The following is a 72089-nucleotide window of genomic DNA, read 5'->3' on the forward strand; positions in this document are numbered from 1 at the left end:
CCCGAGATTTGTTGGTACAGATCCAAGCAAAATCATTTGATCCAGCAACAATGACCCTAGTGGGCTTGGATGTGGAATCTTTGTTCACCAGTCTGCCACAAGCTGACACACTGCAAGTACTGGAAGATATACTTTACTCTGAAGACTGGCAATACAGAACACCGAGACACTTCATTCTCGAATGTTGCAAATTGGCTCTGACAGAAAACTTTTTTGCTTACGAGGAAGATCTTTATTTACAGACCCATGGGACATCGATGGGCAGCGCCTTTGCTCCATCGGTGGCAGGGCTGTATGTGAGCAACTTTGAGAGTAAGTTTATTCACAATGCAGCTAACATGTTCTCCACTAGCATCCTTTACTGGAAGAGGTATATAGATGATGTGATCCTAATCTGGGACACATCATCCGACCTAGAACAATTTATCCATTGGCTTAACCATCTAGACCCATGGCTAAAATTTACCCATACCTCCAGTAACAAGAGTTTGGATTTCTTGGATCTGACAATTTTTGTGGAAAATAACACCCTACACACAAAAACCTACACAAAACCTACTGCAAAAAACAGTTTGCTCTCGTATCAGAGCTACCACCCAAAGCCACTCAGAGACAATCTTCCTTTTAGCCAGTTCCTCCGGCTAAAACGTAACTGCAGCAAAAAAGAAGACTACCTGATCCAGGCGCAAGAGCTAAGTCAAAAACTGTCAAGAAGAAATTACAGTGCAAAAACAATAAAGTACTGCAAAAAAAGAGCGAACAACCAACCCAGGGAGTGCCTTCTACAAAGTTACCCTAAAGCACAAGTACAGGACTTGACGACCTGCGTCACTACCTTCTGCCCATCAACTTATGAGGTAAACAAGCTGATAAACAAAAACTGGCATATCCTAAACACTGGAATTTTCAACTGGCCAAAGCCGAGGTTTGCCAATCGCAGAACAAAGAATATCAAAGACGTCCTAGTCCACACCCGCCCCTTGAGAAAACAACAACAATCCATCACGAGAGATGTGACTATGAACCCTGTAACTGGCCACTACCCTTGCGGGTCCTGCGTAGCCTGTAAAACAACTGCAGTATCAAAAACACTACAGCTAACGGAGACACTGGTATGGACACAACGTCAGCATACGAACTGTAACTCATCACACGTCATATATATGATCACCTGCAAGTGCAATAAAAAATACATTGGTATGACGTGCCGCAAAATAAAGCTAAGGATTGGCGAGCATAAAAGTAACATCCGCTTAAAGAAAAACACTACAAGACTTTGTGCCCACTTTATAGAGATGGGTCACTCATGCGAAGAACTTCACTGGACAGTACTTGAAATGCTCACTGATAAAAGCGCCAATTGTGAGCGCCGTCTGTTCGAAAAAGAACAAAGGTGGGTGGACCGCCTTAAAACCTGTGAACAGGGACTGAACGATGCCATCCCCTGGCACCGTTTTGCCTATTAAAAAAACACGAGGTATCCTGATGTATTAGTGTCAAAAAACAGCCTACAATGAAAATACAGCTTTGTGTGGTTCAATAAAGCTACTAGAGTTGCAATATACTGAAACCCAAAAAAACGCAGTAATCGACGCGTCCGAGTGACGTTCTAGGCACCTTTAAAAATCTCAGTGCTCCTAACCCAAGCCACACCCCGGGGCAGAGTCAGCACAAGGCGGAATTCTCCATACACGCGGGTAATGGCGCCAGCAAACAAGACCTCCAGATACTCCGGTAAGACAAGCCACTCTCTTTAAACTAACGGAGTCCCCTTTTATAAACAGCCACTGCCAAAAAAGCGATACCCCGGAAAAGCAAAGCTCTCTTGGCCACAGGTAGGCGAACCCGTCTTTCTAACATACCAGCCATGCACTGTTCGCAGCGTTTTAACTAAATAGCTATGCATTGTTCACAGCGCTTGCCCGCCCCGCCCCCGCAATATTGATAAGCACCACGTAACCTTAAATGAGATACAACTGTGACTACAGGTGGGCTTATCCTACTACCGTCCCTTATGTTTACAGCAATTGCCGCTTTTTCTTATGTTTATAGCGATTGCCGCTCTCACTATGAGAACGTTGCTCCATTGTTCTCTGCCAACGTATAGTACACTATAGCGAAACAATGTTGAGTGTCTATATCATACTTACATAAACTAGCGCCCCCCCCCCCCCCTTCCATGCAATGCTGACAAGGGCTGTGTAATATAGACCCTAGCGTGTCTTGCTAGTTTCTGCCTATGAATTCCTATTTAACCTTAGTGATAACCCAGATTTATCATCCCCACTCTCCATTTTATTGCCTTCTGAAAATTAAAGGATGTTTTTGGTAAAGAAAAGTGTTACTTAACCAAACTATAGAAAAATGTAATACATTAACGAAATAAGGTGTGTGTGTGCATGTTATATATGGACATCATTTTCGTCTCATTACAGATTAAGAAGGAAAATTTCCCCAATTGTGTTGTACGCCAAATATGACTACACAAATAGTGTAAGTACCATACCTTTATGTTTGTGAATCCTGACGAAAGCTCCGCAGACCCTTCCTGGCCTAACGGAGCTGAAACATGTCGACGTATTTTATGAAATCATACTATCAGACCTAGTAACTCGGTCTAATATCGTACCACCCAATTTTTAATGTGGTAGAAACAACCCCCATTAAAGAACTTTCGGGCTGTTTTTTCCCCTTTTAACTATTTCTTCCTTTTTTGCACATTTTACTTTGCACCTTTTTTCACTTCAAATCTCTGGACACTGCACCCTAGACCAGAGGCGCCTCGGGTGAGGCTGGCACATTCACTTCGGAGTAGCCAATGATAACTGCCATAACTCTAATGTGGGGCGGACGAACCAGATATACCGCACCTTCCTCCAACAAAAAAACATAGAGTTTTTTGAGGCTACTCTGACCTTTATCCCTTATACCAATGGTCATAAGGTGTAACTAGTGTCCGTTTCTATTTTTGATAACCAGCAATTGTTTTGCAGTTGTCTAAAGAAGTTTGCTTTTGAGCTATATATGCCCTTGTTGTTAATGCTGCTTAAATATCTCAGGTGATGGAGGTGTTCGAGCGAGGAGGAGAATCTCCATAACCTTCACTCAATCTTAGATTGCATATTTCAGTGTTTAGACTACCATTGTACCAAGGCTCAGAGTCTTTGGTGGATACTCTTTTTAGTGACATAGAGTCTAGAATGTTTGTCATTGAATTAGTGTAATGATCAGTAGGGTCCTGGACATCTGAAATGTCCTCTGGAGGGGTTAGTATGTAATTGCTGATAGATGTCAGTTCATTCAGGTTTATATTTCATTTAGGTTTATGTTTCGAGGGTTTCTTTTCCAATGTCTGTTTTTTTTATGTGAACCGTTTTTGAGGACAGTGATTCAGTGATGAGCAAAGTGATGCAGTGGTGGTCTGTCCAATGACATGGAATGATAGATTCAAGATGAATGGAATTAGCTTTAGAGATAATTAGATCCAAGTTTGCTTCGAGGTTGTGGGTGGACCTTTCGCTTATTTGGATCAAGTTTAGGTCAGCTAGGAAGGTTTTTAGGCTAATCACTGATTGGTCATCGGGTCATTCCAGTAGAGGTTGAAGTCACCAAGGAAGATTTGGGCGCAGTATACACCGGAGCTGGTTGTGATGATTTCCATAATTTGTTCAATGGATGGGAGGTTATCTCCTGGAGGGTGGTAAAACGCATGCAGTTCGTATCGAGGCCTATCTTTACTCAGGATATCGATGCCTAGATATTCACACGAGATGAGAGTCACGTTTTGTGCTTGCTTCACAGAGAGATTGTTGCAGTGAGTACAGGGGTTACCTTCACCAGGTCTGTGTGGTATATCTAACCTGATGATGTCGTAGCTGGGCGGTGCTAGAATGTCGAGCGTTGGAGTGAAGGAGTAATTTAGTCAAGTTTCAGTCAGGACTATAAGGTCAAGATCATGAGTAAGGAAAAGGTCAGCAATATCCACTGAATGTTTAGATGCTGATCTGCAGTTGAATAGTGTACATTTCAGATGGGGTATGGTGACAGCGGAGGTAGCCTGAGTGATGGGAATTTGTTTGAAGTTGGAATTGTTAACTGCTATAGGATTGGGCCTAGGATCTCTATGTGGATTCGACTGAAGGAGGAGGGAGTAAATATTGTTGTCCGATTGAGTATTTTTCATCCTGAGGGGTCAGGTGGAGGCGTGGGGGTAGAGAATTGTCTTCCAGGTCAAATGATGAGTTGTTGCGATTGCTGAGATCCCATTGGATGTGCGGGGTGACATCCATCTAACGTGATTGTTATTGGATTGCTAAAGGGAGTGTCTATTCTTACCCACCGGCCTGGTGGGACACCAACAATGAGCAAGCTCAGAGGTGAGGGATATTAGGCTTCGAACCTCAGCCTTAAGTTGAGGCTCCTGAGCGATCTCAGTGATTTTGGCATCATTAGTAATGGGGGAGCCATTACTCGCGGACGACAAACTTTTGCCCTGCATCTGGCGGTACAAGTGTGGGAGAGTGAGTGATTTTTTTGGAGCACCAGCGGGAGCGCTAATGTCAGCGCACCAGGTCCGCCCCGCCGCCGCCTAACAATCTGCGGCTGCCGAGCAGGGGGGCTACAGCCCCCACAACTCCTCCAGGCACCGCCCACCTACGACAGCGGAAGCACCCGGAGGCGCATAAAAACACCTGCGCTCCGGGTAGTGAGTGGGAGCCATTTCTCGCGGACGACGAACTTTTGCCCTGCATCTGGCGATACAAGTGTGGGAGAGTGACTGATTTTTTTTGGAGCACCAGCGGGAGTGTTAATGTCAGCGCATCAGGTCCTCACCGCCGCCGCCTAACAAACTGCGGCCGCCGAGCGGGGGGACTACAGCCCCCACAACTCCTCCAGGCACCGCCCACCTACGACAGCGGAAGCACCCGGAGGCGCATAAAAACACCTGCGCTCCGGGTGGTGAGTGGGAGCCATTTCTCGCGGACGATGAACTTTTGCCCTGCATCTGGCGGTACAAGTGTGGGAGAGTGACTGATTTTTTTGGAGCACCAGCGAGAGCGTTAATGTCAGCGCACCAGGTCCCCCCCTGCCGCCTAACAATCTGCGGCCGCCGAGCGGGGGGACTACAGCCCCCACAACTCCTCCAGGCACCGCCCACCTACGACAGCGGAAGCGCCCAGAGGCGCACAAAAACAACTGCGCTCCTCCCGCCCCGCGGGACGTGCGCGGGTGAAGCCCGGGTCAAGGGCTAGGCCGAAGAAGGCCGGGTTGGGTCCCCCCCTTGGATTTGCTATTCGTTCGTAGCCTTGACCATCGTGGGACTTCTAGTTTATTAAAGTAAAGACTATGTATAAACTTCAATACCTGCCCACAAACGATTAGCGTGTCTGGAGTTAATCATCTGGTGAAATATTTTAAGAGTTTATTATGTCAATACTGCCATTTATGCTGTAGATAAGCCGGGTATCGATATCCCCCTCTCTCCTGTTGCTGGCATCAAACTCGAGGGCAAATTTTAAAAACTGTTTTGATAAATTACCCTAGCGAAATGCCTGCCCCAGTAACTAAGAAGCAGGCGCAATCTACTCTTCCGAGCTTGACGGCAATTGACCGTATGTTGCAGAAGACTATTGGGGTGGTAGCAAATGCTATTGAGCACACAGAGAAACGTCTTTCAATCACCGCTGGGACTCTTCCACTTGTGCAACCAATTGATTTATCTATTATCTCTCAGGACTACTTTCTAGCTCCATCATTTGTATCCCTCCAAGGCAGTCAAAACATTAGGGATATGCAGTCTAGTAACCCCATTGCACAGAAAGTTCCATTGGAATCTCAGCTCAACCCTAGCAATCCATCACCGCCATCCTGCTTGCATGATAAGCATTCTTCATTAGGGCTGATTAAAGCAGCTATTACCCCGCCACATCACAGTGGGAAGGCAACACATGAAGGTGATATTAGCATTCCATTACAGCTAAGGGAACAAGAAAAGTCAAGTGACCCAGATAAAAGTATATCACTTACAGAATTGCTGTTGAAAATCTCACCTGAGGAGATTTCACACTTGGATTCATCCACGCCTACTCCACTCACCCTTCAAACTGTCAAACAAATCCAGCCAAAACCGCTAAAAAAGAGAAAACGGAGGGGGGAACTCATCAACAAGGCAGAACGTCAAAATCACAAAAAATAGTACATAATCCCCCTGGGTTGGCAGGAACGCACATTCAGCATCACCCCCCAGTCGGGGAAACCCCCCCAGTTAACGGATCTTTGTACCCATCCACCATGAAAGAGATAATGGAGAAAATGGAGGCCATGGTAAAGTCTCTGATACTTCCCCTAATACACAGGGTAAAAATCATATCAGAAAAGTTGGGAGGGTTGGAAGAAGTCATACAGAAAAATGCTGATCAGACCAGGGAAATGATAGCAAAAACATATAAAAACCACAGTTGTAAACAACCGCTCGTAACTCTTCCATTAGATAAAACACAGAATAAGGGTTTGCAGTCCGCACCAAGGAAAGAAATTCATACTATTAGTATACCAACAAAAGGACAGGTACACCCTAAAGAAAAAAGGGGGAAAGGCAATCTCCCTAAATTGGGAAACGATCAAATTAGGAACACTCGTCAGGAGGAAAATATGACCCAACCCCAGCCAATCCCCACAAGGGTGCACAGGAGGAACGTAGATCTTCCTCCACAAGCAGCGCCCTAAGTAGTAATTCTGACAGGGGTTCCGGAATTGAAGGAAGGAGCATGGGAAGACGATCGAGCCTTAAAAAACAAGGTGGTGCACTGGCTGGTAAATAACCGCCCGTTGCCTCCAAATTTAAATGGGGAAATATTGAGTGTCAGGCGAGTAGGGTGGTTGGACAATAGACCCAAGGACGTTAGGGGGGATGTGATCATTGTGAACTTTAAGGATCACAGAGTAACTAAACACATAGGGGAATGGTTTGATATAAGAGGTGGGGAAGGTATTACAACACGAGACCTAACCTATTTCTATCCACAGCCACTATTGTGGAGACACCCTCTTCCTCCCCCCACATGTGGATATACCACCACTAATCCAGGCTTTAACTTTCCTACACACAACTACTACTCCATGCTCGCTGGGCTGGAAGGGGTGGATTGACTTAACTGCTGGCCCTTGAGGGACATCCCCAAATAAATGACTGCCTGAATAGAGATTGTGTAGTCACTGAGTGTGGTGTAAATCCTCTACCACCAATCAAAATAGGCAATCAAATGGTAGTTCAAAAGACTGAGGGGTCATACATAGCAGATAAGATAACCTGTAGTTTGATCAATGGGGGGTGAGGCTTTCCTCCAAATGAAAAGCCGCAAGAAGTTAGACCATTAGTTCACATTGATTTAGGAAAGGAGGGATTGCTAGTGGAGAAGTGTGGCTCACCGGTTAGAGGAGGCAGACCCGGACGCAGAGGTCAGACCCGGGACCAGGGTTCAGTTCCCGACGCGGCAGGGTCTTGAGCTAAAAAATGTCCACGGACTCGATAATTCTCGCCTCGGCGCCTACTCGAATCATGGGTTCACACTCTGCAACTCTGGGCAATAGTTTGCTTAATCTCCACAACGGCCCCACCATGATGGGATGCCTGGCTTTCACCTTGGGGATGCCCAATAGGGATTATCTCACAGGGAAAAGCCAGGACGGGTTCCCAAAGCAAGCGCCTTGAGACCTTACGGTGAAAGGTGCTATATAAGAACGTATGATTCACGATTTGATTTGATTATTTGAAACAACTGATGTCAAGGATGGGTGTGTGTTAACGTTCCTTTTTTGGAACATAGCGGGACTCCGACTCAAGATAGAAAATGGAACAGCAGTGGAATTTATGAAGGACTATAGTATAATTTGTCTTCAAGAAAAGTGGACGACCACCGAAATCCATATAACAGGTTATAAAACGTACTTCTACACCCTGCAATTTCAACAACGTCGGGTAGGGCAAAAGGTGGTTTAACAACATTTATATCTAATACAATAGAGGGGGTAGAAATAAAGATAATAGAACTCAAATCAAACTATCAGATAATCTGTATTCAAGCTTATAAAGCTGAGGAAGTGCTTGTGGTGAATTTCTATAACAACCTATTAGAATTGGACCTCCTAAAACTCTTAAGTGAGCTGAGGCAAAAACTCTCCCCCATGGATGGGACGAGCCTAGACGCTACGATAATATGGGGGGGGGGGCGATTTTAACCAACATCCTTGCCCAAGATGTAGTCAGAATACCTGTGGGCTTGTAGATGAAAATGAAGACCCTATCATCCGTTTCTCCCACTCGCGTATTGGGGACAAACTAAATTATATCCTCCTGGACCTAGACATTAAGGTCGTAAACCCTAAAAACCCTCTAACCCAGAGGTTGGACCCAACATTCTTCGCAAGGGGTAGACAAACCACTATTGATTTTATTTTGATATCAGCAACAGCTGAGAGAAGGGCCATGCACTTCGCCACTTTGGTTAACTTGTTAAGCAATCCACAGTGCACTTAACTTAAGGTTTCATTTACTTCAGGGTCGTGATTGTGATAGCATAGTAAGTACCCTGAAAAAAAATGTATTATGCCTAGATAAAACCAACGAATTCACCATAAAATGGACTAAGGTTGAACCATTGGAAATCAATAGGAAAGTTGTTAAAATGGCCTATCCCTCCGTGCTCAAATGTTTGGATCCAGAGTCATCGGATGAGGACGTTTTAAAAAATGTTGGTGTCATCCTCAAAGCAATAAACAAGGCTCTTTTAGTTATAATAAAAACAACAGAAGATAAAAAGGTAGGATGGTTTAACCATACATGTACGGCAGCGCTCCAAAAGTTAAAATTAACGTTGAAATCTCCCAATAGGGTACCTCAAGGCATAGCAACCCTTAGAAGGGAATATAATTTGGCATTAAAGAGTAGAAAGAACGAACTGAAACAGGCACTGTGGGATCAACTACACAAAAGTTGTGGCCTTAAAAATAGTGCTGCATTTTGGGCCATAGTTAAATCACAGTTTCTGAGTAGCGACAAAGAGGGTCCAAGTTTGGACGTCGCAATCGATGAGGTAACCTGGGTGGCACATTTCTCAAAAATCTTTGAGAAAGGCTTGGTGGACACTGTTGCCCAGGAAGCCATTAACCAGCAACTACCGGAGGTTACATACCCAATAGTATTAGAGGCTGACAACAAGGGGGTACTCTCAGCCCTTATGGCTAGTAAAAATAGCAAAGCACCGGGCCCCGACGGGGTACCCATAGATCTTTTCAAATCAAACTTGGATTTATGGGCCCCAGTATTAACCAGAGTAGTCAACTCAGCTTGTAGGGCGGGTTTATTGGAGTCCTGGTCACAGTCAATCATGGTACTCATTTTTAAAAAGGGGAACCGAGAAGAGGTATCCTGTTACCGCCCAATCTCACTGCTGGACTCACTGGGGAAAGTGGCGGGCGGATTATTCTATGCCGCCTCCAGCAGTGGGCGGACGATCGTGGGATCCTCTCGGACCTCCAATTTGGGTTCCGAGAGGGTCTGGGTACAGTCGAGCAGGCATTGAACTTGACTCTAATAGCCGGTAAATATGTGCGCGCCAAGGCAGGTAGTATCTATATGTCGTACGTAGATTTGTCAGCCGCTTTCGACTGCGTGTCGCATGCTAAACTATGGTCCATCCTATTAGAAATGGGGGTCGATCGACCGCTACTAAACTTTATTCGGGAGCTATATACAAAAGCATCAGTGTGAGAAGGTGGCCTGATATGCAGTGCTCACTATTCTAGTGACCACTATGTATCAGTTCAAACAACCCTTATTGATGATTGGTTGTAAGTCAACCGTAGACCAGCTATCCTAGTAGCATGGACAAGAGCAGTCTTTAGGCTAGACTCTAGAGGGCGTGTTAAGCCAGCTGTTATACCATCACATATACCCCTTGAACACCAAGTGAAAGGACACCACACAAGTTGTAAATAAATAATAAAAGGATATTTATTTAGAACACAACAACCCTGGACTCTTTATGAGGACAGGGTGCTAAGCACAATACAAAACTCTTATGAAAATACTCAAAGTCACACAATTTACGCAAATGCCCGAGGGGCACGAAAAACCATATACTACAAAAGTGGAATGCGAAATTACTAGCAGGTAAGTACTACTCTAATAGACTTTAGGATCGCTAGGACTGGACTACTGAACCTTCAGATTACTAGCAGGAGGCCTAGGGAGATCGGGTGCAGAGTGTGCACTCTCACGCGGGATGTGGGACAAAGTCTATGGAGGCTAGATTTCGTAAAGTTAGTGTTATCGGATGAATCCGACTAGGTAGAGCTGAAACGAAATCTGGACCCTTGGATAGTGAGGCTATGCTGGAGCACCGAAATGCTGAGGTTACCTAGCCCAGGGGCTGCGGCTGCATAGGTCTGGAAAGACGTCGGGAATCCTCGTTGCAGTCTATGGAGCCTGAAAGAAGAAGTTGCTGGCAGGCGACCAGTGGAGAGATTCGGAGGGATCCAAGCCTGGATCGGTGATGGAGGATACCTGTAAGCAGAGGGGACCAAGTTCTGAATCACTAGCCAGTGATTAGATGGGCACCAGGATGGCACCGGATGGAGTCACCTCGACCAGGTGAGTGGGCGACGCTGGGCTCTGCAGTCTCACGGACCAGGAGGCGTTGTCGGTGACCAGGATGGAGGTGCGAGCTGTCCCACGAAGGTATCTGCTGTCGACGTCGCTGGACCCAGGATTGGGGCAACAAGTTTTGGCAAATGCAAGCCCATGCGGTGGACTTAAAATGGCATCTGGAGTGGACCAGGAGGGTCCGGGGTGCTCCTCTGTTGGAGGGGAGCAAGGGCCAGTCTGGAGCAACCAGACCAGCGGTGTTGTCGTCGTGGAGCGTCGTCAAGAGGGCCACAAGCCAGCAGGCAAGTAGCCGGACAACGTGGTGAGCAGCAAAGAGCAGAAGGGCCCCACACAGATCTGGTGGATGCTGGGGGGCTGGACTTCGGTGCTGGAGCTGCTCAGGGTTAGGGCTTCTAGCACGGAGACCGCCCTCATCCCAGCAACAGACGACATTCGAACTCTACTGGACAATGGAGACACAGTCGCCCTCATCCTCCTTGACCTCTCCGCAGCCTTCGACACAGTCTGCCATAGCACCCTTCTACAGCGCCTCAGAAACATCGGAATCCAAGGAAAAGCACTGGAATGGATCACCTCGTTCCTCACCGGAAGAACCCAGAGAGTCCGCCTCCCACCATTCAAGTCAGAGGCCACGGAAGTTATCTGCGGCGTACCACAAGGATCCTCACTCAGCCCCACCCTCTTCAACATATACATGAGCCCCCTCGCGGCCATCGCATGCCAACACAACCTCAACATCATCTCCTACGCTGACGACACTCCCTTGAAAAAGCACCCATCCCGACGGACCACGCACGGAACCTGGGCGTCATCCTGGACTCCTCACTCTCGATGACCAGACAGGTCAGCGCCGTCTCATCATCTTGCTTCAACATTCTTCGCATGCTCAAAAAAACATTTCGCTGGATCCCCACCGAAACCAGAAAAACGGTCACCCATGCACTGGTTACAAGCCGCCTGGACTACGGAAACACCCTATACGCCGGTACCACCGCAAAACTCCAGAAAAAACTCCAACGCATCCAGAACGCATCAGCCAGACTCATACTAGACATCCCGCGTAAAGACCACATCTCCAGACACCTGAAAAACCTCCACTGGCTCCCCGTCAATAAGAGGATTACTTTCCGCCTCCTAACCCACGCACACAAAGCACTTTACGAACTTGGACCCGATTGCCTCAACACACGACTTTCCTTCTACACCCCCCCCACCAGCTACGATCCTCCAACCAAGCCCTTGCCAACGTACCTCACATCAACAAAACCACCATGGGAGGTAGATCCTTCTCCTACCTGGCAGCTAAAACCTGGAACTCACTCCCCACTCACCTTCGTCTCACTCAGAACCACCTAGCATTCAGAAAAGCAACTTAAAACTTGGATATTCGACAAGTAATTCCCCTCCCTCCTTCAAGCGCCTTGAGACCCTCTGGGTATGTAGCGCGCTATATAAATCTTTTGACTTTGACTTTGACTTTGACTTCTCGAACCCCAAAGCACTCACTCGAGGATCCCTCGGCGGTCGTGCTGGATAAGCGTCGTGCAGTTCTGAAGATGGCCGGTCCCTCGAGGCCTCGTAACACCCATGGATCTCAGCTGAGCTGATGATGTAGGTAGAGGTCAGAGGTGCCAGGGAAGCCGGGTCTCGTCGTGCTGGTCGGTCGGATTCGGGAGGAAGGACGTGCTGCCAACCGCAGTGTTCTTAGATGGTGCCTGCGGGTGCAGGGTGACTACTCCTTAGTCACAAGGGAGAAATCTTGAGAAGAAGTCTTGAGTTCCTTTTTTAAAAAATATTTTTATTAAACATTTTTTTAAAAGAATTTTTCCGCATATTCCTGTATGTGTTACAGAACACTACAATTTCACAAGTGGTTGTACACAATATTACATTACATCATTATTCTAGTACATTGCGTCATAAGAAATCCCCCAAACATGTATACAATACGATCTAAACATTGCAAAAAAAAGAGAAAAAGAAAAAAGGTGAATAAAAAAAAAACAAGAGGATAAGCGTCTATAAAGTTAAGAGAGATATATGAATCTTACATATTGGCCTATCCCACTAACTGTAGATTTTTATTATATCAGCCTTCCATCGCCTGTCCTGGATTTAACCTACTATTTTTCCAGCTTGTGATAGGCTGCCATATCCTTTGACCTAATAACTTAGCTTTCGTACCTTTCCTATCATAGATTGCCTTTTCTAGGTTATACATAGCAAGTAGACTTGCAATCCAAGCTTGAAACGGCGGGGGAGCCTTGTCCAACCAAGTTCTTGCTATGCATATGCGAAACACCGCAAGTGAGACAGAGATAAATTCTACTGGCATTGCATCTGGCATATCCCCCACCCCCAGAATAATCAGTTTGTCTGTGAGCTTTATCTTGATCTTAAGTGATTTATCCAAAAACTCTTCAATAGCCTTTTTCAAAGTGAACAATTGAGGACATTGTGCAAACATATGTACAATGTCTGCCTCAGTTGAGTCACAGCGGGGGCATGTTATTCCAGTTGTGCCACCCCACTGGGCGATTCTGGCCGGGGTATGATATAATGAATATACAGTCTTAAAATGTTGTGATTGCAAAGTAGCTGAGCATAGCACCGTTCTTCCCAGATCCAGAGATAACTGAAAGCTTTCTGGCTCTGACCCCAGTTTTTCTGTCCATTTTAATGCATATTTCCCCCTTTCATCAGTTTTTCTATCTTTCAGTTCCGCGTACAACTGTCTTATCGTACACCTATTAACTCCTTCTATGTACTCCATTACTCTACATTGACCCAACCCTGCCAGGCCGCCCTGCTTTTGCATTAGGAAACTTCTAGTTTGGAGATATTTGTAAAAACTACGATGTTCTAACCCTAACTTTGTTTGTAACGCCCCAAACTGTAGCATATCCCCCTGGCTATCTAGCAGATTTCCTATTTTCACTATACCCTTGCTATGCCAGTCCCTCATAGTAGTGTCCCTAAAAATGTCCCTCGGTAATGAGCAATTTGTGTACAGTCGTGTATAATTATTGTACCTTCCAAGACCAATTTTTTTTTAAATCCCTTTCCAGACCCTGTAGGCCGCCTTTAATGTCTTAAACCGTGTATGTTTAAAATAGCTAAAGTCAGTTGTGTTTAAAAACCCATTCTCTGCCCCCTCACCCAATAATGTGGTATAAACATTAGTGAATCCCGACTTAACTTCCGCTGTAGGATCTGTGCCTCCCCCTCCTAACAACCCCTGGCAATACTGCAGTACGGCAGCCCAATAATAGAGCCTAAAGTCTGGTGCCCCCCAACCGCCTTTTTCTCTGGATACCGTTAGGTGTCTATAGGCTCTCCTTGTCTTCCCCTTGACCCAAATAAACTTGTTCAAAATCGCTTCCAGTTTATTAAACCATGTGTTGTCAAAAAATAACGGGATGGACCTAAACAGATAGAGAAGTTTCGGGAATGTTACCATTTTTATTACATTGATCCGACCCATCAGAGTCAGATGCAGATTGTTAATTCTTTCCGTATTTGCTTTTACTTTTGCCAACAACGGGCTCATATTTATTTCCACTAACCTATCTAGGTCCGCTGTAATTTTGACACCTAAATACGTAACTTCTGATGCCACTCTTGTGTCCTGATAATTGACCCAATTATTCTGTATAATTTGTGTCTTTCCTTTGTTCAGTGAGTAACCCGACACTACCCCAAAGGCTGCGGCCTCCTGTTCTATTTCTGTGATAGCCGACTCCGGCTCTGGGGTGACCACCGCCACGTCGTCTGCATAAGGAAGTGTTTTGTACTCATATCTATGTAATTTTATCGGGGAGATGTTAGGATTCCCTTCCAGTTTGCGCAGAAGGGGGTCAAGATATAGCGCAAATAGAAGTGGTGAGGCCGGGCAGCCCTGTCGTGTGCCGCGTCTTATACGTATTTCAGCAGTATACCCTCTGTTTATCCTCACTTTAGCCATAGGTTCCACATACAGAGCCTGTATAGCCTTTATATAGCCTGCCCCTATGCCAAACCACTCCAAGACCTTCCACAGATACCTCCAGGAGACCCTGTCAAAGGCCTTCTCTGCGTCCAAGAAAATAGCCGAGGCAGGGTCCTCTGTGGCACCTGCTGCATCCAGTATGGTAACCATCTGCCTTGTATGTTGTGTAGTCCCTTTCCCTGGTATAAAGCCATGCTGTGTTGTACAGACCAATCCCTCAATCACCTTGCTTAGCCTTTGTGAGAGTGCCTTGGAATAGATTTTTGCATCAGCATTCATGAGTGTTATTGGCCTATATGAGCCGGGATCCAAGTGTGATTTTTTTTTTTCAGAATTACTATGATGTTTGCTCCGGCCCAAGATTGGGGAATATTTTCCCCCCTCTGCGCTTGTCTTAAGGTTTCCAGCATATCAATCCCCAGGGTATCCCAAAAGATTCTGTAAAATTCCGCCGGAATTTGGTCGGGCCCCGCTGCCTTCCCTGAGGGGAGTTTGGTTACTGCGTTTTGGACTTCCCCCAATGTCAGTGGCAACTCCAGTGCCTCTTTATTCTCATCGCTCAGCTCCTCATGTGGGATTCCTGTTAAATAGTCCTCTATCTCAGCGTCAACATTCCCCAGATCTTGATCATATAGATCAGAGTGGAACTCCCTAAACACTTCCCTCACATCCTCTACCTTAGTCACAACTCCTCCCCCTCTATCCTTAATTTCTTTTATTTCTCCAGCTGCCATATTTTGTCTGATGCGGACTGCTAGCATACGACCTACCCTCTCATTAAATTCGTAGCATTTTTCCTTTTTCATTAAATAGTTACTCGCCGCTTTCTTTGCCAAACTTTCACTAGCCTCAGCCCTTTTCAACTCCATCTCCAATAGGATCTCCTCGAGTGGTTCTTGACTAATGACTGCTCGAATAAGCTGCTCTTCTAATTCCATTAAATCATGCAGTCTATTAGTTAATGCTAGTTTTTCATTTTTACACCTGTGGAGGGTGTAGGCCAATGTTTCCCCTCTTATCCCTGCTTTAAAGGTGTCCCAGACCACCCCTGCGGATGCCGTGCCTCTATTTACTTCCCAGAACTGCCTAATCCATAACCTCATTCTAGCTACATAATCTTCTTCCTTAAGTAAAGTAGCCCTCTTTCAAACGTCCAGTTGTATTCTTTGTGAACACCACTAAGGTTCTGAGGGATAGTTAATACTAGGGAGTTATGATCTGAGAAGACCCGAGGGAGCCTCTCTTTTTTTAAGTCGGATGCTAAGGAGCTAGAAACCAAAAAGTAATCCAGTCTAGCTATAACCCTGTGAAGAGCGGAATAGAAAGTACTACCTGTCCCAGTGGGATTGTTGGCTGTCCAGACGTCTACCAGTGCATTGTGATACATTAAATTACCAATAGCCCTTCGTGTTCTCTTTTTACGATCACCCTGAATCCCCCCGCCCAACAGGCCCAACCCCGACAATCCATTAACATTAAAGTCCCCGCAAAAGATCACCGGTTCTGTCCAGAGTGCCAATTCCATATCTAGAAAGTCAAATACTTCAGGTTCATCATCGTTTGAACCATATACTGAGACAATGGTATAACGCCCCCCAGCTGTTTCCCCTTCTACCATAACCCATCTCCCTCCATCATCTTCCTTCTTTTTCTTTGCCTGCATAACTCCCTTTTTCGCGAATATAGCCACTTCTTTTGTTTTTGAATCTTGCTGTGTATATGCTAAGACTTCATAACCGAGTTGATCCATGAGGTATATATCCTTTCCCCTCACATGTGTCTCCTGAAGGCATATGACATCCAGTTTCAGTAATCTAAACATAGCTGCCACTTTCTGCCTTTTCCCACCCTCGTTTAGCCCACAGATATTAATAGTAGCAATCCTTAACGCCATCTGATCTTAAAGGTTGAGCTACCAGACGCCATCCTCTTAAAATAACTAACACTTGTTTATTCTTATATGTCTTCTTTCCTTGTGCTGTACATGTCCATGATTCTTCTCCATCCCGCCAGCCCCCCCACACCCCACCGTCAACCCCCCTCCGCTTACTTACCCCCCCCTACTACAGGCAAATAGGTCAGTCATGACCTATGTGTGGCTGCTCGCTGCTGTAGTGTCGCCTCCTTCTCCTTCCCATTCTACCCAATCTACTAACATATTCAATGCTCTTCTGAGTATTGTAATATGCATCTTATGCTGGCTCGGTGTCCCTATTCTTCCTACCCCTTTGATTCTCCGTAATTTCTGCAAGATACTCGCCTGCCTTTATTTCTGAGAAGAACATTCTGACACGACCCCCTGTAATGATTTTCAATTTTGCTGGAAACATCAGGTATGCTTCAGAGCCCTGACGCTGAAAAGGAGTAATTAGCTGCCTGAGTTTCCATCTCCTTTCGACGGTCACGTGACAGAAATCTGGCCTTGCAAAAAAGGTAACCCCTTCAAATGACCTCTTTTTATCTGGCCTGGCAGACTCCATGATTTCCTGCCTAGCCAAAAAGTTTCCGAAAAAGACTAGCATAGCCCTCGGCAATGAATCCTGACTAGCACCTCTTGGTTTTTTCTGCATAAGTGGGAATCTATGTGCTCTCTGGACTTCGGATTCCCATTGCCACTGCGCCTCTGGGTATGCACCTTTCAACAACTTGACCACAAACCCGCTTGGGTCCTTCCCTTCCACTCCCTCTTCCAGGCCAAGAAGTCTCAGATTGTTCCGCCGCTGGCGGTTCTCGAAATCCTCCAGCTTCCATTGTAAGTCCTCGACCACCTTCCCTTGCTCCATTCTGAAAGTCTGCCAGTCTGTTACCTCGTCCTCCAATCTGCCAGTTCTTTCTTCAACCTGTACAACTCTCTCTTCTACCTCTTCATATCTTTTATTCATTTTCCTAATGCTCGCTTGAATTTTTTTAGTGTCCTGTCTGGCTCTCCGACTTTCTATTCTAGCCTCTGCATGCATTTGCTTTAGCATAGCGAACATTCCATCTAGGGTTGCTTATGGCGGTGGTTCGGTGTTGGCATCTTGAGAGACATTAGTGACATGATTATCAGCTCCTTCTTCTATGTAATGCTCCTGATACATTTTAGAGGTATTACCATAGTCCCAAAGCAATTTCCTATTTGTGCTAGATACCGATCTGTCTCTGTCTCTGTCCCGTCTTATCACTGATCTCCTTTTCTTCTGTGTCTCTTTGCCTCTGGAGGTGCTAGAGCGGGACCCCTCTGATTCTGTCTCTGACGATAGATCTGTGGTATTGTCCTCATCTTCCGTGCCCAGTTGAAAGGAGTCAGAGCCTTCTGTTACTGAGTAGAATTTCTCCCCTTCAGGGGAGCAGACCCTCCTTCCTTTGACCCCTTTATGCCCCCTTGATGCATGGCTTTCCACGCTTCTCATGCTCCCCCAAGTAGTAGATTGCATTAAAGTATTTTTGTCTCCGGGGGGGAGCGACATTTACCTGCATCAGGGCTTCTAACATTTGGGCATTATTGTAATTTACCAGGTCTCCCGGTCCTGACCTCGACTCCTCCAGCTTCCCGCTGCTCACCTTATCGGCTCCGCTCTCCGTGGCTGTGTCTGTATTTTCGGCGTCTTTCCCTCCCAGCGCGGCTCCCGCATGAGGCGTGCGCGACTGGAGCTCCTGTTGCTTAGCAACCGCCGTGCTTGCGTCCTCGAGGCCAGTGAATGCCGCATCAGCGTTTGTCTCCGTGTTTGTCTCCGCGGAAGCCTCGGAAGACCGAATCTCCGGCTGAGTTTTACCTGTGAAGGCCTCTGAGACGGTGAGCTGTCTTGAGTCTTTGCTGGGAGCACTGATCGCATGTTTCGAAGCTCTGTTTTCTTTGAAGAGCGATCCGCTGTCCGATTGTGAGCGTCGCTGCTGTTGCTGTCTTTTGATACCGGGGGTGCCTGCCTGCGCTGCTGCCTTAGATTCCGTCTTGTCTTTGCCGCTTTCTCTGGCTTCTCCCCTTTCTTGAGCTGCTGATTCTTTTGGAGTGTACTGTTCGCCGGGGCAGATCGTTTGCTCGGACTTGAGAGCTTCGAGACTGCTCCTGAGCGTTGTGCCATCTCCGTGATTGCGCTGATTCCTCGTATGTACACTTTCCTCCAGTGCCTTCCAAGAAGGACGAGGATCGTCGCCAGGGTCTTCTGTATTGCACCAGGGCTTCCTTCGTCCTTGATCTTGCTTAGCCCTTGAAAAATCGGCATACCTATTCAAACTGCCAGCCACATGTCCCGTGGGTCAGGAGAAGGAGTATATGCGACTGCTCTCTACAGCAGCATAGCGGCCATCTTGCCTGAAGTCTTGAGTTCCTTTCGTAGAAAGTAGTTTCAGGATTCAAAGATGATCTAATTTGGAAGGGGGCCCGCTCCTATCTTTATACTAAGAAAAGGGGCTGGCACGCGACTAGGTCCTGCCCATGGGTGGGACCAGGAAGGGGGGTGGTTACACCCCTCTCCCATGCCGGACTTTCCCCAGCTCAGGGGCTAGTGTGCCCCTGGAACTGGTTCTAGCCGGCAGATGCATAGTGAGCACCGGGTGCTACTTGCAGTCACCTTCCTCTAAAACCCTGCCTACCCAGGATACACAAAATCCTGTCTGGGATGGTGCTAGCACCGCCCCTGACAGGAAACCCTTTGTCCAAGCCTCCCTCGCTGGAAGGACTCCCAGCAGCAGGAGGTCAGACTTGTGTCTGTGGTGGCAGCATCCATTTTGTGATGCTGAGGCTTGAGTTAACTTTAACCGGGGTTCACAGTTACATACATGTCGTGTCCCTCTAGAAGGGTGGAATGCTAACCCCGTCGCCAGAATCGGCGAGGGGTTAGTATTCCAATTCGTATGAGACCTTACTTGACATGTTTTGATAAAGCGATACCAGAGTTGGCATATAACCGCGAGGATTATAATGCACTTAAGAGTATATGGTATGCGTTATCATGGAACAGCTATTAGGACTTGGTTCCGCAAGCTGCAAACGGGCTCAGCTCATGCCAGAGCACCATCTCACATGATTCCAAGCACTCTGCCTTCAGGATTGTTAAGGCCTGCCATAGGAGTGACTGATAGGAATCTATGTGTCCATTTTAGGGTTAGATATAGGTATACTATATCTAAAGCAAAGGGTGATTACACCACCTTGCCCCAGCTGTCGTGCAGCCAGTTGTGTCAGATTTAGATGGCCAACTAGTGGTGGCATAATACATGCTGCAGCCCCTGGTAGGCCCTGGGTACACCTATGCCCTGAGTTACAGGGTCTGATAAGGTGGCCCAGTACCAATTGGTAAATGCACCTAAGGTACACGTGTCAATTTAGTGAGAGAACAGCAAGGCTGTGGGTCTGATAAGCATGGCCCACAGCCAGAGAAGTCGTAAACCAGTGAAGCAAAAAGCAACAATCTGGGGTGATCATAGGATTGCAGACCCTACTCTCCTACATGACCACCCCCCCCAACTTTGCGACAATAAACTAACCTTGACCAGGTGAGTCTTCTTGCTCTACGTTGAAATACCTGGAGAGCCCATCTGCATTGCCATGATCAGTGCCAGGTCTATGCTCCACTGTAAAATCCATCCCCTGTAGGGAAATGGACCACCTAAGTAGTTTGGGGTTTTCACCCGTCATCTGATTTAGCCACAGGAGGGGCTTATGGTCGGTCTGAATCTTGAAATGAGTGGCAAACAAGTATGGCCTCAGTTTCTTCAGGGCCCAAACCACAGCAAAGGCCTCCCTCTCAATAGCTGACCAATTTTTCTCTCTGGGGGTCAGCCTTCTGCTTATAAAAGCAATGGGCTGGTCATGACCATCAAAATTCAGCTGAGATAGAACAGCTCCCACACCCAACTCAGAAGCATCTGTTTGGACAATGAATGGTTTGGAGTGGTCTGGACTCTTGAGGATAGGTGCTGTGCACATGGCCTGCTTTAGGTCATCAAATGCCTTTTGACAGCCTGCTGTCCACTGAACCTTCTTTGGCATCTTTTTGCTTGTCAGGTCATTAAGTGGAGTCACAATTGAACCATAATTTCTGTCAAATTTCCTGTAATAACCAGTCAGGCCCAAGAAAGCTCGAACCTGAGTCTGGGTGGTTAGAGGAGCCCAATCTTTGATGGATTGTATCTTGCTCTCCAGTGGCTGAACCTGGCCTCCACCTACAAGGTGGCCCAGGTATACAACCTGTGTCTGCCCTATCTGGCACTTTGTGGCCTTGATAGTGAGACCTGCTGCTTGCAGTGCCTCTAACACTTTCCTCAGGTGGACCAGGTGATCCTCCCAGGTGGAACTAAAGACAGCTATATCATCCAGATATGCTGCACAGAAGTCATCCAGCCCAGTGAGAACTTGATTCGCCAGCCTTTGGAAGGTGGCAGGTGCATTTTTCAAACCAAAGGGCATTACCACAAACTGATAATGCCCACCAGGGGTAGAAAATGCTGTCTTGGGCTTGGCATCCTCAGCTAACCTGATTTGCCAATACCCAGCTGTCAGGTCTAATGTACTTAAGTAGTTGGCAGAAGCCAATCTATCTATCAGTTCATCTGCCCTTGGTATTGGGTGGGCATCAGTCTTAGTGACTGCATTGAGGCCTCTGTAGCCTACGCAAAACCTCATCTCTTTTTTACCACCCTGGGTGTGAGGTTTAGGCACTAGAACTACTGGACTAGCCCAAGGGCTATCTGAGGGCTCAATAACTCCCAGGTCCAACATTTTCTGCACTTCTGTTTTGATGCAGTCTCTGACATGATCAGGCTGCCTGTAGATTTTACTCTTAACTGGCAGGCTGTCACCAGTGTCAACCTCATGGGCACACCAATTGGTTTTGACTGGGTGTCAGAGAGAACATATGTTTGAAGGATTGAAGAACTTGTTTACAATCCTTCTGTTGATGGTCAGAGAGGCTGCCACAAAAGACAACACCATCTACTGATCCATCATCAGGATTCTGAGTGAGCTGGTCTGGGAGAGGGTCACTCTCTCCTCCTTTCCCTCATCTGTGGCCATGAGCAAGCTCATGTCCGTTCTTAACCAAGAAAATTCAAACCCACACAGGTGTAAAACAAGGCTGCGTTTTAGCGCCAACCCTATTCAACCTTTTTATGGCTGAATTATCGACAAAATTAAATGCAAACAACTCACATGCTCCAAAACTAGGGGGCGAACAGCTTTCTTCCCTATTCTACGCCGATGACCTGGTGCTGATCAGCCGGACACAGATTGGGCTACAAAGGCTCCTCGACATCACTGCGGAATACTCCAAAGCCAATAAACTCTGTATTAACTACAGTAAAACAAAAATCTTGCCCCTTAACTATCGTAAGAAAAATCTACCATTTAGATGGCACTTGGACTCGAACAAACTGGTGACCACAAACAATTATTGTTACCTGGGAGTGATTATAGACGATAGGGGTAGCTTTAAACCACAACTGGAGGAGATCAAGAGGAGAGGCTTAATGATAGCAGCATCACTTAGGAACCTCAAAAACAAAATTGTTGGTCTAAACCTCGCCCCCTTCTTACAAGTAATCCAAGCCAAGCTGATTCCATCTATCACATATGGAAGCGAAGCAATGAGAGGGAGGGACACGGGAACTCTGAACAGAGTAGTCTCAAAAGCAATGCGCATCATGTTCGGTCTTCCGAAATACATCTCACCGGCGCAGATCCGCCTAGAATGTGGGATGGCCAAAGAAGAACTTGCACGAAAGGGAACTTACCTTAAGACCTGGTACAAAATAAGCAGAGGAGAAGAAAACACCCTTAACGCACTCCTCTGGAAAGAGCTACAAAGTAAAAGCAACAGTCCAGCAAGACACTTCCTGGAGGATGCCATCAATCATCTTGGGGCAAGGCAGCTATGGGACCTCCAAGGGAGGTCATTAGGCTTCAAAAAAATCATAAACAAAATCGTCAAGAAAGAAACCCTCCTGCAAGACAAAGCTTCACTAGCAAAGAGAGCACACGGCTGGCTGACCGTGCAAACATATAATAAACTTACTCCACAGTCGTACCTGGTGAACAGCTTCTCCAAATCAACAAAAGAATCGTTTTTAAAACTACGACTTGGAGTGCTACCAGCAGCGGACCATATGGCCCCATGGCTGCGGCCACCAAAACCAGCAAAATGCCGCCTGTGCGGAATATACGAGGAAAACATCACACACCTCATAACCATTTGTAAAGAGCTGCAGCAAGACCGGAAGAACCTACTGAGACCCTTATTTTTAAATAAGGGAATCAGGTCTTGCAGAGAAGCAGTTTTGAGCTGCTTCAGAGGAGATGACGTGCAGATGGCCTGCCGACTGGTAATATATCTCGGAGTGGCAGAATCCAGGCTCAAAACGACGATACCACAAGTGGACACCGATATCACCTATATAACATCACCTGCTTCCAGCCCCCAGACCGGGCAAGAAACCCATATAGACCAAGAACATTAAATCAATTCCCACAAGAGGCACGATCATCATGGGAGATAGCCGGTCTGCCCCCGGTGGGGAAAGAATAACCCATTTGCCGGAAGCAAGCGCCTGGACAGAAGTACAAATTCCTACTTAAACAGAAATATATCCGTATTTAATGCTGGATGAACATTGTCCAACCTTTTACGTTTTATTCCGACCTTTTTAATTTGTTTCCTTCTTCTTTTAACTGACCATTTCTTTTACTGCCAAAAGCTATTTGTAATGGTTTTTATTAACTGTACAATAAAGCATTTACTGTTACTGTTACTGTCATGTCCTTTCTGTCAACATATGCTTTGAGCCTGTTCACATGGAGCACCCTGAGGGGGCCCTGGGAGTTCCAAGGTCCACCAGGTAGGTGACCTCTCCCTTTTGCTCAATGATTGTGTGGGGCCCAGACCATTTGTCTTTGAGTGCTGCTGGGGCCACTGGCTCCAACACCCACACCTTCTGTCCAGGCTTGTACACAGTCAGGACAGCCTTTTGGTTATGCCAAGCTTTTTGGACTTCTTGGCTTGCCTCAAGGTTTTTAGAAGCCTTTTCCATATACTCAGCCATCCTGGAGCGGAGACCAAGTACATAGTCCACTATGTTGGTTGCAGGCTTTTTGAGAGGTTTCTCCCATCCTTCCTTCACCAAACACAGGGGTCCTCTTACAGGATGCCCATACAGAAGTTCAAAAGGGCTGTAGCCTACCCCCTTCTGTGGGACCTCTTTGTAAGCAAACAAAAGGCAGGGTATCAGGACATCCCATCTACGCCTGAGCTTTTCAGGTAGTTCATGAATCATCCCTTTTAGGGTCCTGTTGAACCTTTCAACAAGCCCATTGCATTGTGGATGATAGGGTGTAGTGAACTTGTAGTTGACACCACATTCCTTCCACATAGCAGTCAAATATCCTGACATGAAGTTTGCACCTCTGTCAGAGACAACCTCCTTAGGGAAGCCCACTCTGGAGAACACTCCAACTAGGGCTCTTGCCACAACAGGTGCTGTTGTGGTCCTAAGGGGAATAGCTTCAGGATACCTGGTGGCATGGTCCACCATCACCAGTATAAACTTGTGCCCTGATGCTGTCTGGGGTTCCAGTGGACCAACAATGTCAATCACCACTCTTTCAAAGGGCACCCCCACCACAGGCATTGGTATAAGGGGGGCCTTTGTTGTGCCACCTGACTTGCCACTGGCTTGGCAAGTGACACAGGAGCGACAAAACTCCTTGGTATCTTCATTCATATGAGGCCAGTGAAAGTGTGAGACAAGTCTGTCCCAAGTCTTGTTTTGGCCTAAGTGTCCTGCAAGGGGAATCTCATGGGCCAAGGTAAGAAGGAAACCTCTCTGTGACAAGGGGACGACCAGCCTCCTGGTTACACCAGGCTTGGGGTCTCTTGCTTCAGAGTATAGGAGTCCATCATCCCAGTATACCTTGTGGGTACCTGTGGCGTTCCCTGCAGCCTCAGCAGCAGCCTGCTGTCTGAGGGGTTCAAGGGAAGGGCTGTCTAACTGTGCCTTCCCCAGGTCTTCTCTGGAGGGTCCCCCTGAACCCAGAAACTCAACCTGATCAGGTTCAAGTTCTTTAGGCTCAGTTTCCCTCAGCTCTTGTAGGTCAGCCTCCTCTGAGACTTGATCCTCAACCTGGGGGAAGGCAATGCCTTAACCCTACTGCTCTTCTTCTTGGAAGGTGTCTGGTCCATTGTTCCAGGATCCAGCACCTGTTCAGTGGGGCATCTTCTGGCCTGTGACCTAGTCACAGCAAGGACATGTGCTGGCACACCTAACATCTCCATGTGAGTCCTCTGCTCCACTTCTGACCATAGTGATGACTCCAAATCATTGCCCAACAAACATTCAACTGGGAGGTCTGAACTAACAACAACCTTATTTTGGCCACTTACCCCTCCCCAGGAGAAAGCTACAATTGCCATACTATGGTGGGTAGTGACATTGCTAGCATTGGTCACTAGGTAGTCTGTACCTAGTATGATCTAACCAGGGTCCACAAAGTTAGGTGTCACCATTGTGACACTGGCACAAGTGTCCCTATATGCCTGAGCCATCTTTCCATTTATAAAAGGTGTCTGCCTGTATTTGCCCAAAGTATTGGGACTTGCATCAGGGGATATATCCATATCCCCTGTACAGACAAGGACAGCCTGAGTGAGTGTGCCAACTAAGTTCTCATACCCCTCAGATCCCAAGGTTAACCCAACTAATCCCTTGGGAGGTGCACTACCACTGCAGACTGTACTAGGGGGTGCAGGTGCCTTAGGGGCTGCAGTGGCAGGAGTTTGCCCTCCTTTCTTGGTGCACTCACTAAACCAGTGAGTTTTACTTTTACAGTATTGGCACCACCTTTTAAACTGGCCTTCTTGAGTCTTCTTTTTCTGCTGTGAAACCTGACCCCCACCCTCTTTGGTTTGTTGGGGGCCTGTCGAAGACTTCTGGTCATTTTGCTCATTCTTAGTATTACCCTTTTGGTCTGCTTTCTTCTGACCACCCTGGTTCTGGCCCTGGTTCTGCTTAACCCTTGTTCTGACCCATCTGTCTGCCTTCTTTCCCAATTCTTGGGGAGAGGTCAGATCCGAGTCAACAAGGTGCTGATGCAACAACTGGTTCGGACAATTGTTTAAAATCTGTTCCCTCATGATCAGATTGTACAATCCTGTATAATCAGTAACCTTACTGCCCAGCAACCAGCCCTCCAAAGCCTTAGTGGCACAATCCACAAAATCAGACCAATCCTGAGACTGAGTTTTCTGGGTATCCCTGAACAGCAACCTGTACTGCTCAGTGGTTAGGCCAAACCCATCTATCAGTGTGTTTTTCAGGACTTGGTAATTGTTAGCATCCTCATCTCTAGTAGTGAGGAGCTTATCTCTACCTTTGCCGTCAAAGGAGAGCCACAAGACAGCTGCCCACTGACTCTGGGGGACGCACTGGACAGTGCAGGCCCTCTCCAAAGCAGTTATCCATTTGTGGATATCATCCCCTTGTTTAGAGGGGGGCACTATCTTACTCAGGTGTCTAGTGTCTAAACTCCTGTCCTTTTCTCTAGGTAAAATGCTGCCACCAGTGGGATCTACAAACAAAACAGGTGATGGACCGAATGTGGATCAATGTCACACATTCACCCCAGTCCAAAGATCTGGGCCCAAATCCATCGTTTTTTTGCACTCCACACCACCCTGGGTTAGACAATGGCGATATGCAAATCAGCTCTGACCCTGTGCCCTATGGGAACAGTCCAGTCCGAACTACAAAAGCCATGTCCTTCCCAGAACGGAATCAAGCATCCAGGGACCGGACCGGTTTCGAGGTAACACCTCTCATCAGCCCGGCTAGCTTGACTCCAGTGGTGTGGAGTGCCTGGGACCCACGTCTGGGCATCCCCAGCGCACTTAGGGCGGCAATTGCAAACAAAACAGGTGATGGACCGAATGTGGATCAATGTCACACATTCACCCCAGTCCAAAGATCTGGGCCCAAATCCATCGTTTTTTTGCACTCCACACAACCCTGGGTTAGACAATGGCGATATGCAAATCAGCTCTGACCCTGTGCCCTATAGGAACAGTCCAGTCCGAACTACAAAAGCCATGTCCTTCCCAGAACGGAATCAAGCATCCGAGGACCGGACCGGTTTCGAGGTAACACCTCTCATCAGCCCGGCTAGCTTGACTCCAGTGGTGTGGAGTGCCTGGGACCCACGTCTGGGCATCCCCAGCGCACTTAGGGCGGCAATTGCAAACAAAACAGGTGATGGACCGAATGTGGATCAATGTCACACATTCACCCCAGTCCAAAGATCTGGGCCCAAATCCATCGTTTTTTTGCACTCCACACCACCCTGGGTTAGACAATGGCGATATGCAAATCAGCTCTGACCCTGTGCCCTATGGGAACAGTTCAGTTCGAACTACAAAAGCCATGTCCTTCCCAGAACGGAATCAAGCATCCGAGGACCGGACCGGTTTCGAGGTAACACCTCTCATCAGCCCGGCTAGCTTGACTCCAGTGGTGTGGAGTGCCTGGGACCCACGTCTGGGCATCCCCAGCGCACTTAGGGCAGCAATCGCAAACAAAACAGGTGATGGACCGAATGTGGATCAATGTCACACATTCACCCCAGTCCAAAGATCTGAGCCCAAATCCATCATTTTTTTGCACTCCACACCACCCTGGGATAGACAATGGCGATATGAAAATCAGCTCTGACCCTGTGCCCTATGGGAACAGTCCAGTCTGAACTACAAAAGCCATGTCCTTCCCAGAACGGAATCAAGCATCCGAGGACCGGACCGGTTTCGAGGTAACACCTCTCATCAGCCTGGCTAGCTTGACTCCAGTGGTGTGGAGTGCCTGGGACCCACGTCTGGGCATCCCCAGCGCACTTAGGGCGGCAATTGCAAACAAAACAGGTGATGGACCGAATGTGGATCAATGTCACACATTCACCCCAGTCCAAAGATCTGGGCCCAAATCCATCGTTTTTTTGCACTCCACACCACCCTGGGTTAGACAATGGCGATATGCAAATCAGCTCTGACCCTGTGCCCACAACACTGGAGTCAACCTAGCCGGGCGGATGAGAGGTGTTACCTCGAAACCGGTCCGGTCCTCGGATGCTTGATTCCGGTCTGGGAAAGATATGGCTGTTTTAGTTCGGACTGGACTGTTCCCATGGGGCACAGGGTCAGAGCTGATTTGCATAAAGCCATTATCTGACCCAGGGTGGTGTGGAGTGCAAAAAACGATGGATTTAGGCCCAGATCCTTGTACTGGGGTGAATGTAAGACATTGATCTACATTCTGTCCATCAAATTGTTTTTTGTAATTTTCTCCCTGAGTGTACTGGGGTAGCTCAGACGTGGGTCCCAGAGCCTCCACACCACTGGAGTCAAGCTAGCCGGGCTGATGAGAGGTGTTACCTCGAAACCGGTCCGGTCCTCGGATGCTTGATTCCGGTCTGGGAAAGATATGGCTGTTGTAGTTCGGACTGGACTGTTCCCATGGGGCACAGGGTCAGAGCTGATTTGCATAAAGCCATTATCTGACCCAGGGTGGTGTGGAGTGCAAAAAACGATGGATTTAGGCCCAGATCCTTGTACTGGGGTGAATGTAAGACATTGATCTACATTCTGTCCATCAAATTGTTTTTTGTAATTTTCTCCCTGAGTGTACTGGGGTAGCTCAGACGTGGGTCCCAGAGCCTCCACACCACTGGAGTCAACCTAGCCGGGCGGATGAGAGGTGTTACCTCGAAACCAGTCCGGTCCTCGGATGCTTGATTCCGGTCTGGGAAAGATATGGCTGTTGTAGTTCGGACTGGACTGTTCCCATGGGGCACAGGGTCAGAGCTGATTTGCATAAAGCCATTATCTGACCCAGGGTGGTGTGGAGTGCAACAAACGATGGATTTAGGCCCAGATCCTTGTACTGGGGTGAATGTAAGACATTGATCTACATTCTGTCCATCAAATTATTTTTTGTAATTTTCTCCCTGAGTGTACTGGGGTAGCTCAGACGTGGGTCCCAGAGCCTCCACACCACTGGAGTCAAGCTAGCCGGGCTGATGAGAGGTGTTACCTCGAAACCGGTCCGGTCCTCGGATGCTTGATTCCAGTCTGGGAAAGATATGGCTGTTGTAGTTCGGACTGGACTGTTCCCATGGGGCACAGGGTCAGAGCTGATTTGCATAAAGCCATTATCTGACCCAGGGTGGTGTGGAGTGCAAAAAACGATGGATTTAGGCCCAGATCCTTGTACTGGGGTGAATGTAAGACATTGATCTACATTCTGTCCATCAAATAGTTTTTTGTAATTTTCTCCCTGAGTGTACTGGGGTAGCTCAGATGTGGGTCCCAGAGCCTCCACACCACTGGAGTCAAGCTAGCCGGGCTGATGAGAGGTGTTACCTCGAAACCGGTCCGGTCCTCGGATGCTTGATTCCGGTCTGGGAAAGATATGGCTGTTGTAGTTCGGACTGGACTGTTCCCATGGGGCACAGGGTCAGAGCTGATTTGCATAAAGCCATTATCTGACCCAGGGTGGTGTGGAGTGCAAAAAACGATGGATTTAGGCCCAGATCCTTGTACTGGGGTGAATGTAAGACATTGATCTACATTCTGTCCATCAAATTGTTTTTTGTAATTTTCTCCCACCAGTGGGATCTAGCCCACTTAACTTTTGCTCTCTAGCTAGGGCAAGTCTTTCTTTGGCCAGGGCAAGTTCTTCCCTTTCAATCCTCAGATTGACTTCCCTCATCTTAGCTTCATGCTCTCTTCTCTGAGGGGATGTCATCCCTCTGTGAGAAGAGGTCTGAGAGCCATTGGTTCGAATGGATCTGTTAGAGCCTCTGGATAGACACCTAACTCGTCCATTCCCAATGTTAAGCCTGCCTGAGAGTGGCCCTGGGGGTCCCCCAAATCCATTCTCATGCCTGCTTAAGTTGGTCCTGGTTAGTCTACTGACTTCTACCTGACCCTTGTCTGCCTCATCCCCTGACAACTCCTGATCCTCTTCCTCCCCTTCACTAACTGCTGCATGGAGGTTGAGGTCAGGGTCCCCAAGGGATCCCTCTAAGGGGGGCATGCTCCCATCTGGATTAGAAGGGTCTGTGTTAGCAGTCCTTCTGGCATCATAAGTCTCTAAGAGACCAATCAGAAAGGGAATTGTAGGGTTAGAACCCTGTTTTAGCTTCCTGGATGTACAGATTTGTCTCATCTTCTGGAAGCTAAGAGCAGCATATCGTGAAGTGACCTGTGGAGGGTCCACTGACACAAGGGGGGCTTCTGAGTTCCCTCCTTTGTCCGACATGCTTCTAGTGTGGTGTAAGTGATGCACCTACCTACACTATTTGTTTGCCTACTGATCCCTTGCTAAGAGTTGTAGTCAGGGTGTGCTAAGCCCTGTTGAACTACAACAGCTGGTTCAGTAGAACTCAGAGTATTCTAAGCTAAGTTATATGTACCTTGGTACTTATGTGATCTTTCAAATGATATTCTTAGGATACGTGTGGTGAAACAACAGCAAGCTCAAATCCCAACCGCTGCTCACCAATGTGAGAAGTTGGCCTGATATGCAGTGCTCACTATTCTAGTGATCACTATGTATCAGTCCAAACAACCCTTATTGATGATTGGTTGTAAGTCAACCGTAGACCAGCTATCCTAGTAGCATGGACAAGAGCAGTCTTTAGGCTAGACTCGAAAGGGCGTGTTAAGCCAGCTGTTATACCATCACATATACCCCTTGAACACCAAGTGAAAGGACACCACACAAGTTGTTATGAAAATAAAAGGATATTTATTTAGAACACAACAACCCTGGACTCTTTATGAGGACAGGGTGCTAAGCACAATACAAAACTCTTATGAAAATACTCAAAGTCGCACAATTTACACAAATGCCCGAGGGGCTCGAAAAACCATATACTACAAAAGTGGAATGCGAAATTACTAGCAGGTAAGTACTATTCTAATAGACTTTAGGATCGCTAGGACTGGACTACTGAACCTTCAGATTACTAGCAGGAGGCCTAGGGAGATCGGGTGCAGAGTGTGCACTCTCACGCGGTATGCGGGACAAAGTCTATGGAGGCTAGATTTCGTAAAGTTAGTGTTATCGGATGAATCCGACTAGGTAGAGCTGAAACGAAAAAGGATCTGGACCCTTGAATAGTGAGGCTATGCTGGAGCACCGAAATGCTGAGGTTACCTAGCCCAGGGGCTGCGGCTGCATAGGTCTGGAAAGACGTCGGGAATCCTCGTTGCAGTATATGGAGCCTGAAAGAAGAAGTTGCTGGCAGGCGACCAGTGGAGAGATTCAGAGGGATCCAAGCCTGGATTGGTGATGGAGGATACCTGTAAGCAGAGGGGACCAAGTTCTGAATCACTAGCCAGTGATTAGATGGGCACCAGGATGGCACCGGATGGAGTCACCTTGACCAGGTGAGTGGGCGATGCTGGGCTCTGCAGTCTCACAGACCAGGAGGCGTTGTCGGCGACCAGGATGGAGGTGCGAGCTGTCCCACGAAGATATCTGCTGTCGACGTCGCTGGACCCAGGATTGGGGCAACAAGTCTTGGCAAATGCAAGCCCACGCGGTGGACTTAAAATGGCGTCTGGAGTGGACCAGGAGAGTCCGGTGTGCTCCTCTGTTGGAGGGGAGCAAGGGGCAGTCTGGAGCAACCAGACCAGTGGTGGTGTCGTCGTGGAGCGTCGTCAAGAGGGGCACAAGCCAGCAGGCAAGTAGCCGGACAACGCAGTGAGGAGCAAAGAGCAGAAGGGCCCCACACAGATCTGGTGGATGCTGGGGGACTGGACTTCGGTGCAGGAGCTGCTCAGGGTTAGGGCTTCTCGAACCCCAAAGCACTCACTCGAGGATCCCGCGGCGGTCGTGCTGGATAAGCGTCGTGCAGTTCTGAAGATGGCCGGTCCCTCGAGATCTCGTCACACCCACGGATCTCAGCTGGGCTGATGATGTAGGTAGAGGTCAGAGGTGCCAGGGAAGCCGGGTCTCGTCATGCTGGTCGGTCGGATTCCGGAGGAAGGACGTGCAGCAAACCGCAGTGTTCTTAGATGGTGCCTGCGGGTGCAGGGTGACTACTCCTTAGTCACAAGGGAGAAATCTTGAGAAGAAGTCTTGAGTTCCTTTCGTAGAAAGTAGTTTCAGGATTCAAAGATGATCTAATTTGGAAGGGGGCCCACTCCTATCTTTATACTAAGAAAAGGGGCTGGCACGTGACTAGGTCCTGCCCATGGGTGGGACCAGGAAGGGGGGTGGTAACACCCCTCTCCCATGCCGGACTTTCCCCAGCTCAGGGGCTGGTGTGCCCCTGGAACTGGTTCTAGCCGGCAGATGCATAGTGAGCACCGCGGTGCCACTTGCAGTCACCTTCCTCTAAAGCCCTGCCTACCCAGGATACACAAAACCCTGTCTGGGATGGTGCTAGCACCGCCCCTGACAGGAAACCCTTTGTCCAGGCCTCCCTCGCTGGAAGGACTCCCAGCAGCAGGAGGTCAGACTTGTGTCTGTGGTGGCAGCATCCATTTTGTGATGCTGAGGCTTGAGTTAACTTTAACCGGGGTTCACAGTTACATACATGTCGTGTCCCTTTAGAAGGGTGGAATGCTAACCCGTCGCCAGAATTGGCGAGGGGTTGGTATTCCAATTCGTATGACACCTTACTCGACATGTTTTGATAAAGCGATACCAGAGTTGGCATATAACCGCGAGGATTATAATGCACTTAAGAGTATATGGTATGCGTTATCATGGAACAGCTATTAGGACTTGGTTCCGCAAGCTGCAAATGGGCTCAGCTCATGCCAGAGCACCATCTCACTTGATTCCAAGCACTCTGCCTTCAGGATTGTTAAGGCCTGCCATAGGAGTGACTGATAGGAATCTATGTGTCCATTTTAGGGTTAGATATAGGAATACTATATCTAAAGCAAAGGGTGATTACACCACCTTGCCCCAGCTGTCGTGCAGCCAGTTGTGTCAGATTTAGATGGCCAGCCAGGGGTCCTGGCTCCCTTCCTTTTCACACTTTATAACAACGGCTTAGAAGGAGCCATGTTGGAAGGGAGCCAGGACCTCCCTCAAATCAAACATCGGCGGATCCCTGCTCTGCTCTATGCGGACGACGCAGTGATACTCGCCCGCACCCCTCTAGAGCTCCAGCAGGCTTTGCGTAGATACTTTAAATATATGGGCAACCTGGACCTACACATAAATATAAAAAAGACCTTTGTGATGAATGCGGGTCCGGGTGGAAAAAGGGCAAGGGGCATTTATTTAAATAATGTGAAAGTATTAACAACCCCCCAATACCCATATTTAGGTATCATAATAGATCAAAAATTCAATTGGAAAGTCGCAATAGAGTCAAGAAAGTCTCACCTTGTTAGGGCAAACACGGCTCTTATAAAGTTCTCAAAGAAATTGGGAAAACGCCCTCCAGTTGAGCTCACACAGATTTATAGAGCAAAGTGCCAATCGGTAGCCCTGCATGGGGCAGGAATATGGGGGCATGCGGACAAAAAAAATTTACAAACAGCGGAAAATGTCTTCTTGCGATTTCTCCTTGTGACATCTAAGACAACATCAACATTTGCCTGCCACATGGAGTTGGGGTTACCATACATATCAGACCTAGCCAAGATACAGCCATTACTTCTATGGCACCGTGTCTGGACAACGGTTGAAAATGATCTCACCAAACAAATGATATTAGATTGCATGGGCCTGGAACACTCAGATAAAATTACGTGGTTATCTTATGTAAAAAGTTTTTTTAACGACCTGGGTCTGGAAAAATTGTATTGGGAACCGTCCACGGCTAGTTCCATATCGAGGAAGAAACTAAAAGACATTGCACTTGCTTACTTAGAAGAACGACGTTTGATGGACGAAGTTCATAAACCATCAGTTCAACATTGTATAACTGTACAAACTTCCCTTTCAATTGAGCCCTACCTAACCCACAACTTTACAACATACAAAAGATTTCTCTTGATTAGGTTCCGATTGAATAAGTTCCACCACTTAGTCTCTTTCCCTGAAAATAACAACTGGGACCTGGAGTTAACACCTTGCCCGTGTGATGAGTCTTCTAACCAGTCTACGATTCATACACTCTTTGTTTGTAAATACTATAGTGGGCACAGGAAAATCTGGTTGATTCCTCTATTGAAAGTAATGGGATTTAGGCGTTGTCATCCAGCCTTGTTAGCACTACAGTTCTTGACCAACGAATGGTCATCGAAGTACATAGTACAGTTTTTAAAATGTGTCCATCGTCACCGTCTTAATCTGTAATTCCCACAAAAGGTTTTTTGCTGTGTCAACTATGTACCCTTTATGCGAAGGCGTCCTCTTGGACAATATGCTGTAATGGCTCAAAATGTTTTTTAATTTATTTTGAACTAAACAAGGGGTTCGCCCATTTTATGCTTTTATTCTTAAAGGTTTTTATATCCGGCTTTTTAAACTTGTATTAGGAAATGTATTGACTATTTTAGTATTTGAAATGAATTTTGTATTGTAAAATGCTTTTATGGTTTTTTCTTTTGTCAAAAGTCGAATAAAGAAATACTTACTTACTTACTTACTAATGTGGGAACAGAAGGTTGTGATGTGGGCGAGCAGTCCAGGAGAGACATTGCTCCGGTTTATGGTGATAGGGAGAAGCTGAGTTGGGAGAACCAGGGGAGGGGGGAATGGAAATGTAGTCATGATTAAAGAGTGGGGGTTTGGACTCATAAACTGATCGATGAGTAGATAGGGGCCATGGTATTGGTCATTTTAGGGGGTTCCGAGATAGCAAGTGTCAGGGTTTTTCCAGAAAGGGTGTCACAGATTCATCAGTGCTGACAGCTGGGGCTTAGCACTTTCACCCATTCTTTTTAATCTACTCCCCTGGCAAATGCATTGAACTCAGCAAAAATTCTATATCATCTGTATGCGGACGACACCCAACTGTATATGAAAATCTCCTCACCAGAAGACTTCATCTCCCTCAACGCTATTCCACAGAATACTCAAAGTTGTCTCACTGGCAACCACCTCTTGCTTAACACCAAAAAAATGGAATTCCTTCTCATCTCCCCACCAAATCACACACCCAAGATAGACTTATGGTTGAAACATCTAACTTCCTTTGACTGTGCTCCGCACATCATTGACTCCCTGGGAGTCACCTTAGACAAACACCTGAACATGCAGGCGCAAATCACTAATGCCACCAAGGGAGCTAATCACCAGATGAGTATACTAAGGAAACTTAAACCCTTCCTCCCACAAACCGACTTAAAAATGGCGGTATAAAGCCCTAGTGCTGCCAAGATTAGACTATGGAAACACCACTCTATGCAGTCTCCCTAAATACTGGCTGGCCCCGCTGAGGGCATCGCTTAACGCAGCGGCCAAACTGGTATCAGGAACTAAAACATATAACTACATCTCTCCGACCTTGAAAGTTCTGAACTGGCTGCCCTTCGAGGCAAGAATACACCTAAAGATCGCTTGCAAGACCCATAAAGCCCTGCATAGCAATACCCCCAGTTACTTAGCTCTAAAGCTAGAGCGATCAGGAGGATACAGACAACTGCGAAGTGCGAGTTCACTACTACTGAAACCACAATCCTTCCATAAAAAGTGAACTGGTTGCAGGGCATTCTCAGGGATTGCACTGAAGATTTGGAACTCCCTACCTCCAGTGGTACGTGGAATCTCTTCCTTTACCTCCTTCAAAAAAGAAGTAAAAATGCTTCTAATGAACAGATTCACATCCTAAGACTTTCATTCTATGTTGACCTCTGGTCACCAGAGCGATCAATATATATTATTGCCTACATCTTTTGTATTGAGGAGAATACCAAATGTATGTTTACTACTTCAACCGCCTAATGTTTAATAACTGTACATTGTGAAGCATTCTGATTCCCTCGTGGATCATTTTTTGTTGCTCCTAGTCACCCATGCTATCCATACACTGCTATCTATATTGTAAAGCGCTCTGATACCCTTGTGGGTCATGTTCGCGCTATATAAAATGTTATAAATAAATAAATAAATAAAGTAAATATTCAGAGGTAAGGGGCAGAGATGAGGTGAAGGTGTTAGTATCAAGTCAGTAATCTGATGAAGGTGGATAGGGAGGAGGGGAACAGGGTGGAGCAATACAAGTAGTGGGGAGAGGGGAGGATACAGAACGAGGTACCCGTGGGATGACTAAAGGGCTAGGATGAGCTTGTGTCAGAGAGGAAACTTACTTTATCACAGAAAGTTTGATGAGTGAGGAAAATTTCATCAAGTAATTCTAGGTTGTGTTCAGATGCTTGGATGAGGATAATCCCATGAATATAAAGGGAGATGGTTGCCTCTGCTCGGCAAACAATAGAGGGAGTTACTGAGAGTCTTAGACCGTGGGAGGCTTTAGTGGACGCAGTGATCCGGAGCAGAGAGAAAAGGGCTTCCATCCATTGTGCTGGTCTTTTAGTGAAAAAGATAAGGTCACTTATGGTAGCGCCTTTATTCGTGCTGACATAGGGGGTGGAAATAAGGGTTTCTGGGAGAAATTTGAGAAGCCTGTGTTTGAAGTTCTTGAACACGCTTTTAGATAGTTTAGGGGGTATATGATAGTGTAGGAATTACAGCCGTCTGTAACCAGTTTGGAGTCTAGTGATGTTCGAGAAAGGGAATCCATGGCCAAGGGCTCCACATTTCCTGAGTGGAAAGCGGGGAGAGACTGGAGTACTACATGCTCACGCGGGTGGGAGCTGAGGGGAGTTGAGGAGAATGGGGTATGGTCAGAGGAAGGAAGGAAGGAAGGAAGGAAGGAAGGAAGAAAGGGATGAAGCAAATCATGGGGTGGCTGCAGGAAAGTTCCATGACTCCGTTCTACAAAGACAGCCCATTAAACAGCAGCATCATGACAGAAGACGTCCAGAGAGAAGAAGATACTCTTTCTGTTTTGGGCTTCCCAGCGTTATATGCATGCGATTACTAGGTGGAAAACAGCAAATCCTGAAGAGAGGGCCCAGCTGCGAATAGAAAAAAGGGAAGTTGAAATACATTAGGTCAAACTAGATTATGCAATTAGGAAGATAGAATCCGAATTTGAGGGATAGAGGGATAGGATGAACAGTGGACTAGGATGCACTTGGAAATTAGATAGACCGAGCCAGTCTGGAAATCTAAGCAGAATTAGTAAACAACATCATTCTAAGATGGCCTCCACTGTGGAAATACTTTGAAGCTACAGAACATGATTGTCCTTCTTTCATGTCCATAAGAAGGACATGCTAAGTCCTATGTAAATATCTAGAGTCCTAGAGTCTTAGAGGCACCACCATTTTAGATTGGGCAGGGACTTTATAAGGGGAGAGGGTCGATACATGATGCAGGGCCTACAAGCCCAGATAGAGCCCCTTTTACGCCACATGGCTACCAAACACAATCAGCGCACAAAATGCCCCTGTAATCAGGCCTTGAGATAACAGCGAGGGGAATCCTCCTGAAAAAAGAGTTAGTAGTGAATGAAATGAGTCACCTCCATGAACAATAAGATTTGATGTGTGGCACAACATCCTGTTGTCCACCTTGCTGTCTTGAGTCTTCCTGATCCATCTCTTACTCTAAGAGCTGTTCTTGTTTTAACAAAACCTTGACCATATGCATCTACCTAAAGCTGTAACTAGTGTATGCGTGCTGTGTGAGCGCCCTTTTTAGCTAAGTTACTCTATGAACACCTTTGCTGAAATAAATAAGATGTGGAGTATTCAAAGGAACTGTTATGCAAATATCTGTGTATGGTTAATTGTGTCTTAAATATGTCTTCATACGTTTCAACAATAGTAATAAATGAGATGCTTTTACAATCAATTAAAAATTGTATATGCACATTCTGGTATTTTCCTATCAAGTAATTTAAATCTTTTTACATCCGACAGAAAACAATCCTTGATTGTACAAAATGCTTAAGAATAAGGAAGATAATACTGTAAATCTGCAAAAGCAAAGTCAGAAACATTGAGTTCCAGTATTCAGGAAAACATAAGTGCCGACAGAGGCAGCCGAACCTGAACATAAACTGACAGATCTTTGAAGTACCGTCAAGGGCAATTCGGTGATTCTACGAGTCTCAGCTGTCGCCTCCGTGCCTCAAGATGAAGAATTTACCCCCTAGAAAATTAAGGCAACACTGATCAACCACTTTTTGTGTAAACATGTCCAATACCAGCTCTGATCATGCGGTGGTTACAGCAGTACTTTGCTTCCTAAAGTGATATCAGGCCACCATTCAGTGCTAAAGGTGTATTGAATGGATCTTTCAGGCCATTCCACAGCAACCAGCGAAAACCACAGTTAACTGAAAGTTAAAAGAAATGGGGGATCTGCTATATAAAACACAGAGTATATTTACCAAGACTAAAACTGCATCAGAGAACACACACAGAAAAACCATACAAATGCAATGAATGTCTGAAGTGCTTCAGTCAATTATCAGGCCTAAACAAGCATCAGCGAACACACACAGGGGAAAAACCCATATCATTGCAGTGAATGTGGAAGTAGTTTTATGGAATTATCAAAACTCATGAGTCATCAGCGAACACACACTGGGGAAAAACCATTCAAGTGCAATGAATGTGGGAAGAGCTTTATATATTTATCAGGCCTAAAACGGCATCAGAGAACACACACAGGGGAAAAAACATATCCTTGCAGTGAATGTCCGAAGAGCTTTAGTCTATTGTCAGGCCTAAAACAACATCAGAGAACACACACAGGAGAAAAACCATATCCTTGCAGTGAATGTCTGAAGAGCTTTAGTCAATTAGCACACCTAAAACAGCATCAGAGAACACACACTGGAGAAAAACCATATCCTTGCAGTGAATGTGGAAGTAGTTTTAGTTCCTCTTCAGGATTAATGTATCATCAACAAACACACACAGGGGAAAAAACATATTATTGCAGTGAATGTGGAAGTAGTTTTATAGAATTATCAAAACTCATGAGTCATCAGCGAACACACACTGGGGAAAAACCATTCAAGTGCAATGAATGTGGGAAGAGCTTTATAGATGTATCACCCCTAAAACTGCATCAGAGAACACACACAGGCGAAAAACCATATCCTTGCAGTGAATGTGGTAGTAGTTTTAGTTCCTCTTCAGGATTAATATATCATTAACAAACACACACAGGGGAAAAACCATATCATTGCAGTGAATGTCTGAAGAGCTTTTGTAGATTATGGTACCTAAAGGAGCATCAGAAAACACACACTGGGGAAAAACCATTCCAGTGCAATGAATGTGGGAAGAGATTTTGTCTCTCATCAGTCCTACATAGACATCAGCGAACACACACGGGAGAAAAACCATACCATTGCAGTGAATGTGGAAAGAGCTTTAGTCGATTATCACACCTAAAACTCCATCAGAGAACACACACAGGGGAAAAACCATATCATTGCAGTGAATGTGGACGTAGTTTTATTACATCTTCAACGTTAAGGATTCATCAGCGAACACACACTGGAGAAAAACCATACCATTGCAGTGAATGTGGGAATAGCTTTTGTCAATTAACAAACCTAAAACAGCATCAGCGAGCACACACTGGGGAAAAACTGTAGTGCGGTCCCTAGTGTCACGCTATTATTTGCTAAAGTTAGCCTGAGGTAGCAACCATTTTATCTACGTGTCTTTTTATTTTTGCGCACAACACTCTGTATCTTCTTGTGCAAAATACCTTTGTGCCCACATGAGCTCATATTGTTATAGTTTGCTCATTGCGTACAAGGTCGATAAACAAGCCACTGTGCGTTCCACTTCTGGTCAATCCGCACTACCTAGACATAACATTAGGCACTTCTTTGCACGATTGAGAAATGCTTGCATTTTACTAACACGCAGCAGCTTTCCAGAGACAGACGGAAGACTAGAGCCTTGCTGAGCCTATGATGTAACCTTACTCCTACGTTCTAAGATGAGGGGTTCCCCAGAATTGGCCTGAGATCTTCTTTTATATAATATACATATTCCTACCAGGGGAGGGTGGTCTAGGCGCTAGAGCCGTAATATCCACTGGTCATTCAGAATGATCTCTCCCTTCTTATTTTATGGTATTGTAACTTTGATCATTGTTTTTATCTTATGTATTATTCTTCTGGTGCTAGCTCATTGACTGCATTGTAGAACTACGCACAGAGTTTGTTAGTTGAAAAATAAACACTTTAAACTTTACATAGACTCTGCATTGTTTGGTGTGGACAAGCACAGGTAAGTGAGCAAAAGGGTGTGCATTGCTACGACGACTCTGAGAGGTCGGGAGTTCCGTGTTCTGGGTTTGTCTAAGCATTAGGTATCTTCGGATGGTCTGGGGAGATAATGAGATACTATAGCTAGTCAGTCGAGGGATTGTGGGTTCTTAGGTGTAAGTGCATTACAACGAATCTTGCACTAACGGCCCATTTTCTTCTGCATAGTTCTGTACATCAGCAAAGACACAGGAGAAAAGCCATATCATGGCAGTGAACGTGCAAAAAGCTTTTGTCAATCTTCAAACCCCCGCAAAAAAAGCGAGCATCCCGGCATCAACGTAAGTGTCTATTCTGTGCTATTGTTGATTTCCCTACAGCTAGGAAAAACAGGAAATATCAGGAACCCATTGGGAGGCTAGCACAAAGTGGACTAAAAGTAAAGAAACATTCTTGGTTTTTATTCTGTGAGAGAGTTTTAAAAAAAGAAATCCAAGCACATTACAAAACCTCGCATTTCATTAGCGACAAAAAAGTTAAAATCTTAAAGAAACTTGGCCCTACGCCTGGCTAGGACAAACCCAGGCAACACAAGCTTATTTTGGAACTAGCAAGCACAAAAAACCTTAAAATCATCTATATACAGGGACAAACAAATGGCGTCTGATCAGTTCTGGCTGAAGCTGGATCACGCAAGCAAGAACTCCAACACAAAGTTATTCTGGTCTCTAGTTAACATGGGTCCTATATGTAGAAGTGGGCATGGTAGCGCACATATAACCTCAGAAAAATGGACTCCGTTTTTATCTAAACATTTCCGCGACAACTCAAACAGGGGCAGTCAATCTAGCCCCCCATCAACTAATTTAGAGTTATTACCTTTTGAAGCCAAACGCATTGGTAAGACCGAGCTTAACAACTTAGCTAATAATGTCCTGGAAGCAAAAACATTTGACAGAAAAGAGCAAAGCGAAGACCCACTGACGGAGACAGTGATAACACCAGAAGTGCTAAAAAACAACATTGCCCGTACAATCAGGAAAGCAAGGTCAGAAGGAGCTCCTGGGCCTAACGGTCTTCCTCAAGCCCTGTTTAAATCAGACGTAGATTTGTGGTCGGACCTCTTGGCCCCCCTGTTTTCATACTTGAGGCTAAACCACAACATCCCGGAGTACTGGAATCACAATCTATAAAAGTGGAAAGAGAAATGACCCTAAGAACTTCTGAATGATAGCTCTCCTTGACATCAAATCTAAATGCCATGCCAGTATTTTGCTGGAAGAGCTGTCGGCCTGGGCCAAATCAACAAAGCGCCTTCCCTTTAACCAGACCGGCTTTGTGGAGAACTCCGGAACAACTAGTAACCTACTTGCATTATCTGTTTTGATGGAGAAAGCGGGAGTCCAAGGTATCCTACTTCACTGCTGCTTTGTGGACTTCAAAGCATCTTTTGACCGGGTGCAGCAGGGCTGTCTGTGGCTAAAAGTTAGAGAACTGGGGCATACCTCCGGCCCTCTTAAAAGCCATAATTTAACTTCATTCGAAAACCTGGATTAGAATAAAGTTGGGAGGTGGGTGCCATGTCTCAAGGAAGATTTCGACCAATAGCGGTGTCAAACAAGGCTGCGTGTTGGTTCCACTCCTTTTTAACTTGTTTATTTCAGACTTATTTCCTTTACTTGCCAATGTCAATTCTCATCCCCCTCAAATAGACGGACCCCGCATTAGCAATCTGTAATATGCTGTCGACCTTGTGTTACTGAGCCATACAAAAGTAGGACTACAGAGGTTACTTGATCAGCTGCTCCCCTACACAACAATAAACTCCCTTGAACCGAATTCGTCAAAAACAAAAATAATTTATTTTGGGAAGCAGAAGCAGCAGAGAGGTGGGTGGTTCTTTAATAATAAATCCATTGAAACAGTATCTCATTACAAATATTTGGGATTTTTTGGGACACCAGAGGCTCGTTTGTAAAGCAGAAAGAGGCAGTAAGGGCAAAAGACTGGTCACGCAAGGTAGCTTCAGCAAAACCTTCGAAACAACTACTTGGCCCAAGCCTTACCCCATTGCTAAAGGTGATGAAGGCAGAGATAACCAACTCCCTATCATATGGGCATGAGATCATGATGGGCGCATTAATTACCGCTCTAAACAAATTAACCACCAACATTTTTAAACGAGCATAGCGCCTGCCAAGATCCTCGTCACCAGCTCAAATCAGACTTGAACTTGGACTATTAGACCATCATGGTGTGAGGCTGGCGCGTTTATCAAGCTTTGCAATAGACTGAGCAATTCCCGGGAAGGCAGCTTGGAGGTTAGACTTTGGAATTAAATATTGACCAGCCAATCTAGCCAAAAACATCGACATCATCTCAACCATTCCTTGCAGCTACTCGGCGTCAAGGAATACTGGGGAACAAATCCATCACAGCCGGCGTTAAAGACTGTTATTAAGAGGAGTGTCCAGCTATGGTCCTTTCATTCAGACAGGGCAAAACTGTCCGGAAGGAAACTTGCCTGGGCGATTATTTCTGACTTCAAACCAGGGGTTGAATAATCTTATTTATCATGCACGTTTGCACTTTTTTGGAAGTTAAAATTTATTGTCCTGAGATTGGGAGAATGGCCTTTTTTAGAGCATTTACTTAAATGGCGGCCCCCAAATGTCAGTACCGAATGTAGAAAATGCGGTTACCACTGTGAAGCAATGGAGCACATAGCCTACATGTGTCCCACATTGCTCAATGACAGAAGGAACTTACTGCGTGGTGAATGGAACAAACTCGTAGCTCGTACATGTCGCCAGGCGATAATAACCGCCATGAGCTCTGAAAACACAAAGCTGAACATTCGTTTCACCAAATTTGCCACCAGAGCGGCCAAATCACTGGGCAAATAAGCGGCCACAAACCTCCCTTTTGCTGGCTGCACCATAACGCAGCCCCACGATGACTTCATTAACATTTGATCACCCAGTATAGTTTATTTGACCATTTTTTTTACCTTATACTAATTGTTCTTACTTACTTACGGCATGAAAATGTATGTCTAAGCCTCCCTCTTCAGCTTTTTAAAGTAATGCTATGATTGTCTTGTCAACCAAGGCTTTTAACTTTTTAGGCAATCAGTCATGAGCCGGGCATTTTAACTACACCTCACTTTTTAGCAAGATTAACACATCTTTTTAGCACTAATTGTGTCTTTTAAAAACAAATTCCTTGTATACATGAATTACACGATTTTAAAATTGTTGTGGGTTTAGTAATCACACAATAAAACTGAATTTGAATTTGATCATTTCCATCCTTCAATTAAATCCGAGGAGACAGAGAAGTTGGTTTTGATCTCGGCAGACAGGTTACTCCATCACAATGGTGACAGATATTCCATCCCTCGAAATATGAATTCCGTTATATCCAGTGGGATTAATATTTCGGCGTATAGGATATTTGTCACCTTTGTGATAGAGGATCCCGTCCGCCGATATCTAAATTAGGCCCTTGGTTATTTACAGGTTTCTGAGAACTTGACGGTCAAGTAAATATTGATCTTAAACAGCAACGAATTCTAGAACTTAAAAAATAGAATACAGAACTCTACTTTACAGTTCTGGACCCTTGGCTTGGAAAATAAATCTATTTTTAGAACAGAAGGAACATGGATAAGATTCATTCTTGACAGAAATAATATTCTGTCTTTGTGTTTACAAGCAAAAAGAATCCCTCCTTTTATATAAACCCCGCTGGTGAATGGTGCCCTCTGAGCAAATAGAGCTCCTGCTGTGTGAAAGACCGGCCGAGTATTTCACTCCAGAAGAGTGCAGGATCAATAATGAAGGTCGTGGAATCCGTCGGGTCTGCCACTGGCGTGAATTCGACTCTGTGAATCAGCGCAATCGCCTTCGACCTTGCCGTCCGGGAGGGGAGCGAGGATCTGGCCATGGCATCGCACAGCTTCTCCCACTGCCGGCCCCGCGTATCGGGCGCAAGCCCGTCAGCCCTGGAGGGCACTCGGTGAGAGGTGGCCCCGCTTGCAGCTGTTTCCGCTTTAAGCTTTCCGAGGACGGAGGTCCATACCGGCCTCCGTGAACTGCAAGCAATTTAATGAGACCAGCGGCGCTCGGATCAACCCGTCCGGTGTGCCTGCGCTGTGCGGCGGCCTGAAGTGCTTTTCCATTGGCTGCCCTCGTGGGCCACAATTAGAGGCACCCATTGGTGGTTACGCCCGCTGCACCTCCAGAAGGCGCTGGAACCCATTGTCTGTATTATACCTCTGTGGACGCTTTCCTCTGCGTGCTCAACGGGCGACCAACTGATCTCTGTGGCGGCAGATTCAGCCTCCCCGCAAACGATTTGGCATCCCTCTTCACGCCACTCCATTCAGCGCCTGATCAGGGCTCAGTGACTCCTGTAGGGGTTGGGGGCCCTGTGACTGTGTAGTAGGTGACTGGGAGCCAGCCGCTGCCAGTTTGATTTACAAGGGGCTGATAACGACCAAAATTGAGCACAGATTACTACAGCGGCAATATTTGACTCCTGCCCCGAGGGTCCTGACTCCCCTGGCCTTGCTTTGGTCCTCCGATTCAGAAAAGGGGGTGGTGATGAACAGAGTGTCTGAATTAAGCAGACCACTCTTACCCAGTCCAAAGATCAGGGCTTGATCCATCACCGTTATTTATCTCACTGCACCATCCCAGCTCAGAACCTGGCTATATGCAAATCAGTCTGTCCCTGGCCCAGTGCATCATGGGAACAGGGCAGACTAAACTACCAAGCCAATTCTTCACCAGAAAGGAGACAAGCTACCGGGGACCGGTTTCTGGCATTCCAGCCGTCTTCGGCCCGGCTTGCTTGAATCCTGATGGTGCAGTGAGAAAGGGACTCATTTCTGAGTATACCCTGCCACACCTATAGTGGCCAAAAACGATTCAGAAAAGGGGGTGGTGATGAACAGAGTGTCTGAATTAAGCAGACCACTCTTACCCAGTCCAAAGATCAGGGCTTGATCCATCACCGTTATTTATCTCACTGCACCATCCCAGCTGAGAACCTGGCTATATGCAAATCAGTATGTCCCTGGCCCAGTGCATCATGGGAACAGGGCAGACTAAACTACCAAGCCAATTCTTCACCAGAAAGGAGACAAGCTACCGGGGACCGGTTTCTGGCATTCCAGCCGTCTTCGGCCCGGCTTGCTTGAATCCTGATGGTGCAGTGAGAAAGGGACTCATGTCTGAGTATACCCTGCCACACCTATAGTGGCCAAAAACGATTCAGAAAAGGGGGTGGTGATGAACAGAGTGTCTGAATTAAGCAGACCACTCTTACCCAGTCCAAAGATCAGGGCTTGATCCATCACCGTTATTTATCTCACTGCACCATCCCAGCTCAGAACCTGGCTATATGCAAATCAGTCTGTCCCTGGCCCAGTGCATCATGGGAACAGGGCAGACTAAACTACCAAGCCAATTCTTCACCAGAAAGGAGACAAGCTACCGGGGACCGGTTTCTGGCATTCCAGCCGTCTTCGGCCCGGCTTGCTTGAATCCTGATGGTGCAGTGAGAAAGGGACTCATTTCTGAGTATACCCTGCCACACCTATAGTGGCCAAAAACGATTCAGAAAAGGGGGTGGTGATGAACAGAGTGTCTGAATTAAGCAGACCACTCTTACCCAGTCCAAAGATCAGGGCTTGATCCATCACCGTTATTTATCTCACTGCACCATCCCAGCTGAGAACCTGGCTATATGCAAATCAGTATGTCCCTGGCCCAGTGCATCATGGGAACAGGGCAGACTAAACTACCAAGCCAATTCTTCACCAGAAAGGAGACAAGCTACCGGGGACCGGTTTCTGGCATTCCAGCCGTCTTCGGCCCGGCTTGCTTGAATCCTGATGGTGCAGTGAGAAAGGGACTCATGTCTGAGTATACCCTGCCACACCTATAGTGGCCAAAAACGATTCAGAAAAGGGGGTGGTGATGAACAGAGTGTCTGAATTAAGCAGACCACTCTTACCCAGTCCAAAGATCAGGGCTTGATCCATCACCGTTATTTATCTCACTGCACCATCCCAGCTCAGAACCTGGCTATATGCAAATCAGTCTGTCCCTGGCCCAGTGCATCATGGGAACAGGGCAGACTAAACTACCAAGCCAATTCTTCACCAGAAAGGAGACAAGCTACCGGGGACCGGTTTCTGGCATTCCAGCCGTCTTCGGCCCGGCTTGCTTGAATCCTGATGGTGCAGTGAGAAAGGGACTCATGTCTGAGTATACACTGCCACACCTATAGTGGCCAAAAACGATTCAGAAAAGGGGGTGGTGATGAACAGAGTGTCTGAATTAAGCAGACCACTCTTACCCAGTCCAAAGATCAGGGCTTGATCCATCACCGTTATTTATCTCACTGCACCATCCCAGCTCAGAACCTGGCTATATGCAAATCAGTCTGTCCCTGGCCCAGTGCATCATGGGAACAGGGCAGACTAAACTACCAAGCCAATTCTTCACCAGAAAGGAGACAAGCTACCGGGGACCGGTTTCTGGCATTCCAGCCGTCTTCGGCCCGGCTTGCTTGAATCCTGATGGTGCAGTGAGAAAGGGACTCATGTCTGAGTATACCCTGCCACACCTATAGTGGCCAAAAACGATTCAGAAAAGGGGGTGGTGATGAACAGAGTGTCTGAATTAAGCAGACCACTCTTACCCAGTCCAAAGATCAGGGCTTGATCCATCACCGTTATTTATCTCACTGCACCATCCCAGCTCAGAACCTGGCTATATGCAAATCAGTCTGTCCCTGGCCCAGTGCATCATGGGAACAGGGCAGACTAAACTACCAAGCCAATTCTTCACCAGAAAGGAGACAAGCTACCGGGGACCGGTTTCTGGCATTCCAGCCGTCTTCGGCCCGGCTTGCTTGAATCTGATGGTGCAGTGAGAAAGGGACTCATGTCTGAGTATACCCTGCCACACCTATAGTGGCCAAAAACGATTCAGAAAAGGGGGTGGTGATGAACAGAGTGTCTGAATTAAGCAGACCACTCTTACCCAGTCCAAAGATCAGGGCTTGATCCATCACCGTTATTTATCTCACTGCACCATCCCAGCTCAGAACCTGGCTATATGCAAATCAGTCTGTCCCTGGCCCAGTGCATCATGGGAACAGGGCAGACTAAACTACCAAGCCAATTCTTCACCAGAAAGGAGACAAGCTACCGGGGACCGGTTTCTGGCATTCCAGCCGTCTTCGGCCCGGCTTGCTTGAATCCTGATGGTGCAGTGAGAAAGGGACTCATGTCTGAGTATACCCTGCCACACCTATAGTGGCCAAAAACGATTCAGAAAAGGGGGTGGTGATGAACAGAGTGTCTGAATTAAGCAGACCACTCTTACCCAGTCCAAAGATCAGGGCTTGATCCATCACCGTTATTTATCTCACTTCACCATCTGGGACATGAACAGACTAATTTGCATACAGCCAGGTTCTAAGCTGGGATGGGGCAGTGAGCTAAAAAACGGTGTTGGATCTAGCCCTGATCGATTGACTGGGTGAGAGTATTCTGCTTAATTCAGAAACTCTGTCCATCACCACCCCTTGTTGTTTAATTATTTTGTCCACCATAAGCGTGGAAGGGTATACTCAGATGTGAGTCCCTTGCTCATTGCACCATCAGGATTCAAGCAAGCCGGGCCGAAGACGGCTGTAATGCCAGAAACCGGTCCCCGGAAGCTTGTTTCCTTCCCAGTGAAAGAATTGGCTTTGTAGTTTGGTTTGCCCTGTTCCCATCATGCACTGGGACAGGAACAGACTAATTTGCATACAGCCAGGTTCTAAGCTGGGATGGTGCAGTGAGCTAAAAAACGGTGTTGGATCTAGCCCTGATCGATTGACTGGGTGAGAGTATTCTGCTTAATTCAGAAACTCTGTCCATCACCACCCCTTGTTGTTTAATTATTTTGTCCACCATAAGCGTGGAAGGGTATACTCAGATGTGAGTCCCTTGCTCATTGCACCATCAGGATTCAAGCAAGCCGGGCCGAAGACGGCTGTAATGCCAGAAACCGGTCCCCGGAAGCTTGTTTCCTTCCCAGTGAAAGAATTGGCTTTGTAGTTTGGTTTGCCCTGTTCCCATCATGCACTGGGACAGGAACAGACTTATTTGCATACAGCCAGGTTCTAAGCTGGGATGGTGCAGTGAGCTAAAAAACGGTGTTGGATCTAGCCCTGATCGATTGACTGGGTGAGAGTATTCTGCTTAATTCAGAAACTCTGTCCATCACCACCCCTTGTTTAATTGCTTTGGTCCTCCAGCAAGGGTCCCTATGCTGCTGAATTGACCTCTGTCTGCAGTCTCACAGATCCTAGTCTTGCTGTTTCCCTGGTCTGGTAGTCTCCCGCCGGAGGCAGAGAGCGGGATGCAATGGCCACTGCGAGGGGCCCCAGGCTATCCTCATTGCAAAAACTGTCCAAATTTGCCCATTCCACGTCAGATGAAGCAGAGGGGAAGCAGGCTTGCACAGAAGTGATGCAGTAAACTGAACACCGGACTCTGACATTGCTGGACATCATGGAGGCTATCCGGGGAGTACGCACAGCACTGGAACATAAGATTGACACTGTTTCGATCGACGTCAACCTCATACGCACCGATCTGAGAAACACGGGGGAGTGAGTCAAGGCAAACAAAGACTCTGTCGCAACACTTAAACACTCCACGACGCAGCTGGAGATGACAGTCAAGCAACTGCGGACCAAGACGTCGGACCTTGAGGCTCGGCTAGAAGATTATAAAGAGTGCGCGAGAAGAAACAACACGCGCATCCTGGAAGTTCCCGGATGGGCAGAGGGACAGGCCACAGAACTATTTGTTGAATACCTGATTCAAAACCATCTGCAGCCTTGCTCCCTCTCCAATTACTTCTCTGTCGAGTGCGCCCACAGGGGGCCTGGAGGCCCTCAGAAGCAGAGTCCTCCGCCACTTCCCATCCTGGCACGGCTCTTCAACTTTCGTGACCGGGATATTATCCTTCAAGCTTCAAGAGTTGGACCGCCTCTCAAATTTGAGAACTAAAGCATAACCTTTTTTCCAGACTTTACCTATAAGGTGCAACAGAAATGCCGCTCCTTCCTAGAAGTGAAATGGGCACTCAGCGGCCACAATTTGAAGTATGCCATGCTTTTTCCAGCAAAACTATGTGTGCAATCAGACTGAGGTTCCGTGACAATTGTAAGTGGTGCTTTCGACTCGCACGAATATGGTCGAGTCTGGTATCTATGAACCGCAAATGACGAGTTTAGTAAGTGTGCGCAGTTTCGCTGTGCTAAACTTAAACCGTTCGTTTGTTATGTGGGTTTTTCAGCTGTACCCACGGGTTCCATCTTAGATACGGCATCCATTTTGTCTCTTGCCCTCAAGTAGCCAGCGAACGGACGCTGTCCGCTTCGCGACCCTGGGACTCCCAAGATATCTGCGGAAGACACATGTTCTTTGTGAGTGTCTTTATGACGAGGGGGATGTTACTATAAGGCAGATGGCGCCGCTCAAGGCTCATCTTGCCGCACGGACTTATTGTCTCAGCCGTGCATCCCATTAGGCACGTCCCTTTGATGCCTGTATCTCGTGTTTCCCGATACCTCCCCTTTTACACCCTTTCCGATCTCCCCACTGTCTCCATCTTCCTCTGCACCTGTCTTTGTTCCTACTTCGATCTGTTTATTACCGATTGGAATGCACTAATGTTGGGAAGATGGGTTTTTACAGTTGGGAACCGCCAGATGTTTCCGCACTTATGTTCCGGACCTCATGTGTATCAAAGTGACCAAAGCGACCCCTCTGGGGGATGATGGTGGGAACCGGGCCATAAACTTTTGTGTTCAATGTAACCCTATGGGGAAATTGTGTATAAAAGGAGCGATCCACAGAACCAATTTGAAGCAGTCTCCCCAAGTTGCACGTGGTGTACTTGTCGTGACTTCTGTATTCCCTGCAGTAAATAAACCTTGAATCTTTGACGCCGAAGGAAGTGTCCCGTGTCTCTGTGATTCGTACGCCGGAGCAGGTTACCCACGAAGGTTTCAGGTGTTGTGCCCTGGCACCGCTGGGTCCTACAGAACCCAGTCCTTCAGTTGGCGCCCAACGTGGGGCTGCATCAGTGGTACCGATCCAAGCCCGACGATCGTGAGGAACTTCGTGTGAAATCTCCGAGGGAAGGTGCACTCCGCTTCATCGATCCTGTTGTCGAAATAAGTGGCCCGAAGACTTTTCCCGCGAAGATTCCCGCCTCCGGACGGCTGCGACGGACTGCTGCCCTGACTGTAGACCTGTTTTGGCGCCTGGCGTAGACCTTGGTATAGCGAGACGATAGACGGGCCTTCCTGGTGACGCCATCGATCTTTGAGTTAAGTATTTGTGGGTCGCTCCCACAGTTCTTGGTTGTTGACACTTTAGCGAGTGTTTTTGTTGTTAACGCTGTGTGAGTGTTTTTGTCGGTGACACTTTGCTAGCGTACTTTGTTGTGTTGTTTGACGACTGCAGCCGCCAAAAACCGAGGGTTTTGTTCTTTGCTGGGACTTGGTAAATCCCGTAACCCTTGAAGTTTGTGAAACTCGGCTAGTGTGCAAGATGCCTGGTCGTAGTACTTTGCTTAGTTGTTTTAGACCTTGTGGTGTGGATTCCCGACTGGAGGATTCATGTCCGATACCTCCGGTTGGAACTCCTACTTATGACCTGTATAGCAAACATGGGCTAGGCCCGATTACCTTTAACGATTATTGGATTAAATATACAAAGAAGGACGGCGACCTTCGTTGGCCACCTCATGGTAGCTTCGAGGCGCCGATTTTAGATAATTTAGAGATTAAGTTGTTCGAACGAAAATCAAGGCCGGCCATGTTTGATGCCTTTCGGTTGTGGCGCAAAGAAGCCCGACAGAAAGAAATCAGACAGACTAAACGTAATCAGCGAGATAATGTTGCTACTATAGTGAAGAAAGCTGAGCAGTTTCAGCGTGATAAGGAGGTTAAGGATAAGGAAGTGTTTGATAGATTACAGCGTATGACCATAGATAAATGTTATCCTGCTTTGCCTACGGAGTCGGAAAAGAAGGAAGAGGCAGTTGAGGATCCCTTAATGTCTTATCTTATGAAGTCGCCACCTCCGTACGTGCAGGGTACAGCAGCTGCAGCTCCTGTGGTTCCCGCTGCACCTATTCTTCCGCCTATTCTTCCTGTGCCTGTTCCTCCGCCTGCTCCTCAACCTGCACCCGTTCTTCCGGCTGTTCCTGCTCCTTTGCCGGTTTCTATCCCTACTGCTCCTCCGCTTCCACATACTCCTGCTCCCGCTGCTGCTCCTGTTTTGTTAACTCCTGCTGTTGCTACTGTTTCTACTCCTTCTCTTGTTAGTCCTGTGTCGTATCTTTCTCCTTCTACCCGTAGTCGTAACTCTCCCCTTGCTGCTAGTTTCTTTCATTCACTCGGACCTGTGCATGGGTCCGCTGGTTCTGATGGTCCTCAGAGACGTAGTCAGCTTCCTGGAAATAGAGAACGCGTTTGCGCTATATAATATGGCGATGGGTTGGATGGTAAATCCTCTTAGAAATCCGCCCCGTGTTGTACTTGACACATTTTGTCAATTTAATATACCTACCCAGAGATACGTGTTTGATGAAATGTGTAAGTTCCTTCGTGATCAGATAGAGGCTGATGCGCCTGACGAGGTGCTGACCGCCCTGTCTGAGCTTCAGCTCCAGTTTTCACATGGACTGATAGTAGACACTAATGTTCGACGTGCTGTTGAGCGGTTGCTATCTCTTCGTCCCGCTCCGATACCTCATGCATTGTTTGTTGAGGATATTGAAAAACAACCAGACGAATCTGGCCAATATCCTATGCGTGAAGTTCCGCCGGTCTGGGTACCAGCTGATCCTAATGCTCATCCTCCGACATTGGCGCATTTCCAGAGAATATGGATACATCTTCCATGGAAACGCTCGGAAGTGTTACAGGTGAAGCAATCTTTGCCTGACCCACGCAAAAATCCTACAGGGTATTACAAAGAATTATCACAGCTTGTAGATGCTACGGTAATGAATCTTGCCGATATCGATATGTTGTTTGGCAATGTAGTACCGCAACCGGTATGGGCTAAGATTCGACATGAAAATCACCCGGCTGAATTAGGTGGTGCTTGGGCTGCCATTGTAGCGGCAGATGCCGGACAAGTAGCTGCTACTAAACCCGATCAGTTGATTCTTGACCTTCCTCAAAGGATTATTACGCTAATGAAAACTCTTATGCCAGCTATGAAGGTGAACTGGGACAAATTGTCAGCCTGTAAGCAGAAGAAAGATGAGAGTGTTTCCGACTTTTTCACGAGGTTCGAGGAGGCATTCATCGACCATAGTGGTCAGGATATGGGTACTGAGGGTGGACAGAGATTGTTCGTGGATAAATTTGTTTGTAACCTATTGCCCGATTTGAGCACTAAATTGAGAAATTCGGAAAGTGCATGGGCCGTTTCTACCTCTGCTCAGATATTGGCTACGGCACAATATTATGAGAATAGAGAGAAAGAAGAGAGCGACCGTGCTGACAAAAAGACGAAAGAGCTGAAAACTAAAGTGTTGCTTCAGCAAGCGTATCCTCCACGTTCGAATCAGACTAATTCACAACAGAATAGATCACAGTCGCAATCGAACAGATCCCAAACGCGTAATGATTCCTCCTCCCAAAGATCATCGTTGGGGTACAATCAATGTGCTTACTGTAGACAGGAGGGACACATTAAATTCAATTGCCCTGTTTTAAATGAACGTAATAGTGGTAACTCATCTAGAGGAGGTCGTGGTGGTTCGCAGCAAGCATCACGTGGTAGAGGTCGTGGTACTCAGAACGATCGTTCAGATAACTCATCTAATAATAATAATAATTGTTTCGATCAACGTGGATCGTCGCAAGGGCGATCTGCGCAGTACAATGTAGACGACTATTACGTCGATCAGGGAACTGACGACAGTAATTACTAGGATAGCCAAAGACAAGGAGAGGGAGTGGTATCAGTTCCGGTTGATCAGAGAGGGCCTTACGTCGCAGTTGCTACATCGGGCGTCGTTGAGCCTTTTCTGTTGGACACTGGTGCAGCGAAAAGTTCCATACAGCATTCGAAACTCCCTGGCGCACCTTTGTCTGGCTTAACAAATGTTTCCGTTGGATTCTCTGGCGCCCCCGTTAGCAATCCAGTTTCGTGCCCTTTGCCCCTTACAATTGGGCCACGTGAGCTCCAAGCTCCGTTGATTTTGACTACTGGTTGTGGTGAAAATCTTTTGGGCCTGGATTTGCTTAAACGTTTGTATGCAACTCTGTATTGTTCTCCTGCAGGAGTACAGCTTACGTTTGGAGAGAGAGTTGTCTCTCCCATGTACTTGTCTCTCGACAGGCTCCCACCGGAATTGAGTTCTCTTCCTGCGTCTTTGTGGGCGACAGGTCCAAATGACGTGGGCCTACTTGATATCTCACCCTATGTTGTTCAGTTGAAATCTAATGTGCGTTTGCCACGTATTCCCCAGTATCGTATCTCCCTTGATGGTGAACGAGCATTGTTAGCGATCATTTACGATCTGATTGAGAAAGATGTTATTGAAGAGACTCGGGGAAATGTGTGCAACAGCCCTGTGCTGCCCATTCTTAAACGTACTGATCCTTCAAAACCACCTGTTTATCGTTTTGTTATCGATTTACGGGAGGTGAATAAAATTGTGATTCCTCAATTTCCTGTTGTGCCTGACATCACGGCGCTACTGACTCTGATTCCAGCTTCTGCATCGTGGTTTTCGGTGATTGACTTGAAGAATGCGTTTTTCAGCATCCCGATTGCCGAGGAGAGTAGGGACCTTTTCGGTTTCTCTCTCGGTGGACGTAGCTTCCGGTTCAAACGCGCTCCTCAGGGCTACTGTGAAAGTCCATCTATTTACAGCCAAGCCTTGAAGGGTCAACTGGATGCGTTTAGGTTGCCGGTCGGTGCGGCTCTGATCCAATACGTCGACGACTTATTGGTGGCGGCCGATACTCAGGACATTTGCAAAATTGCTACAGTGTCGTTGCTGCAACATCTCTGCGAGTTGAATCACAAGGTGTCACCTACTAAACTCCAATATTGTTGTCAAGAAGTAACCTATCTAGGTCACTTATTGTCAAAGGAGGGAAGAAGGTTGACCCCAGAGAGAATTGCAGCGATTGCACGAATGGCTGTGCCAAAAACCCAAAGAGATGTACGTGCCTTTCTAGGTATCACGTCGTACTGCAGGCAATGGATTCCTAATTTTTCATTGCTAGCGAAACCATTGGTGGCTCTTACGTGCAAGGATGTTTCAACTCCTTTACCATGGACGGAAGAATGTCAGAAAAGTTTTTCTGAATTGCGTGATTCATTGTGTTCGGCTCCCGTGTTGGGTACTCCCGACTACAGTAAGCCGTTTACATTATATGTTCACGAGAGAGAAGGTTGTGCTTTGAGTGTCTTGACGCAACCTTTTGGTGGTAAGCAGCGTCCATGTGCATATTTTTCCTCGACCTTGGACCCAGTAGCTAGAGCATTGCCGAGTTGTTTGAGAGCAACTGCGGCAGCTGCGGTCTCCATCCGACAATCAGCAGGATTGGTCATGGTTAATATGCTTACGGTGATGGTTCCGCATGCAGTCGATACTCTTTTGAATCGAACGAAAACTCAGCACTTGACGAGTGCGAGGTTGTCTGGGTACGAGTTGACACTGTTGGCAAGCCATATTCAGATAAAACGTTGTAATGTTCTGAACCCGGCAACTTTGTTACCGATTAGCGCAGAGTCAGATGAAGTAGCAGAACATGACTGCTACTTGAGGACTGAAGAGGAAACGAAAGGTCGAGTGGACCTTAAAAACACCCCATTGGAAGACCCGGATGGTACTTTGTATGTGGATGGGTCATGTTTTAAGTTGCCGAATGGTGATGTGACTACTGCTTATGCTGTTGTAACGTTGAATACTGTTGTGGAGACTGCGAGGTTGAATCAAAATTCTGCCCAAGCTGCAGAATTGATTGCTCTTACTAGAGCATGTGTGTTAGCGAAAGGGAAACGTGTGAATGTGTTCACCGACAGCCAATATGCTTTTGGCGTCGCGCACAGTTTTGGACGATTGTGGCGAGAAAGAGGTTTCTTGACGTCGCACGGTACGAAGATTCAGCATGGCCAGTTGGTGAATGATCTTTTGGATGCATTGACTTTGCCTACGCAAGTTGCGATTGTTAAATGTAGTGCACATCGTAAGGTGACGGATGATGTTGGTCGCGGTAATGCGTTTGCAGACGAGATTGCTAAGGAGACTGCCCGGAACCTTAGCACTCGAATGTATGTGACGAGTTCAGTTAGGTGGCCTACAGAATCGAGCATGTGTGAGGACACTATCGAAAGTGTGAAAGAAATTCAGAATGAGGCCACTGAGACTGAAAAGGCGAAGTGGAAAGAAAGCACGGGAAAGTTGGATGTGAATGGTTGTTGGATTGATTTGTCGGATCAGAAAAGATGGCTGTTGCCGGATGCGTATGTGCTGGCCGTTGTGACAATGGCACATGGGTTAGCGCATATTAGCGCGAAAGGTATTTGTAAGTTGCTGTCTCCCGTATGGAAGAATGATGGTATCACGAAGTGTGCTGAACGTCTGGTGAAGAATTGTATGGTGTGTATGATGTATAACCCTGGCAAGGGAACCCCAACTCCTCCTGGCAGTTTTGCTCCCCCTTCGTATCCCTTTGAGGTGATTCAATTGGACTTCATCCATATGGAGCGATGCAACAACCTTAAATACGTTTTAGTTGTGGTTTGCGCATTCTCCCGATGGATTGAGGCCTATCCTCTCAAAGATAATACTGCTTTGTCTACTGCGAAAATCCTACTGAAGGAATATTTTCCTCGGTATGGAATGCCTAGAGTCGTGTGGTCAGATAACGGAAGTGAGTTTGTTGGAAGTGTGATGAAGAGTGTGTGTAAGGGCCTTGGAATTAATCAGAAATTCCATAGCGCCAATCATCCCCGGTCAGCTGGATTGGTTGAGGGGTACAATGGCACCCTTAAACTAAAGCTAGCGAAGATTCAGGCTACGACTGGTCTTTCGTGGCCTGACGCTTTACCTTTAGCATTACTGTCAACTAGGGCGACTGTACACTCCCGAGTAGGGCTTAGCCCCTATGAAATAGTGTTCGGCCGTCCTGCGAATGTGTGGGGGGTTCCTAGGCCAGGAATGTTTTCTGATCTTGATTACCCTATGCTGATTGATTATCTACATGACTTGACTGCTAAACTGAGGTTAATTCACCAACAGGTTTACGACGCATTGCCGACGCAGACGGAGGGTCCAGGCCACCAGCTCCAGCCCGGAGACTGGGTGGTGACAAGGAACTTTTCACGCAAAAATAACCTGGACCCGAGGTTCACCGGACCTTATCAAGTGCTCCTGGCCACGAGGACTGCTGTTCGTCTCGAGGGACGTAAAAATTGGGTGCACGCCACCCACACTAAACGAGTCCCCATTCCTTTGCCGGCAGACCCGTGGGTAAGGAGAGGCATTGCGTCTACAGAAACAGAAACATTGCCGGCGTTTGTACCTTTCAGCGACGCACAGCCTGTTGGAGAATCCTCAGCGCAGCAGAAAGGCACCGTTGAACAATTGTCATCAAAAGACTCACGGCCAGAACAATCTACTGATCAGCAGGACGCTGTCCCTTCAACGGATCCTTTGTTCGACGAGCAGACACGTCCTGGGAAACACCGATACTCTTTGCGATCTCGCACTAAGGACAAATAAAATATTTCGCTTTGCTGAATTGACGACTGCAGTATCCCCGTTTTCCGTGATCAGTTTTGAACATTCGTATTATTGTAATTGATTTTTGTACACATATATTGAGCTTCCTTCATTGTATCTTTTTGCTTCCACAGCTGAGAGACTTTGTTTTTGCATACATACATATTGTGTATTAAAGGCCGTAGGGCCGCGCGCGTACTTCCTTCTGGATAGTAGGTCTTGACGCTAGGTTAAAGGCCGTCGGTTCCTGGGAACCCCCAGGGATTGACTATTGCTACACAGAACGAAGTGCGTCAAGAAACGTTGCGGACGGTCGTAGGGAATGGCATTCTCGAAGCTGAATGATTTGGAGGGAGCTCATGTTCATCGATTCAAGCTGCAGCAACTCAGTCGTACCAAATGTTTTATATTCCAACTGTTTGTATTGTTTTTGACTGCTTCTGCATTATTGGCGGGTGGGGTGTATTACACGATGTCTTACTTCTTACCTGCTACACCTACTCCTACTCCTTACCCTAATCTTACCTCTACTGCTTCTCCCCATTCCTTTCACATGTTACCGGAACACGAGCAGGCTAGACGTGTAGAATTCCGCAACAATTCCTTTATTCAGCTCCTTCATCAGCATCAGTTAGTGGTTAACACTACTAATTGTTGGGTGTGTGGGTTGATGCCACATACTACAGATAAGGGAATTCCATATCTGGTGTTACCGTATAGTTCCCAAGGGTCAGCTCGAGCATTTCAAACAATGTTTCGAAGCGCACTGGGTTTCCACCCCATTCGAGAACCACGTTCCCCCTACTCTGGTCCTACCTCGTATCAAAAACCTTTGTCAATAGCAATAGAAGATTTAGATAGCGATATCTATGATCCTTCGCTTATTCCCGAAGAAGAGATACAAGCCTATAGGGTCCTAAATAGAGGTGAATATAGTGTGTTCACTAGCGAAAAGCAGCTTAAAAGCTCGCCTCCGATATGGGTCGTACCCCACACTGGTAATCTTTGTCTCATGGGTCGTGGCCGAAGATCGCAAGCCCGACTTGGAGCAAGTGCTTGCACCGAAAATTACATTCTGCCAATGTTCTCGTCCCCTGTGTTTCTGGCTGCCAAGGGTACGTACTTTATCTGCTATGATCGTGCATATGCATGGTTGCCCGCTGACTTCCTGGGCTCATGTTTCATTGCAAATCTGTTGCCGCCGACGTTCACTGTGGATGCCGATTACCACAAGACTAGAGTTGTGAGAGGCGTAATTAGCGAAGAGGATACTGCCGGTCAAGAGGCAGGAGACTTTTTCAAGGGTTTCCTCCCGTTTTGGGGACCTATGGTTAATAGTAGGAACCTGAGACAGTTGACTCGAGTGGTAGAATCGACAGCTAATATTACTGCCAGTGCCCTTGGTAATATCACCACAGAACTTCAGGCGGAGAGACTGATGACGTTACAAAACCGTATGGTTTTAGATGTCATCTTAGCAGATCGAGGTGGGGTATGTAAGGTGATCCATTCGAGCTGCTGCATTTTCATTCCAGATAATGCTCCAACTGTCTACCAAGCCATCTCGAGGTTACATAAGATCTCCGAATCCATACACGTGGATGTAGGGGATTGGACGTTACTTGGATGGTTTTGGGGCCTGATGTCGACTTGGGGTTGGAAGATTCTGATGATCATCGGAGTCGTTGTAGTGTTCCTGTTCACGTGTTGCCTTTGCGTGCAGTGTGGCCCTGCCTTATGTGGCCTCTGTGCTACAACGTGTATGAGACAACCACCTGTTACCAAGGGGACTCGATTGGACAGAGCTATGCTACAGCAACATCTCGATGGTCTGATGAATATTGAATATGATTCTGACTAGTGCTTGCCTACATGAGGGCAAAAGGAGCGTCTGAGGTTCCGTGACAATTGTAAGTGGTGCTTTCGACTCGCACGAATATGGTCGAGTCTGGTATCTATGAACCGCAAATGACGAGTTTAGTAAGTGTGCGCAGTTTCGCTGTGCTAAACTTAAACCGTTCGTTTGTTATGTGGGTTTTTCAGCTGTACCCACGGGTTCCATCTTAGATACGGCATCCATTTTGTCTCTTGCCCTCAAGTAGCCAGCGAACGGACGCTGTCCGCTTCGCGACCCTGGGACTCCCAAGATATCTGCGGAAGACACATGTTCTTTGTGAGTGTCTTTATGACGAGGGGGATGTTACTATAAGGCAGATGGCGCCGCTCAAGGCTCATCTTGCCGCACGGACTTATTGTCTCAGCCGTGCATCCCATTAGGCACGTCCCTTTGATGCCTGTATCTCGTGTTTCCCGATACCTCCCCTTTTACACCCTTTCCGATCTCCCCACTGTCTCCATCTTCCTCTGCACCTGTCTTTGTTCCTACTTCGATCTGTTTATTACCGATTGGAATGCACTAATGTTGGGAAGATGGGTTTTTACAGTTGGGAACCGCCAGATGTTTCCGCACTTATGTTCCGGACCTCATGTGTATCAAAGTGACCAAAGCGACCCCTCTGGGGGATGATGGTGGGAACCGGGCCATAAACTTTTGTGTTCAATGTAACCCTATGGGGAAATTGTGTATAAAAGGAGCGATCCACAGAACCAATTTGAAGCAGTCTCCCCAAGTTGCACGTGGTGTACTTGTCGTGACTTCTGTATTCCCTGCAGTAAATAAACCTTGAATCTTTGACGCCGAAGGAAGTGTCCCGTGTCTCTGTGATTCGTACGCCGGAGCAGGTTACCCACGAAGGTTTCAGGTGTTGTGCCCTGGCACCGCTGGGTCCTACAGAACCCAGTCCTTCAGTTGGCGCCCAACGTGGGGCTGCATCAGTGGTACCGGTCCAAGCCCGACGATCGTGAGGAACTTCGTGTGAAATCTCCGAGGGAAGGTGCACTCCGCTTCATCGATCCTGTTGTCGAAATAAGTGGCCCGAAGACTTTTCCCGCGAAGATTCCCGCCTCCGGACGGCTGCGACGGACTGCTGCCCTGACTGTAGACCTGTTTTGGCGCCTGGCGTAGACCTTGGTATAGCGAGACGATAGACGGGCCTTCCTGGTGACGCCATCGATCTTTGAGTTAAGTATTTGTGGGTCGCTCCCACAGTTCTTGGTTGTTGACACTTTAGCGAGTGTTTTTGTTGTTAACGCTGTGTGAGTGTTTTTGTCGGTGACACTTTGCTAGCGTACTTTGTTGTGTTGTTTGACGACTGCAGCCGCCAAAAACCGAGGGTTTTGTTCTTTGCTGGGACTTGGTAAATCCCGTAACCCTTGAAGTTTGTGAAACTCGGCTAGTGTGCAAGATGCCTGGTCGTAGTACTTTGCTTAGTTGTTTTAGACCTTGTGGTGTGGATTCCCGACTGGAGGATTCATGTCCGATACCTCCGGTTGGAACTCCTACTTATGACCTGTATAGCAAACATGGGCTAGGCCCGATTACCTTTAACGATTATTGGATTAAATATACAAAGAAGGACGGCGACCTTCGTTGGCCACCTCATGGTAGCTTCGAGGCGCCGATTTTAGATAATTTAGAGATTAAGTTGTTCGAACGAAAATCAAGGCCGGCCATGTTTGATGCCTTTCGGTTGTGGCGCAAAGAAGCCCGACAGAAAGAAATCAGACAGACTAAACGTAATCAGCGAGATAATGTTGCTACTATAGTGAAGAAAGCTGAGCAGTTTCAGCGTGATAAGGAGGTTAAGGATAAGGAAGTGTTTGATAGATTACAGCGTATGACCATAGATAAATGTTATCCTGCTTTGCCTACGGAGTCGGAAAAGAAGGAAGAGGCAGTTGAGGATCCCTTAATGTCTTATCTTATGAAGTCGCCACCTCCGTACGTGCAGGGTACAGCAGCTGCAGCTCCTGTGGTTCCCGCTGCACCTATTCTTCCGCCTATTCTTCCTGTGCCTGTTCCTCCGCCTGCTCCTCAACCTGCACCCGTTCTTCCGGCTGTTCCTGCTCCTTTGCCGGTTTCTATCCCTACTGCTCCTCCGCTTCAACATACTCCTGCTCCCGCTGCTGCTCCTGTTTTGTTAACTCCTGCTGTTGCTACTGTTTCTACTCCTTCTCTTGTTAGTCCTGTGTCGTATCTTTCTCCTTCTACCCGTAGTCGTAACTCTCCCCTTGCTGCTAGTTTCTTTCATTCACTCGGACCTGTGCATGGGTCCGCTGGTTCTGATGGTCCTCAGAGACGTAGTCAGCTTCCTGGAAATAGAGAACGCGTTGCGCTATATAATATGGCGATGGGTTGGATGGTAAATCCTCTTAGAAATCCGCCCCGTGTTGTACTTGACACATTTTGTCAATTTAATATACCTACCCAGAGATACGTGTTTGATGAAATGTGTAAGTTCCTTCGTGATCAGATAGAGGCTGATGCGCCTGACGAGGTGCTGACCGCCCTGTCTGAGCTTCAGCTCCAGTTTTCACATGGACTGATAGTAGACACTAATGTTCGACGTGCTGTTGAGCGGTTGCTATCTCTTCGTCCCGCTCCGATACCTCATGCATTGTTTGTTGAGGATATTGAAAAACAACCAGACGAATCTGGCCAATATCCTATGCGTGAAGTTCCGCCGGTCTGGGTACCAGCTGATCCTAATGCTCATCCTCCGACATTGGCGCATTTCCAGAGAATATGGATACATCTTCCATGGAAACGCTCGGAAGTGTTACAGGTGAAGCAATCTTTGCCTGACCCACGCAAAAATCCTACAGGGTATTACAAAGAATTATCACAGCTTGTAGATGCTACGGTAATGAATCTTGCCGATATCGATATGTTGTTTGGCAATGTAGTACCGCAACCGGTATGGGCTAAGATTCGACATGAAAATCACCCGGCTGAATTAGGTGGTGCTTGGGCTGCCATTGTAGCGGCAGATGCCGGACAAGTAGCTGCTACTAAACCCGATCAGTTGATTCTTGACCTTCCTCAAAGGATTATTACGCTAATGAAAACTCTTATGCCAGCTATGAAGGTGAACTGGGACAAATTGTCAGCCTGTAAGCAGAAGAAAGATGAGAGTGTTTCCGACTTTTTCACGAGGTTCGAGGAGGCATTCATCGACCATAGTGGTCAGGATATGGGTACTGAGGGTGGACAGAGATTGTTCGTGGATAAATTTGTTTGTAACCTATTGCCCGATTTGAGCACTAAATTGAGAAATTCGGAAAGTGCATGGGCCGTTTCTACCTCTGCTCAGATATTGGCTACGGCACAATATTATGAGAATAGAGAGAAAGAAGAGAGCGACCGTGCTGACAAAAAGACGAAAGAGCTGAAAACTAAAGTGTTGCTTCAGCAAGCGTATCCTCCACGTTCGAATCAGACTAATTCACAACAGAATAGATCACAGTCGCAATCGAACAGATCCCAAACGCGTAATGATTCCTCCTCCCAAAGATCATCGTTGGGGTACAATCAATGTGCTTACTGTAGACAGGAGGGACACATTAAATTCAATTGCCCTGTTTTAAATGAACGTAATAGTGGTAACTCATCTAGAGGAGGTCGTGGTGGTTCGCAGCAAGCATCACGTGGTAGAGGTCGTGGTACTCAGAACGATCGTTCAGATAACTCATCTAATAATAATAATAATTGTTTCGATCAACGTGGATCGTCGCAAGGGCGATCTGCGCAGTACAATGTAGACGACTATTACGTCGATCAGGGAACTGACGACAGTAATTACTAGGATAGCCAAAGACAAGGAGAGGGAGTGGTATCAGTTCCGGTTGATCAGAGAGGGCCTTACGTCGCAGTTGCTACATCGGGCGTCGTTGAGCCTTTTCTGTTGGACACTGGTGCAGCGAAAAGTTCCATACAGCATTCGAAACTCCCTGGCGCACCTTTGTCTGGCTTAACAAATGTTTCCGTTGGATTCTCTGGCGCCCCCGTTAGCAATCCAGTTTCGTGCCCTTTGCCCCTTACAATTGGGCCACGTGAGCTCCAAGCTCCGTTGATTTTGACTACTGGTTGTGGTGAAAATCTTTTGGGCCTGGATTTGCTTAAACGTTTGTATGCAACTCTGTATTGTTCTCCTGCAGGAGTACAGCTTACGTTTGGAGAGAGAGTTGTCTCTCCCATGTACTTGTCTCTCGACAGGCTCCCACCGGAATTGAGTTCTCTTCCTGCGTCTTTGTGGGCGACAGGTCCAAATGACGTGGGCCTACTTGATATCTCACCCTATGTTGTTCAGTTGAAATCTAATGTGCGTTTGCCACGTATTCTCCAGTATCGTATCTCCCTTGATGGTGAACGAGCATTGTTAGCGATCATTTACGATCTGATTGAGAAAGATGTTATTGAAGAGACTCGGGGAAATGTGTGCAACAGCCCTGTGCTGCCCATTCTTAAACGTACTGATCCTTCAAAACCACCTGTTTATCGTTTTGTTATCGATTTACGGGAGGTGAATAAAATTGTGATTCCTCAATTTCCTGTTGTGCCTGACATCACGGCGCTACTGACTCTGATTCCAGCTTCTGCATCGTGGTTTTCGGTGATTGACTTGAAGAATGCGTTTTTCAGCATCCCGATTGCCGAGGAGAGTAGGGACCTTTTCGGTTTCTCTCTCGGTGGACGTAGCTTCCGGTTCAAACGCGCTCCTCAGGGCTACTGTGAAAGTCCATCTATTTACAGCCAAGCCTTGAAGGGTCAACTGGATGCGTTTAGGTTGCCGGTCGGTGCGGCTCTGATCCAATACGTCGACGACTTATTGGTGGCGGCCGATACTCAGGACATTTGCAAAATTGCTACAGTGTCGTTGCTGCAACATCTCTGCGAGTTGAATCACAAGGTGTCACCTACTAAACTCCAATATTGTTGTCAAGAAGTAACCTATCTAGGTCACTTATTGTCAAAGGAGGGAAGAAGGTTGACCCCAGAGAGAATTGCAGCGATTGCACGAATGGCTGTGCCAAAAACCCAAAGAGATGTACGTGCCTTTCTAGGTATCACGTCGTACTGCAGGCAATGGATTCCTAATTTTTCATTGCTAGCGAAACCATTGGTGGCTCTTACGTGCAAGGATGTTTCAACTCCTTTACCATGGACGGAAGAATGTCAGAAAAGTTTTTCTGAATTGCGTGATTCATTGTGTTCGGCTCCCGTGTTGGGTACTCCCGACTACAGTAAGCCGTTTACATTATATGTTCACGAGAGAGAAGGTTGTGCTTTGAGTGTCTTGACGCAACCTTTTGGTGGTAAGCAGCGTCCATGTGCATATTTTTCCTCGACCTTGGACCCAGTAGCTAGAGCATTGCCGAGTTGTTTGAGAGCAACTGCGGCAGCTGCGGTCTCCATCCGACAATCAGCAGGATTGGTCATGGATAATATGCTTACGGTGATGGTTCCGCATGCAGTCGATACTCTTTTGAATCGAACGAAAACTCAGCACTTGACGAGTGCGAGGTTGTCTGGGTACGAGTTGACACTGTTGGCAAGCCATATTCAGATAAAACGTTGTAATGTTCTGAACCCGGCAACTTTGTTACCGATTAGCGCAGAGTCAGATGAAGTAGCAGAACATGACTGCTACTTGAGGACTGAAGAGGAAACGAAAGGTCGAGTGGACCTTAAAAACACCCCATTGGAAGACCCGGATGGTACTTTGTATGTGGATGGGTCATGTTTTAAGTTGCCGAATGGTGATGTGACTACTGCTTATGCTGTTGTAACGTTGAATACTGTTGTGGAGACTGCGAGGTTGAATCAAAATTCTGCCCAAGCTGCAGAATTGATTGCTCTTACTAGAGCATGTGTGTTAGCGAAAGGGAAACGTGTGAATGTGTTCACCGACAGCCAATATGCTTTTGGCGTCGCGCACAGTTTTGGACGATTGTGGCGAGAAAGAGGTTTCTTGACGTCGCACGGTACGAAGATTCAGCATGGCCAGTTGGTGAATGATCTTTTGGATGCATTGACTTTGCCTACGCAAGTTGCGATTGTTAAATGTAGTGCACATCGTAAGGTGACGGATGATGTTGGTCGCGGTAATGCGTTTGCAGACGAGATTGCTAAGGAGACTGCCCGGAACCTTAGCACTCGAATGTATGTGACGAGTTCAGTTAGGTTGCCTACAGAATCGAGCATGTGTGAGGACACTATCGAAAGTGTGAAAGAAATTCAGAATGAGGCCACTGAGACTGAAAAGGCGAAGTGGAAAGAAAGCACGGGAAAGTTGGATGTGAATGGTTGTTGGATTGATTTGTCGGATCAGAAAAGATGGCTGTTGCCGGATGCGTATGTGCTGGCCGTTGTGACAATGGCACATGGGTTAGCGCATATTAGCGCGAAAGGTATTTGTAAGTTGCTGTCTCCCGTATGGAAGAATGATGGTATCACGAAGTGTGCTGAACGTCTGGTGAAGAATTGTATGGTGTGTATGATGTATAACCCTGGCAAGGGAACCCCAACTCCTCCTGGCAGTTTTGCTCCCCCTTCGTATCCCTTTGAGGTGATTCAATTGGACTTCATCCATATGGAGCGATGCAACAACCTTAAATACGTTTTAGTTGTGGTTTGCGCATTCTCCCGATGGATTGAGGCCTATCCTCTCAAAGATAATACTGCTTTGTCTACTGCGAAAATCCTACTGAAGGAATATTTTCCTCGGTATGGAATGCCTAGAGTCGTGTGGTCAGATAACGGAAGTGAGTTTGTTGGAAGTGTGATGAAGAGTGTGTGTAAGGGCCTTGGAATTAATCAGAAATTCCATAGCGCCAATCATCCCCGGTCAGCTGGATTGGTTGAGGGGTACAATGGCACCCTTAAACTAAAGCTAGCGAAGATTCAGGCTACGACTGGTCTTTCGTGGCCTGACGCTTTACCTTTAGCATTACTGTCAACTAGGGCGACTGTACACTCCCGAGTAGGGCTTAGCCCCTATGAAATAGTGTTCGGCCGTCCTGCGAATGTGTGGGGGGTTCCTAGGCCAGGAATGTTTTCTGATCTTGATTACCCTATGCTGATTGATTATCTACATGACTTGACTGCTAAACTGAGGTTAATTCACCAACAGGTTTACGACGCATTGCCGACGCAGACGGAGGGTCCAGGCCACCAGCTCCAGCCCGGAGACTGGGTGGTGACAAGGAACTTTTCACGCAAAAATAACCTGGACCCGAGGTTCACCGGACCTTATCAAGTGCTCCTGGCCACGAGGACTGCTGTTCGTCTCGAGGGACGTAAAAATTGGGTGCACGCCACCCACACTAAACGAGTCCCCATTCCTTTGCCGGCAGACCCGTGGGTAAGGAGAGGCATTGCGTCTACAGAAACAGAAACATTGCCGGCGTTTGTACCTTTCAGCGACGCACAGCCTGTTGGAGAATCCTCAGCGCAGCAGAAAGGCACCGTTGAACAATTGTCATCAAAAGACTCACGGCCAGAACAATCTACTGATCAGCAGGACGCTGTCCCTTCAACGGATCCTTTGTTCGACGAGCAGACACGTCCTGGGAAACACCGATACTCTTTGCGATCTCGCACTAAGGACAAATAAAATATTTCGCTTTGCTGAATTGACGACTGCAGTATCCCCGTTTTCCGTGATCAGTTTTGAACATTCGTATTATTGTAATTGATTTTTGTACACATATATTGAGCTTCCTTCATTGTATCTTTTTGCTTCCACAGCTGAGAGACTTTGTTTTTGCATACATACATATTGTGTATTAAAGGCCGTAGGGCCGCGCGCGTACTTCCTTCTGGATAGTAGGTCTTGACGCTAGGTTAAAGGCCGTCGGTTCCTGGGAACCCCCAGGGATTGACTATTGCTACACAGAACGAAGTGCGTCAAGAAACGTTGCGGACGGTCGTAGGGAATGGCATTCTCGAAGCTGAATGATTTGGAGGGAGCTCATGTTCATCGATTCAAGCTGCAGCAACTCAGTCGTACCAAATGTTTTATATTCCAACTGTTTGTATTGTTTTTGACTGCTTCTGCATTATTGGCGGGTGGGGTGTATTACACGATGTCTTACTTCTTACCTGCTACACCTACTCCTACTCCTTACCCTAATCTTACCTCTACTGCTTCTCCCCATTCCTTTCACATGTTACCGGAACACGAGCAGGCTAGACGTGTAGAATTCCGCAACAATTCCTTTATTCAGCTCCTTCATCAGCATCAGTTAGTGGTTAACACTACTAATTGTTGGGTGTGTGGGTTGATGCCACATACTACAGATAAGGGAATTCCATATCTGGTGTTACCGTATAGTTCCCAAGGGTCAGCTCGAGCATTTCAAACAATGTTTCGAAGCGCACTGGGTTTCCACCCCATTCGAGAACCACGTTCCCCCTACTCTGGTCCTACCTCGTATCAAAAACCTTTGTCAATAGCAATAGAAGATTTAGATAGCGATATCTATGATCCTTCGCTTATTCCCGAAGAAGAGATACAAGCCTATAGGGTCCTAAATAGAGGTGAATATAGTGTGTTCACTAGCGAAAAGCAGCTTAAAAGCTCGCCTCCGATATGGGTCGTACCCCACACTGGTAATCTTTGTCTCATGGGTCGTGGCCGAAGATCGCAAGCCCGACTTGGAGCAAGTGCTTGCACCGAAAATTACATTCTGCCAATGTTCTCGTCCCCTGTGTTTCTGGCTGCCAAGGGTACGTACTTTATCTGCTATGATCGTGCATATGCATGGTTGCCCGCTGACTTCCTGGGCTCATGTTTCATTGCAAATCTGTTGCCGCCGACGTTCACTGTGGATGCCGATTACCACAAGACTAGAGTTGTGAGAGGCGTAATTAGCGAAGAGGATACTGCCGGTCAAGAGGCAGGAGACTTTTTCAAGGGTTTCCTCCCGTTTTGGGGACCTATGGTTAATAGTAGGAACCTGAGACAGTTGACTCGAGTGGTAGAATCGACAGCTAATATTACTGCCAGTGCCCTTGGTAATATCACCACAGAACTTCAGGCGGAGAGACTGATGACGTTACAAAACCGTATGGTTTTAGATGTCATCTTAGCAGATCGAGGTGGGGTATGTAAGGTGATCCATTCGAGCTGCTGCATTTTCATTCCAGATAATGCTCCAACTGTCTACCAAGCCATCTCGAGGTTACATAAGATCTCCGAATCCATACACGTGGATGTAGGGGATTGGACGTTACTTGGATGGTTTTGGGGCCTGATGTCGACTTGGGGTTGGAAGATTCTGATGATCATCGGAGTCGTTGTAGTGTTCCTGTTCACGTGTTGCCTTTGCGTGCAGTGTGGCCCTGCCTTATGTGGCCTCTGTGCTACAACGTGTATGAGACAACCACCTGTTACCAAGGGGACTCGATTGGACAGAGCTATGCTACAGCAACATCTCGATGGTCTGATGAATATTGAATATGATTCTGACTAGTGCTTGCCTACATGAGGGCAAAAGGAGCGTCTGAGGTTCCGTGACAATTGTAAGTGGTGCTTTCGACTCGCACGAATATGGTCGAGTCTGGTATCTATGAACCGCAAATGACGAGTTTAGTAAGTGTGCGCAGTTTCGCTGTGCTAAACTTAAACCGTTCGTTTGTTATGTGGGTTTTTCAGCTGTACCCACGGGTTCCATCTTAGATACGGCATCCATTTTGTCTCTTGCCCTCAAGTAGCCAGCGAACGGACGCTGTCCGCTTCGCGACCCTGGGACTCCCAAGATATCTGCGGAAGACACATGTTCTTTGTGAGTGTCTTTATGACGAGGGGGATGTTACTATAAGGCAGATGGCGCCGCTCAAGGCTCATCTTGCCGCACGGACTTATTGTCTCAGCCGTGCATCCCATTAGGCACGTCCCTTTGATGCCTGTATCTCGTGTTTCCCGATACCTCCCCTTTTACACCCTTTCCGATCTCCCCACTGTCTCCATCTTCCTCTGCACCTGTCTTTGTTCCTACTTCGATCTGTTTATTACCGATTGGAATGCACTAATGTTGGGAAGATGGGTTTTTACAGTTGGGAACCGCCAGATGTTTCCGCACTTATGTTCCGGACCTCATGTGTATCAAAGTGACCAAAGCGACCCCTCTGGGGGATGATGGTGGGAACCGGGCCATAAACTTTTGTGTTCAATGTAACCCTATGGGGAAATTGTGTATAAAAGGAGCGATCCACAGAACCAATTTGAAGCAGTCTCCCCAAGTTGCACGTGGTGTACTTGTCGTGACTTCTGTATTCCCTGCAGTAAATAAACCTTGAATCTTTGACGCCGAAGGAAGTGTCCCGTGTCTCTGTGATTCGTACGCCGGAGCAGGTTACCCACGAAGGTTTCAGGTGTTGTGCCCTGGCACCGCTGGGTCCTACAGAACCCAGTCCTTCAGTTGGCGCCCAACGTGGGGCTGCATCAGTGGTACCGGTCCAAGCCCGACGATCGTGAGGAACTTCGTGTGAAATCTCCGAGGGAAGGTGCACTCCGCTTCATCGATCCTGTTGTCGAAATAAGTGGCCCGAAGACTTTTCCCGCGAAGATTCCCGCCTCCGGACGGCTGCGACGGACTGCTGCCCTGACTGTAGACCTGTTTTGGCGCCTGGCGTAGACCTTGGTATAGCGAGACGATAGACGGGCCTTCCTGGTGACGCCATCGATCTTTGAGTTAAGTATTTGTGGGTCGCTCCCACAGTTCTTGGTTGTTGACACTTTAGCGAGTGTTTTTGTTGTTAACGCTGTGTGAGTGTTTTTGTCGGTGACACTTTGCTAGCGTACTTTGTTGTGTTGTTTGACGACTGCAGCCGCCAAAAACCGAGGGTTTTGTTCTTTGCTGGGACTTGGTAAATCCCGTAACCCTTGAAGTTTGTGAAACTCGGCTAGTGTGCAAGATGCCTGGTCGTAGTACTTTGCTTAGTTGTTTTAGACCTTGTGGTGTGGATTCCCGACTGGAGGATTCATGTCCGATACCTCCGGTTGGAACTCCTACTTATGACCTGTATAGCAAACATGGGCTAGGCCCGATTACCTTTAACGATTATTGGATTAAATATACAAAGAAGGACGGCGACCTTCGTTGGCCACCTCATGGTAGCTTCGAGGCGCCGATTTTAGATAATTTAGAGATTAAGTTGTTCGAACGAAAATCAAGGCCGGCCATGTTTGATGCCTTTCGGTTGTGGCGCAAAGAAGCCCGACAGAAAGAAATCAGACAGACTAAACGTAATCAGCGAGATAATGTTGCTACTATAGTGAAGAAAGCTGAGCAGTTTCAGCGTGATAAGGAGGTTAAGGATAAGGAAGTGTTTGATAGATTACAGCGTATGACCATAGATAAATGTTATCCTGCTTTGCCTACGGAGTCGGAAAAGAAGGAAGAGGCAGTTGAGGATCCCTTAATGTCTTATCTTATGAAGTCGCCACCTCCGTACGTGCAGGGTACAGCAGCTGCAGCTCCTGTGGTTCCCGCTGCACCTATTCTTCCGCCTATTCTTCCTGTGCCTGTTCCTCCGCCTGCTCCTCAACCTGCACCCGTTCTTCCGGCTGTTCCTGCTCCTTTGCCGGTTTCTATCCCTACTGCTCCTCCGCTTCCACATACTCCTGCTCCCGCTGCTGCTCCTGTTTTGTTAACTCCTGCTGTTGCTACTGTTTCTACTCCTTCTCTTGTTAGTCCTGTGTCGTATCTTTCTCCTTCTACCCGTAGTCGTAACTCTCCCCTTGCTGCTAGTTTCTTTCATTCACTCGGACCTGTGCATGGGTCCGCTGGTTCTGATGGTCCTCAGAGACGTAGTCAGCTTCCTGGAAATAGAGAACGCGTTGCGCTATATAATATGGCGATGGGTTGGATGGTAAATCCTCTTAGAAATCCGCCCCGTGTTGTACTTGACACATTTTGTCAATTTAATATACCTACCCAGAGATACGTGTTTGATGAAATGTGTAAGTTCCTTCGTGATCAGATAGAGGCTGATGCGCCTGACGAGGTGCTGACCGCCCTGTCTGAGCTTCAGCTCCAGTTTTCACATGGACTGATAGTAGACACTAATGTTCGACGTGCTGTTGAGCGGTTGCTATCTCTTCGTCCCGCTCCGATACCTCATGCATTGTTTGTTGAGGATATTGAAAAACAACCAGACGAATCTGGCCAATATCCTATGCGTGAAGTTCCGCCGGTCTGGGTACCAGCTGATCCTAATGCTCATCCTCCGACATTGGCGCATTTCCAGAGAATATGGATACATCTTCCATGGAAACGCTCGGAAGTGTTACAGGTGAAGCAATCTTTGCCTGACCCACGCAAAAATCCTACAGGGTATTACAAAGAATTATCACAGCTTGTAGATGCTACGGTAATGAATCTTGCCGATATCGATATGTTGTTTGGCAATGTAGTACCGCAACCGGTATGGGCTAAGATTCGACATGAAAATCACCCGGCTGAATTAGGTGGTGCTTGGGCTGCCATTGTAGCGGCAGATGCCGGACAAGTAGCTGCTACTAAACCCGATCAGTTGATTCTTGACCTTCCTCAAAGGATTATTACGCTAATGAAAACTCTTATGCCAGCTATGAAGGTGAACTGGGACAAATTGTCAGCCTGTAAGCAGAAGAAAGATGAGAGTGTTTCCGACTTTTTCACGAGGTTCGAGGAGGCATTCATCGACCATAGTGGTCAGGATATGGGTACTGAGGGTGGACAGAGATTGTTCGTGGATAAATTTGTTTGTAACCTATTGCCCGATTTGAGCACTAAATTGAGAAATTCGGAAAGTGCATGGGCCGTTTCTACCTCTGCTCAGATATTGGCTACGGCACAATATTATGAGAATAGAGAGAAAGAAGAGAGCGACCGTGCTGACAAAAAGACGAAAGAGCTGAAAACTAAAGTGTTGCTTCAGCAAGCGTATCCTCCAGGTTCGAATCAGACTAATTCACAACAGAATAGATCACAGTCGCAATCGAACAGATCCCAAACGCGTAATGATTCCTCCTCCCAAAGATCATCGTTGGGGTACAATCAATGTGCTTACTGTAGACAGGAGGGACACATTAAATTCAATTGCCCTGTTTTAAATGAACGTAATAGTGGTAACTCATCTAGAGGAGGTCGTGGTGGTTCGCAGCAAGCATCACGTGGTAGAGGTCGTGGTACTCAGAACGATCGTTCAGATAACTCATCTAATAATAATAATAATTGTTTCGATCAACGTGGATCGTGGCAAGGGCGATCTGCGCAGTACAATGTAGACGACTATTACGTTGATCAGGGAACTGACGACAGTAATTACTAGGATAGCCAAAGACAAGGAGAGGGAGTGGTATCAGTTCCGGTTGATCAGAGAGGGCCTTACGTCGCAGTTGCTACATCGGGCGTCGTTGAGCCTTTTCTGTTGGACACTGGTGCAGCGAAAAGTTCCATACAGCATTC

The sequence above is a fragment of the Lissotriton vulgaris genome, chromosome 1_1, assembly GCF_964263255.1.
Source record: "Lissotriton vulgaris chromosome 1_1, aLisVul1.2, whole genome shotgun sequence".
In the NCBI taxonomy this organism is placed as follows: Eukaryota; Metazoa; Chordata; class Amphibia; order Caudata; family Salamandridae; genus Lissotriton; species Lissotriton vulgaris.